Source organism: Toxorhynchites rutilus, chromosome 2, assembly GCF_029784135.1.
Source record: "Toxorhynchites rutilus septentrionalis strain SRP chromosome 2, ASM2978413v1, whole genome shotgun sequence".
NCBI classification, from domain to species: domain Eukaryota; kingdom Metazoa; phylum Arthropoda; class Insecta; order Diptera; family Culicidae; genus Toxorhynchites; species Toxorhynchites rutilus.
In genome coordinates, this window is record NC_073745.1 from 230,808,208 (window position 1) to 230,880,296 (window position 72,089).

General features: G+C 38.6%; 4 protein-coding genes across 9 annotated transcripts; 2 read left to right on the forward strand and 2 right to left on the reverse strand.

Annotated features, from left to right (window-relative positions):
* Positions 1–4,004: 4,004 nt before the first annotated feature.
* LOC129771909 (uncharacterized) lies at positions 4,005–4,706 on the forward strand. 2 transcript variants are annotated; one of them, XM_055776043.1, is made up of 2 exons: positions 4,005–4,049; positions 4,117–4,706. In XM_055776043.1, exons 1-2 carry the CDS (start codon positions 4,035–4,037, stop codon positions 4,597–4,599), a joined length of 498 nt encoding a protein of 165 aa, XP_055632018.1. In that variant the 5' UTR covers positions 4,005–4,034; the 3' UTR covers positions 4,600–4,706. The 2 variants fall into 2 exon arrangements, with proteins under 2 accessions (XP_055632018.1, XP_055632019.1); XM_055776044.1 differs by having other exon boundaries at positions 4,005–4,046.
* A 30,321-nt stretch (positions 4,707–35,027) lies between these two features.
* Positions 35,028–35,562, reverse strand: LOC129770885 (uncharacterized). The gene is made up of 2 exons (XM_055774055.1): positions 35,466–35,562; positions 35,028–35,390 (listed from the first exon to the last, which is right to left on the reverse strand). Exons 1-2 carry the CDS (start codon positions 35,478–35,480, stop codon positions 35,163–35,165), a joined length of 243 nt encoding a protein of 80 aa, XP_055630030.1. The 5' UTR covers positions 35,481–35,562; the 3' UTR covers positions 35,028–35,162.
* Positions 35,563–36,390: 828 nt separating this feature from the next.
* On the forward strand, positions 36,391–37,033 carry LOC129771200 (cuticle protein 19.8-like). Its single transcript, XM_055774612.1, has 2 exons — positions 36,391–36,479; positions 36,538–37,033. Exons 1-2 carry the CDS (start codon positions 36,462–36,464, stop codon positions 36,847–36,849), a joined length of 330 nt encoding a protein of 109 aa, XP_055630587.1. The 5' UTR covers positions 36,391–36,461; the 3' UTR covers positions 36,850–37,033.
* A 7,250-nt stretch (positions 37,034–44,283) lies between these two features.
* Positions 44,284–63,701, reverse strand: LOC129767559 (collagen alpha-1(IX) chain-like). Of its 5 annotated transcripts, none has more exons than XM_055768578.1 (14): positions 63,529–63,701; positions 48,469–48,515; positions 47,973–48,400; positions 47,540–47,914; positions 47,415–47,477; positions 47,171–47,359; positions 46,996–47,115; positions 46,849–46,935; positions 46,507–46,783; positions 46,249–46,446; positions 45,984–46,184; positions 45,801–45,923; positions 45,650–45,736; positions 44,284–45,585 (listed from the first exon to the last, which is right to left on the reverse strand). In XM_055768578.1, the coding sequence occupies exons 1-14, from the start codon at positions 63,612–63,614 to the stop codon at positions 45,461–45,463; spliced, it is 2,406 nt and encodes an 801-aa protein (XP_055624553.1). In that variant the 5' UTR covers positions 63,615–63,701; the 3' UTR covers positions 44,284–45,460. The 5 variants fall into 5 exon arrangements, with proteins under 5 accessions (XP_055624553.1, XP_055624554.1, XP_055624555.1 ...); XM_055768579.1 differs by lacking the exon at positions 63,529–63,701 and adding an exon at positions 50,617–50,748; XM_055768580.1 differs by lacking the exon at positions 63,529–63,701 and adding an exon at positions 50,617–50,638 and having other exon boundaries at positions 48,469–48,512.
* Between the last annotated feature and the right edge of the window lie 8,388 nt (positions 63,702–72,089).

Here is a 72,089-nt window from a genome sequence, read left to right on the forward strand (position 1 = left end):
TCCCTATCAGTTGATGCAAACATCTTTCCGATCCAGTAAGAAATGTATGAGTTATAAGCATTCGGAATCTTTCATTTTTTCCTGCATGTTCTGTGTTTAGGTTTTCATTTTATCCCCCATATACTCCGGTTAGACGTAGTCCCACGTCAATATACTTCGCGTCGGTTTTCATACCGTTATGGGGCAGAGTGTTTGTGAATGATTTTATCACACGCGTCTCTACGTGCGGTTTGCTTCTCAAGCGTCTTCAAAAGGATCACTCTAGCGAATTCAAGAGCCTTGGAGACAAAACTTGGATTTTATATTTAAAAAAAACGAAAACGTCTCATATAAAAAGAGAAGAAACATAAGAGACACCCTAATATGTACTAGAATCAAGAAGCTGTCATAAGCTATGTTTTTTTTCCTAGTTTTACTCTTTCAACATGATGGAAAGAAACATGCAGTCATCCGTCTCAATTGAGAGGGACCCTGGTCTGGAAGGTCGAAAAAATCGTTTTTTTCATTTTCGAAGTTTTGGGAAACTTATGCTCTCAGAAATGTTGTCCTTAAAGATTTTTTCGATATTTCATTTCGTTGGAAAGTTACAGCCAAAAGTATGACGTTACCTCAAGGGATATAGTATTGCTCTACGAAATTCTTAACCCGTTTTTCTCGAATTCATATTTTTTCAGCTTTTTTTTTGTTTATCAGCATGTAAAAATGAATTCTCTAAAGCATTACATACTGGGGGCCTCCGTAGCCACATTGGTTGCGCGTTCGCTTAGTAAGCGATCGATCGTGAGTTCGAAACTCAGGGCCCTCATTGACCATCTTTGTGTTGTTACAGAATAACTACGTCCACGCAACAATCATCAGCGATGGAGATCGATCCAAGGTCGAAATATGATCGATTCATCCATACAACTGCTCTGCTCTGCAAGACACATCGGGCTGCTGTTCTATAAATAACTCAACAGATAGAAAACTCTCACACCTAAATGGCTGCTACTGTGTAAATGTGTACTATATGGAATGGTATAGAAGGGAATACTCTAACGCCGAAAAATGGCAACTGTGCGACGAAACACGGTTCGTAAAAGAACCGTGTTTCTTTTAAAAGCTTATTGGTAAAGAACCGCGAATCGTACGCTCGTTCTGACGAACCGTGGCTTGCGGTAGTGCGGAAGAAATATATGTTTCCCATGCTGCTTTCTAAGCGGTTTCATTTAATACGTTCGTCGCCCAAAGCGGCTTTTCTAAGTTTCTTGAGGAGCCCAACTTGCGGATAAATTATCAAATGAAGATCAAACTTAGTTTGTAAACATCTTTTACATGATCTAGCAATATTTTATTTAATTTGAAGATGAATTGACAACAATAACACGTGCCAAAGTCATATTATATGGGTTTTGAAAAAATCTGCCATACAAACCATCCGCACTATAAATTAATAAAAAGTGCAGTATAAACATTATAATAATATGGTTATAATTTTATTATTTTTCTACATATCCAATAGTTACACTTAGGAGCCTATTCTATCAAATTCCTTTTTAAATAAAAATTTGAACGAGGAAAGTGTCACCAATATCTGGGTGACGGGGCGTTGAAAGTGTTAACTGTTTGTATGTATGTAAATTTTTATATTATATATTTTCTCGAAACCCCATAAATATGGGTATCTAATGAAAGGACTCGACTAGCAGGACACAATTATTTATGTAAAATGGAAATCCAAGATGGCGGACGTTACAAAATGGCAGACAACTAATTTCGGCAAAACCCCATCAATATGGGTATCAAATGAAAGGGCTCGACTACTAGATCATAGTTATTTATGAAACATGTAAATCCAAAATGGCCGTCTCCCCAAAATGGCTAAATATGTATTTTTTTTCAAAACCCCCTCAATATGGGTATCTAATGAAATTACTTGACTAGTAGGACACAGTTATTTATGTAAAATGGAAATCCAATATGGCGGCCGTTATAAAATGACAGACTACATATTTTGCCTAAACCTCATCAATATGGGTATCAAATGAAAGGACTTGACTAGTAGAACAGTTATCTTGAAAAATTTTAATCTAAAATGGCGACCGTTACGAAATGGCAAACTACATTTCTTCTGAAAATCTAATCATATGGGTATCAGATGAACGGGTTTGACTAGTAAATCACAGTTATTTATGTTAAATCCAACCCGCTTATGGGTATAGAATGAAATGATTTGACTAATCTAATATAGTTAATCATGAAAACATTCCATTCCGGAATATTTTAAAAACGTTTGGGATATAAAACGGGGAGAAAACTGTGTCGTTATCGAAAACTGCTATATTCTCCCGACTAATAATTCGACATGATCAACATTATATGAAATTAGTTCTAGTGATTATAAAAAAGCTCTGTATGAATTGATTTCGGAGCTGGTAAAGCGATCTACAAATCTTGAGTCAGACGAATTAGTAGCCTTACAAATACTGCTAGATCCTCGCTTCAATCAGCAAGGTTCTGGGGATAACAGAAAGTACAACTATGCACACCAGTCGTTGATAAGGATGCTAAAAATGAGATCCATAGAATACACACCTACGAAACTACCACAAATTGTTGGTGATGAAGCGCTGTCATGTATATGGGAGGAGTTTGATGCATTGGTTGGCAATCTTCGATCCTCACATGATCCAAAAGCTGCTGCAACACCTATTGTAGATAAACATTTAGCGGAACCACATTTGCTGAGACTAAGCGACCCTTCGTTTTGGTGAAATGAAAGGAAATCTATCCCTCCGCGGCTCTATCTTTTTTTTTGAAAATATTGTGAGTTTTTTTCCGAAAGCAAGACAAGTTTGCAGTGAAAGATGTCGTAGACTTTAATCAGATAACAAAAATAATAATAAAAATAATGTTTATAAATAAAAAAATAAAGATGATCATTGTGATGGAAATATATCAGAGAAAACCTTCAGTAAAGTAATATTTTTACTTTTCTCTGCACTGATTATTGTTTTAAACCTTATTTTTTACGTCTTCCATTCTTTACATATCCGAATAAACCTGTTCTTGAAAAGAGCCGTCGAGCCGCTCAAATGAGCCGGCTCTTTTCATTGAGCGCACTGCTCTGAGCCGCTCACTGAAATGAACCGTTTTGCCCATCTCTATTACATACCCGTTTTTTGATATCTTATTTTTTCGATTTTTTATGAGCTTTTAAACAGCGTTTTTTCATAAAAAAACTCATTTTTAACACAAATGGCCGTCATTTTGGCAAATTTTCGAATTTTCAATAACCTCTGTGTAACGCTTTAGATATTGTCCTAAAGATTGAAATATTCATTGGTTCTGCGACACCCAGTTGCTTCAGAACCGATACCACAAACAAGGTACCGATTTTCAGACAGCATCTACGCATCCAGCTGTCAACAGCGTAACAATCATTATTCGCGCACTCAAAAAATGGAAAATACATGTTTGAATATACCATAAACAATAACCAAAATACCCAAACACTTCAATTTGTTCCTAACATCCACAAAACAAATTATGAACATTCACTATTTTTCGACTTTCCATACAGGGGTTCCCTCTTAAGAATATTGGAGGATCAAAATAATAGATAGGTGTGTTACGCGGATTTCTATTTCACGTTCATCCCCGCACGCCCCCGCTACAATTGAACTGTCTACTCGTTCTAATAAATCTTTTCCTCCCTGCTGTCCTTGGGCCTGGAAAAATGTATCCCGTCAAATAAAAACTAAGCATGCAAACATGGTTCCATTCATTGCCAATTTACGGCGATTGTGTCACAATAAAAATGCCATTCGATAATTGAAACAAACGAAAAACCCAAAAGTCGTGAAGCACGCACTTCGATGACTCCGTAGTTATGCCGGACTCTTCCATAACTATTTTCGGACAATCGAGACAATGGAAGGGCACGTATTGAGCCGTTTATCAATCGTCGATATAAATACCGATAACGGTATTATTTATTTATTATTCACTAATTGTACGTTTATCGTAAGGGTAGCTCAAACGCATTTTTCATAATGTTTGCAAAGGTGGTAGGCGATTTGTTTTGATTACATTCCTTTGGCGAACATCTAATCGACCGTTTTTATTCCATTCTAGTTCCTTATCATCAGCTGTCTGTTGGCTGTGGTCTGTGCTAAGCCACATGTCCTCACACCTTACGTAGGCCCCGCATTCGTCACTGCGCATAGTTCTCAGGTCTTTGCGCGTACCTATAATGAACTAGTGCCATTCGCAGTTCCAACAGCAGCAGCAGCAGCAGAATATCCTGTCCATTTTCCCGCTCCGGTCCACATCGCATACCCTGCGCATCCCGTCCCTTCGATTCATTTCGCGCAACCTGCTCCAACAGTATTGGCTTATCCCATCTTCAAACACATTTCAGCAGTGCCAGTTGGGCATTCAGTGGTAGCGGTTCCTGCTGCCCCTGCAGTGATTCCAGCAGTTGCAGTGAAATCAGCAGTGGCAGTCACCCCAGTGGCCAAAGTGGTGCCGGCCGCTCCAGTTGCCAAATTGGTCGCACCAGTGCGGGCGCCGACACATTTCCTCACAAAAATCCGCTACCGATCGGTTGTGGTGTGAACTGGAACTTTTCAATAGAAAATAGTACCTGTTGATAGCTAACAGCAAATTGTTACTATAGTGCATATTGTACCGCATACGTAAATGAATTACAATTAATATTATCAGTTATGATTCTCAACCGTGATATTATTCGTTCCGAACAGCAGACTTTTCGTTTCACAAAGGAGGTTCCTCTGATTTATTTTCTTGCTCCGGTGGTTTTCAAAATGGTCTGTCCTCATTGATAATGGCAATTGTTTTCTGTAGTTAAAACGTTATGAATCTGTAATGCTGAGGGAAGTTTTGAAGACCATTTTCATGGTTAATGATATGATAGTCTCTGTTATTATGAGATTTTCGGGCTGATGGACTGTGAACCCGTATCAGATTTTAAGGCCTGGGTCTAGAAATTGGGGATATCGAAAATGTTTTATAGATACCAAATAACTTAAAAATGCATGAAACGTCAAGATCTGGTGCAATCTCGAAAAATAATTTCGACCTTCTGGGAATTATTAGCCTGAGTGGCAATGAAGGTATGGAATTTTTTTTTATCGAATTCAAAGAACCGACTATGTACATTTTGTTTGAAAATGTTTAAATTTTTTTTTTAATTCAATAGGACTTGATGTAGGGGTGCCCCAACGCACTCAAAGTTTTGATTTTCTGATCCTCAAAAAAAAAAGGCTTTGAGGCACCCCTAAATTATGTCCGATTGAGCTGAAACTTTGCACAGGTCATTTTTTGGGCCAATATACAAATTGTACATTTTCGGTTTTTGAAAATTCGATGATGTTTTTTTTTCATACGTCCATTGCCACCCTAGCTCATGCGCATACCTCCTCGTACTGTTTGAGGAACCGACAAACTATCGGCTGACAAGAATTTTGCAGCTATGCGCCGGGAATTGATCATTTTTGCTCAGACGAAATGTCGCTAATCTTGCAGACTGTCTTCTATACTGATGCAGAATTTGATATTTGTGTCGAATCGAAATTTCACACGATCGTTTGTGTATGTATTATTTTATAGCTCTACTACAGGGTATTAAATTAATGCGAATACACTTTAAAAATGTGTACACCCATACCTCGCTATACGGCCGCTCTTTATACGGCATTTCGCTATAACGGCCCTCTTCAATTCAGGCACGTTTTCGATTTACGGCTTAAAATGTTTCAGTACGCGCCTCTTTCTGACTGGCAGCACTATTCCATACAAACACATGTACGGAGAAACCATACCTCGACAGGAAAATTATACACTGGCCAAATATATTCCAAATTGGTCAGTTGTGGTCAATAGGTATAGATTATAGGAAGGATGAAGAGGGAAAAGGGGAAGATATCGAAGAAAGGAAAAGAGAAGGTTTTTGAGAAGAACAAAGGTCAGTGTTGAAATAAAAGTGGAATTGAAAGGAAGTCTAAAAGAATTGTTTAACGCTAAAGTTCATACTTATAACTATTGGAACATACAGTTAACTTTAATCTAATAGTTATTCAAAACGGTAAAAAATTACGCTTAAACTAATGAATTATTATTTAATTAAAATTTATCTAACTAAACTTACAGTCCGACGTCAATGCTAAGATCCTAGTCCTTCTTCTTGAATGGCGTTAACGTTCCCTTGTGGAACTTTTGCCGTCTCAACGTATGCATTAACTAGCGTCATTTATTAATACTTGGTCGGGATTTCTTAAGCCAAATAACACGCCTTGAATGTATTCCGAGGGGCAAGCTCTTGAATACGCATGACCACAGTGCAAGTCGAAGGAAATTTCTTTGACGAAAAATCCCCCGGCCAGAACGGGAATCGAACCCGAACACCCGGCATGATAATGTGAGACGCTAACCACTCGGCCACGGGTGCACTTTATCCTAGATCCTAGTCCTACTCAAATCTAATTGCGCTTAATAGTTAGATTAATCATAAGGGTAATAGTTTGCCTAAGTTTATTGAATCTATATCTAATTTAAAATTATTATAAACCTAGGGTACTATCTATTATAAATCTCAGGTACGATAACAAAAATTCAGAATAACAACGTTGTTGGCACCCGAGAAAATAGTAAACGGGAGCTATAAAATATTATATTCATAAAGAACATATATAGAACTATATTGTATTCAAGAGGAATTTTATAATTTTTCAATCTGTGTGAAATAAACAAGAAAAAAATATAAAAGCGTAAATTTCATTTACTTCGGTGCCCCAACAAACGGCAAAAAAAATTGAGAATTGGTTCAAAAATCACTTTTGTGCAGAAGTGAGAAAATATTTGCGAGACAATAACTTAAGCAACAAAAAAAAAAAAATAGGTATGTATACATACATATATTCCATGTAACATGAAGTTGTTTAATTTTTGTTTATAGATAAAATAAATTTTAATTTTTAATTTAAATTTCAATAAATTTTAATGAATTAAATTTTGTATTCAAATAAAATAAAAATAAAAAGATAAAACGCATTTTAAATGATAAACCATGTTACATATCTAGAAAATTTGGAACCTATCTGGTTGAATTTGTATGAATTTGTATTAGAATAGTTGATTCTTTATATGGCTTTTCGTTTTGCGGCCAAATTTTGTGGAACGTATCTAGGCCTTAAAGCGAGGTATGGGTGTAATATAAACGAAAATTCAAGATATTATTTTCTGCGTCAATTTTTATTGAGGCAATGTGCATTGAGAACTTTTACGACATATTAACTGAGAGCACACCCCCTTTGTGCTGTATGGCTAGTTCAAACGTTTCTCAAAAAATCAAACACGGCACGCTTCTGGTCCATCGGCATCTCGTCCCAGATCTTGGAAATGAGCTTCTTAAATTGGTCCATAGTGCTCACTATCTGTTCGCTCTGATTAGCCAGCATGTACGACCATACTTAAAAGTCCGGGGAGCTGGGAGGGCACAAAGTTTTATCGAAAAAATCAGTCAAATTCTCCCGAAACCACGCTTGAACGATATTCGCCTGTTGAAAGACGTAGGAGTAGTGACCGTGACCGGAAAAAATCGCCAAGTAAAAGAAAAAAGCAGAAACAACCGCAGAGAAAAAAGCTTTATATCATGCAAGCCTACTAGAAATAGACTGATGTGAAGAATCGTGGTCACCGAATGAAGCACACACTGAAAAAACATTATGGGTATAATTTCTGCACGGCAGAAAGTGCAATTTTTGTTATTAATTTATACCAAACGAAAAAAAAAATAATTGGTTTGTTCATGTAGCAGATTTTCTTTACGGAAAAATCGTTTAGCGTGAAAAAAATTAGAAGTGTGGAGTAATATCTATATTATTGTTATTAGTAAATTGTAATACTTCTTTTCGTAGTGAAATTTCTTCTGAGGCTCATGTAATGGGGATGAAGTCTTAAATGGGGACGAGGATTAGGAATCGAGGCGGCCCATGCCGCCAAGATGACGCGATCCGAGTCCACCGCCAACCCGTCGTCGGAAGCGGCGGTGTCTCGCACGCAAACCTGTGTTCCACTGATTGCCCGGTTAGTTCGAAACATAGGATACGATCCTTTAGCAATGTCCGACCGAGCTTTAGCGAGCGTCGGACGGCATACGTTCACCTAGTGCATGACGTTTGCCCGGTATCTTTTTTCTTTGAAATATTCATTGCAGGTCAAAAGACGGAACAAAACAGGATAACAGGGAAGTACTAAATGAGAACATGATCTTATGTCGGTTTGAGTTTGGGTTAAGATGATGGTTTCGGTACATTTCAGTACATTGGCTAATCGATCATGAGTTATGAGTTATTAAAGGAATATGAAGTGTCACGTAAAATAAAATTATAAAAATTATAGATATCATTCATATGGTTTTATTGGTGGTTTCACTCGATTATCCCTAAGGTTAGCCTTAAACCATGGTTCAAAGGTCTGGACATGAGTCGAGACTTTATTCGCACCTTCTCTCGGCTCATGTCCAATCACTGTTCGTTAGATGTGCTACTCTTTCGTATTAAAGGGTGTGTCACATCAAATTGCATCACGGAAAAAACGCTGTAGAAATTTAATTTTTAGGAATTATATCTTCAGCTTTCGCTTATAATCAGATAAGAGTGTATAGATAACGTTGCCCATGCTTCACTGTCAATTTTTCGTAAATTTGGAAAAATGTCGTCGAACGAAAAAGAGCGTCGTGAATTAATCCTGCGCACTCATTTCGAGAATCCAGAGTTGTCACATCGGGACATCGGTAAGATGCTGGGAATCGTCCAATCCACGGTCAGCAGAGTACTAAAACGATACTTCGAGAACCTAACCATCGACCGGAAGGTGAAGAACGGCAAAAATGGATGCTCCGTCAGTGAAAAAGATCACAAGCGCGTAGTTAAGCAGTTTAGACGTGATCCGAGAAGTTCGGTCCGAGATGTCGCCAATAAGCTGAATTTGTCAAGTTCATTCGTCCAGCGGACCAAGCAGCGGGAGGGCCTGCGTACATACAAGGTTCAGAAGGCTCCTAATCGCGACGAAAGGCAAAACATGGTGGGGAAGACGCGAGCCCGGAAGCTGTACATCGAAATGCTGACGAAGCCGCATTGCCTGGTAATGGACGACGAAACCTACGTCAAAGCGGACTTTCGTCAGCTGCCGGGCCTGTTGTTCTTCTCCGCAGAGGACAAATTCAGCGTTCCGGAGGAGATTCGCAAGCAGAAACTATCCAAGTTTGCCAAAAAGTACATGGTGTGGCAAGCGATCTGCTCTTGCGGAAAACGGAGCGCCCCCTTCGTGATGACCGGCACGGTAAACGGGCAGGTTTACCTTAAGGAGTGCCTACAGAAGCGCTTATTACCACTATTGAAGCAGCACGAGGGCCCGACCATCTTCTGGCCGGATCTCGCTTCGTGCCACTATTCAAAGGACGTGTTGGAGTGGTACGAAGCCAACGGGGTCACCTTCGTGCCAAAGGAAATGAACCCGCCCAACGCGCCGGAGCTTCGCCCAATAGAGAAATATTGGGCGCTTATGAAGCAGGCCCTCCGGAAGAACCCAAAAGTTGTCAAATCGGAGGCGGACGTCAAGAGAAAATGGATTTCTGTTCAAAAAAAACTACAACCTGACGTTGTACAGAACCTTATGGACGGGGTAAAGAGGAAGGTGCGAGCATACGGGCTTGGGCTCGAAGTATGAATAAAAAGAAAATGCCAAAAGTTGTTTAATAGTTTTTATTTTACTGTCTAAAATTTTCATAAGGATCGGTCTACTGGGCGAATTTCTACAGCGTTTTTTCCGTGATGCAATTTGATGTGACACACCCTTTAATCTTGCCGACAGCAATATCTGTGTTTGTGGCCAAGGTTACCACGACATCAAACACGTTGTTTGGTCGTGCGAGGGATATGTTGTTGCCAGATCGAATTTAGAAAACTCTCTTCGGGCCAGAGGAAGGCAGCCCAATGTGCCGGGGAGAGATGTGTTGGCTCGGCTAGATCTTGATTACATGGTCCAAATATATGTTTTCCTTAAAACTATCGATCTTCGAGTGTGATTGTTCTTACATCATTTTCCCCTCCTTTTCGTCCTTTGCGAGCTATCGGTTCTCTTCCATTAGAATAAGTTGAATTGTAATACATATTAGATGTAATGATAGTTTTTAAGAATTGAGTAAGAAGTGTGAATGTGAATGTGAGTGTGACTGTGAACACAAATCTCCTTACATCCCATCCTTTTCCTAATGAAAATGTGTCACCCTTCTAAACTCGAGTCGACCGCGAGTAAATAATCGGTTTCCTATTTTATTAACCATAGAATTAAGGAAACATGTTAATATATGCTAGTAGAAATATAGTTAAGAGTTTGGCTCCTTTAAACTTATGTAACTGAGCCTGTAAAAATAAACGATTTAATAAAAAAAATATGTTTTATTTTTTCGAAGAACAATGTAATATTTCCTCATATCGAAAATTCATTTAAAGTCCATTGTAATAGTTGATAAAGAGGAATATTAATTATTGTATATTAGCTATTGTCCTTAAATAAGATAACTTGTCCTTTGTTCCATGATATTTTTCTACTGAACTGGCTACAATCGCGTAAAGTTTCCTGTATTTCCTTTTCGTAGGCTCCAGTTGAGTTTCTGAGTTCACTAATGTAAGCTTGTGATAGGCTAAATCTCTTCTCAATCCATCGAAAAGAGTCCACACACTTGGGTGACTGCAATGAAATATAGAATTGAAGGCATTGTGAAATCCTTCGCAACAATTAGTAGTCCTTGGTGATTGATCGAGAGCTGCATCGTAGTGGTTCCATGTTCGAGGATGAAATTGTGGACCTCTTCCGGCGGCATCTTGTATATAAGTTGAAAAAAAAATAGGACAGAACTTCGTTAAATCTGTTTTCATCAGGAAAAGTACTAGCAAGGCTTTTGAAAATATCTTGTACGTCTTCTTTTGGAACGAACGACAATGCTGCCAATGACTTCAACTTCAATCTTGTATCAATATTTGATTCAAATTCCGATTTTAGGCCAACTGTATTAATTAAAAAACTGTAATTTGTAAACTCAGGAGCAATATCCGGAACTAACCTTTTTAAAATATTAAACATCTCCAAGTACGTAGGAGACCTCATTCAGTTGTACAAAACAACGATATTGTCAGTGTTAGCATATGGCAGTTTTTGCTTCCGATCAGCTGCCAGGATTCATATTCTCAAGCTGGAGAGGATACAATATCGTTGCTTGCGTATAGCCATGGGGTGTTTGCATTCGACACATACGATGAGTCTCGAAGTTTTGGCAGGAGTACCCCCGCTTACTCTTCGGTTCACAGAATTATCCTACAGATTTCTCATCCGTTGCAAGATCATGAATCCATTGGTGATTGATAACTTCGAAAATCTACTACAACTGATTCCTCAGTCAAGTTTTATGTCTTTATACCATGAGTACCTTACCCACGACGTGCACCCTTCACCAGGCATCTCCAACCAAGTTTGCCTCCCATACTTCTGCAATTCCTCTGTCATTTTTTATCTGTCCATGCGACAAAAAACCCATGGAATCCCAGATCACCTACGCTCCGATTCTATTCCGCCGATATTTTCGGCAGAATATGGGAAAGTTGGATCTGATAAAATGTTCTTTACTGACGGTTCATACATAAACGGGTCCACTGGCTTTGGCATCTTCAATGAAAATTCCAGTGCCTCTTTCAAACTCAAAGATCCTTGTTCCGTGTATGTCGCTGAACTGGGTGCGATATATTACGCATTAGGGATCATTGAAACATTGCCCATCGACCACTATTTTATTTTTTCAGACAGTCTCAGCTCAATAGAGGCAATCCGCTCAATGAAAGTTGATAAACGCTCATCTTATTTCCCAACAAGAATAAGACATCTATTGAGTGTTTTGGTCGAAAAATTATTCAAGATTACCTTAGCATGGGTTCCCTCTCATTGCTCGATTCCGGGGAATGAAAAAGCGGACTCGCTAGCTAAGGTGGGCGCTTCAGAAGGCACACTTTTTGAAAGACAAATTGCCTATAATGAATTTTTTCACATTCCTCGTCAGGACACACTCGTTAGTTGGCAGCGCATGTGGAGTGAAGATGAGTTCGGTCGTTGGTTACACACGATTATCCCTAAGGTTTCGACGAAAGCTTGGTTTAAGGGATTGAATGTAGGTCGTGATTTCATTCGCGTGATATCTCGGCTCATGTCCAATCACTACAACCTAAACGCGCATCTCTATCGCATTGGGCTCGCAGCAAACAATCTTTGTGATTGTGGCGATGGCTACCGCAAAATCGAGCATGTTGTCTGGTCGTGTATCCGGTTCCATGCTGCTCGCTCTCAGCTCTCTAGAGCACTGAGAGCACAAGACAGACAATCGGATATCCCCGTCCGGGATATCTTAGGTAGCCGGGATCCTGATCTTCTGCTTCATCTATACGTGTTCCTCAGAAACGCCGATGTCAACGTTTAATGATGTTTCCTTCGTTGTGTCCCTGTTTCATATCCCTCCTATCCGATCTATAAACTTTTACTTAGTCGCGGCAATACATACACACACTCTTTACAGATACACGGGCCAAAGGTTGTGCAGTCCACTGATGATTCAACAAGAGCCAAAGGTTGTACCACTCATGACAACTCTACACGAGCTGATGATTGAGCCGGCTAGAGACCATTCTATCCTGGATTCCTCGAGTCGAGACCACGCTAGATATGGGGTACATACTAGGGGGGCGTTGCTGATTAATGGTCAGCTGCATCCCAATAGGAAGTATTCCGTGTCGGGCACACGTACAGAGCATTGGAGACAGCAACATCCCAATTACGAGAACACTTGTAATACTAACCTCGAGCCGACCGCGAGTAATCGGTTACATATTACTAACATAGACAATAAGAAAAACTGTCAAAATATTGAACTCCGGCCCCGTCAGGCTAACGCCATATGAGCCTTGATAAAAATATATATTTTGGATAAAAAAAAGTACGTTTGTTCATTTTTCTTCGTCAGCAGTATATACACACATGGTGGATACGAATTTCCTACTTTGGCATGGACTGTATAGAGTTGGTAAAACATATTTGGTGCTTTGTCAAATGTTCCGTGCCGAATAGTGTGTCTTGACTTAATTTGCCCATTAAATCTCGATCTCCTAATATTAAAATTCGATTTGAACCGTCTAATACCGAGTCGTGTAATACAAGATCTCTGTATTTCTCAGGAATTGCAAAATCTGCCGTGGGTGGATTTGGCAAGTGCTTCATTACTCGGTGGTTTCGAAGAGTTCTAGCAAGGGAAGATTGCTTTGGCAGATAAGCAATTACATCCGTGCTTAGTTTTGACAATGTCTCTCCAATAACATTGCGGGCGGTGGCATTTATTTCAGCCATGGCTTCTACCATTCGTCTTTTAGCGATGTTTGCTTCAGCTTTTTGAGGGCAGGCATCATGACTGTGACTACTTGGCTCTTGTATAATGTCGTTGTTTCTTGTCTTCATACGGGAATGGCACCTCGATTGTCGAATTTCACGGCACTTCCATGTATCTATTCCATTTAATCTTTTAGCATACAGATATTCAAAACCGCTATAGATGAGAACTCGGTTGTCTTTATGACTAGTCGAAAGCTCCATTGCGTATAAATAAAAAAAAATTAAAAGTTAGATTCTTCGAACTTCTGATTATAAACAAAACCGTGACCGAAAGAACAAAACGTGTTTAACAATTTTCGATGCCTACTTGAGTATTGCTGCGAATGTGAGGGTAATTAAAAACATTATCTTTTTTCCGTGCAGCAGTAATACCCATGCTGTTTTTTGAACGTGTGCTTTATTCGATGACTACGATTTTTCACGTCAGTCTATTTCTAGTAGGATTGTGTGACATAATGCTTTTTTCTCTACGGTTATTACTGTTGCTTTCATTTACTGACCGATTTATTCCGGGAACCGGTGGCCACATTTACAGAATATTCTGTATTTTACAGATTTTTCGTCAAATTTAAGATACAGAATTTGTATATACAGAATTACAGATTTTTAAAAATTCAATTTTAAATATTAAATTTATTACATGCATTACAAGGTATCTAGACTTATAAAAATATTGAACGCAACGCAACGAGATGGTTTTCGTTGGGGGCAATTGTTAAGCGAAATCTTAAGCGGTTTGAAAAGCTAAAATAATTCTTTTCGTTCCATGTTAGGTATGACGATAATCAATCTGCCAATCCTACAATGATTAGCAGAAATTAGCACAAAAACTTTATTGGATACGCTAAAATTTGCGATTCTTGGCAAACATTTCCAAATCTGATATGTAATGTTCAATTGAACAACTTCGCAATGTTTGAAAGACTTTCGACAGTAAATGATGATGGAACAGACGACGAAGCATTACGGAAGACCATATAGAAGGAAATTGTACATCATTTACAACAAGTGAAACTTGATGTAAATGATTTCCTTGTATCAAAGAACAAATTTGGACATGGTTTGATATGCTTTCCGTCTCGCAGTGACGAAAGTTTCGGATCAATTTCAGAACAAACTCATCGATCTACAAATGATCGAGTTTTATCCTGATATGCGGAATAAGCGTTACGAGTGCTGTTGTCTTTTGCGTAGAATTTATGGGAATCTGGATTTCCTACAATGCTGCTGATGGGAACAAAACACCCTAACAGAGTGGGTATCGAAGACATGAGGTGTGCTATTCGACAACGTTCTCAAGAATTACGATTTTGGGGGAAATCGTTCAGGCGCAGGTGCCATACTGACTTGTCATGCTTTATTTACCTTTTTCGTAATCAGATAACATTATAAGTTCAACATCAAATGTGTTGCGAATATAACTTGAAAACTGTTTGTATTCTTTCATTACTTTACTGATATGCTTATACTTTCTTACAAAATACTGATAGGGGAGACGCATTGGGAATAATTTTCGTAAAGGGGGGAATTGAGCAAAAATGGTTGAAAACCACTGGGTTTAACGATCTAATGACTAAATAAAAAGAAAGTTCTCAATTTTGCGAAATTTATAATGAGACAAGAATGTTATTGTTTGATTTGATGCATCATTTTCCTTAATTCTTCGAAGCAGGTAATACACAAGGCTAATAACGAATGCGAGCTACTCAAGACGAATCTTATGGAGCAAAAATTGAGTGACTCAGATATGACATGGTCCCAGCTGTTGGATAACAAAAGGCGTGATGTGAAATTTTTGTATCCATTGATAACATTTTGACACTTTTTGATAACATTTATCAGCGTGTGTCGAGCGAATATTTTCGCTATACAATACCAACAAAACAAAGTCCGGAAATCGGTTGGAGCTCATTTATTTTCATTTTTTCGATACAGATTTTTTATACAGAATTTTTTGCTCGAAATACAGATATACACGTTTTTTTAGAAAATTTTACAGAATTAAATGTGGTAACCCTGAGTGAGGGCAATGTGGTCACGTGGGGTAATGTGGTCACCTGCTTGTTTGGTAGTATAACTCTTGACTATTGACACCGTATTGATAGTCATCTTGTGTTTGAAGAATTTCATGACTTTTGAGTCACCCTGTACTACAGTGGAGCTGCCGTATGTCAAGATATAAATAAAAACAAGAAACGCTCTCTCGGTAGCCAGTCGGCCGTAGTTTTGCACGTTCCGAATTTAAGGAATTTCTAGTGAAATTTTGTTTATTTGACCTGATATTTGCGACAAATCAGCAGTTTGGACGACTGTTCACATATTCTAGGAGAGGTGAATAGATATTTTGTTCAATTTTAGCGATTATTTCGCATATTTCGTGTTTCGTTGTTTGGGGGGCAAAGTGGTCAGTGGAGAATTACTAATGACAATGTACTGTTTTCAGAAGCTGATATATCTTATCACCTTCTGCTCTTAAAGGGGTCCCTTTCGTGGTTTTGACCCATGAAAAATATTCCACCCCAACCAAAACCAAGGCTCATTTTGAAAAACGTTATGTGTTTCCTGCTACGTTTTTGTACGCATGAGAAAATTTCAATTACGATTCTAGCTGAATAGGCCTAGCTCATTTCATACGTGTACCTTCTATTTCAATAATAATTTAAACAAACACACAAAACAAAAAAAAACACGCATAAATCTATCTCTTCCAGCGTGATATGTGAGAGTGACCACTTTACCTCCTCACTAAAAAAATGTTCGTTTTTTCAACTTCTTTTCTAATAATGAAAAATGTACTATTTTCAATTTTATAAAATAAAAACGCTTACTAGCTTGAACTACAATAAGTTGAGCTACAATATTCTTTGGAGAACGGGAATTTTAGTGGTCTGTGGACACAGGAAATGGGCATGTTCCTTAGGATGACCACATTCCCCCCAGTTCCCCTAATGATCCTTCCCGTAGAGTTCGCGAAGTGCCGGGACCACAACCTTTTCCAGAACCTCGGTCTTGTAGAACGCGCTATTGATATTCACGTTTTTCTCGATAAACACCAGTGGGAGCTTCCCACGCCTGGAAACAGTCCCCCAACCATCACCGCGGTGGAATGTTTATGTGGAACGGGGGGATGCTGGACAACGTGTGCGCCCACAGCCGAACATTTTGAACATTGTACGGCTGTTGAAAGACAAAGAGTTTCTCATCAGAGAACAGGAACTCGTGTACTGCGTGCCGCGAAAGTATCAGTTTGGCTCTCTCCAGTCTCTTCTTCATTGTAGCCTTCGTTATACCTTGCGTTTCTTGTACTGCTTGTATCCCAGGTCCTTCGTCATGATGGTTTGGGCATCCCGATCGACACATTCAGGTCAGTTGCGGTCTTCAAGATCGAGCGGTTCATTTCTCGACGGACCCGCTCCTCCATCAAGGTGATGACTCGCACGATCCTTGGCCGAGCCCATCTCCTTGTACCGACAGATGGTGTTATAGATGAAATTCCGCTTCACTCCGTGAGATTTCAATCGCCGGAATACAGTCAATCGCTAAATTAACTATACAGCCCGTGTTGGTTCGTTATTTTTGAGTTATCCGGGGTTAAAAAGTAAATAATTGAAAGCGACTCATATTCATCGTAAAGTTGATCCTTTTAACTCTCATGTAGTAATAAGAAAAAAAATATAAAATGGTCACATTTCTACTTCATGCTTAAAAACAAACAAAAAATCTTCGATTCAGACGTTGCAAAATTAAGTGTACAGTTCAAATTTTTCTTAAAAAGAAAATTGAAATCTGTTCAGAAATGTTAACGGATAACAGAAATCAATTCCCTAGTATCTGGTATGGTCCCCCTTTGGCGTCCAGCACTTTCTGCAAGCGCCGTGTCGAGATTTCTGAACACTGTCGACGAAAGTGTCTCCCAGATTTCCGTAATCGTCGTTTTGAGTTCCGCTTTGTCCCCTGGATTTTTATTCTTCAGATGGTTATTTATTTCCCACTATATAAGTTAAATAGTGAAAGAATTTCGGATAATGAAAACTAAAACTAGTGAGCTATGTTGCTCCTGTTAAGGTTACGACAAGACTGATCTTTATTTTCTATTTCATGTACAAAGCTAGCTTATAATCTACCCTATCTGCCTATCTCTATGTTTCCCTTCTTCCTTCTTCTCAGAAAGAATGTTTAACCGTTTTATGGTGTCGACTCGAGTCCTTATCTGTGGCTGCATAATTGTTCGTCGGTCACATTTACCACATGGCGTTATTTATGCTTAAGTGTTTACTTAAGCGCTAGAACATTGATGCGTGATGTTTGCTCTGTCTCCTGCTGATAAGTAATGTTGGCGTTGGTCGATACTGAAGATTGGTTGACTGTGTTGATAACTGCTCCCTCTTCAAGAGTGGACCGTCTCGGTACACTGGGCTCTGCACTCTCCTTGGTTGTGGATCTGAAGAGAGTTTTCAAACGATTCCTCAACAGATAGATTGCAAGAAATGATGAAATAATTATTGCTGGAACTCCTGTCCCGAGGGTGAGTGAGAGGTGTCTTCTGTTTAATAACACCAGATGTTCTCTGGTTTGTAGATGAATTTCGTCTAGTTTTTTCAATGTCAGAGTTGCTTCGGTGTTATTTGAGAATATTTGGATTCCGTAGAGTGGGATGAGTAGTGGTGGATCTTCATGATAATATTCTACATTACTAAACTGCGTGCCGTTAATTGTGACTGTACAGTTGCGAAAGTAGATGATCATTGTTCCAGAAATGTATCTGGAAGGTAGCCCACAGTTTGTTTGCATTAGTGTGGCGTTTCCTCTGATTAGCAGATGGTTACTGCTTATTTTCTTCGTTTCTTGGGTGTACCTGTCTTCTGTATAATCGCAGCTGCCCGAGACTCCTCTGAGAATTTTGGAGTAACAGTTGTCTTGGGAAACGTCTTCTAGTTGGTTTTTGTTACATAGGGTTTCCTCTCCAATTTCCTGGCAATCGTTTTTAATGAGGTATGTTTCTAATTCATTGAAGAGTGCTCTGTTCGTTGGCAGTTTCAGGATTTTTCCTTCCTTGGGTATCGGTTCCATGATGATATGTGTAAATGTGGATGGTTTGAGATTTGGGACTGAAATCACAAATATTATTTTCGTATCTTTGTGTATTACTGCTAGATCAAGGTACTCGTAGGTTTGGTCGAATGTGTTGATTGTAATGTTGCTGTTTCTTAAAATTGTGGTCGCTTCATTTAGTTCCTCTGGTGTCAGTACGTTCAAATGGATAACCTTTGCTTTTGCTAGTTGAATGCTTTCAAAAATATTTTGTATTTGTTCTCGTAATAAATCTAGTGCCATGTTCAGGTTCATGACTTCTTTAATGATTGTAGCCTGTTCTGCATAGCCTTTATTGTTTACATAAGCGTCTCTTGATTTTATTAGGTTTTTCACTAAAATATCTTGTTGCTCGTTAACCTTTTTGATTATTCTATTCATTTTGGTTTCAATTTGTTTATTGATTTTTATTTGTTCGTTGTTTTGTGTAACAATTGTTTCTTCGTTTTTGAATAATGTTTCCAACTGATTGTTGATTTCGATTAGATCATTGTTGTCTAGATTGCCTGTTATTAATTTTATGGTGCTTCCTAGGATGTTGATTAAACCTCTTTTGTTTCTTTGTTTTGGGATAAGGTTGTTATATGTGTTCTTGATTGAGTTATATTTTAGATTAACAAGGTCTGTAGTTTCTTTTAGATTAAATATGGTAAGGCCTTCAATAATTTTCTCTAGTTTGTGAAAGGTTGGCTCGAAACTTTTTAATTCGATTACATGGAATATTTTGTGTGATCCTGTCTTTATTCTTCCTTCGTTCAGGCTCAATGTCACGAGGCCGGGATTGTTGCTGAGGTCGTAGAGTTGTATGGATGTTTGTTGCGGAAATGCAATCGATTTTGGTAGATACATTGACAGGAATGCGATGGCAAAGGCCGAATACAGGAATGGTATCCACGCCATACTGAAATGATTAGGAAAATAATTTCATTTGATTATTAGTTTCGTCGGATGTTTTCTTTGTGAATCTCTCGGCCGGAGTGATCTAGGAAGGTTTTGTTTTTATCCCGGATAACTCTGACTGGAAGATATTTTTCTTTTGCTTTGTTTCGGATGCCTTGTATTTTGTTGTATACGATGCTTTCTTCCTGTAACGTTGGTGGGTCTTCTCTTTTCTTATTATGGTATTCCAAATTGTATTCTTTTGTTTTATTTGACTGAAGCATAACGTCTTCATAGAGCTTGTTTCTGTTCTCTAGAATTTTGTTCATATCGAGATGCCTTTCTTCTCCTTCTCTGAGTCCATAGAATATTTCGCGAGGTTTGAATTTAGTTGTTGAGTGTACTGTATTGTTATAGGTAGTGCATGCGATTCGATATATTTCTTTATCACTTAGGTCGATGTAACTTGGTTTCGTACAACGAAAAATTTCCCCTAGAGTTGAGTGAAATCTTTCTACCGTACCGTTACTTATGCTATGGTTGGGTGGAGTGAAATGAATCTCGATATTTAAATTTTCCAAGAGGGCTCTGATTTCGATGGACCTGAGTGCAGGTTCATTGTCTGAGATTATCAATTTTGGAGTACCATACAGTGAAAAGTATTTTGTTAACCCCTTTCTCACGTCGTGGATGTTTCTGGATTTAATTGGGATTATCGATGCGTATCGCGAAAATTTATCTAAAAAGGATAGAAATATATTAGGTTTATGGATAAATAAATCTAAGTGTACTATTTCTAGAGGCTTTGCAGGATTTGGCGTAGATCCCAGTTTAATTTTATACGGATGTCTCTCGTATTTGTTTTTGTTGCATGTGCGACAAAGCCTAATGAACTGTTGTATCTTACGTTTCATTTTCGGAAAGTAATATCGATTGGAAATCTGCCTGTTGTTTTCCCATATACCTCGATGTCCACTTTCGTGTGTTTGTTCTATTATTAGGTTTTGTTCTTCAGCGGTCTTCAAATCAGTTAAACATTTTTGAGTAATAAATATTTTAAATGGTTTCCCTCTACTAAAGTAATTTTTATAAAAAATTTGGATTGTTTGGATCAGATTTTCTGGGCATAATATACAGTTTGATCGTTTAGGATCTATGAACTCTTTGAAGAGTTTGGTGAGATAAGGGACGTTGAAATTTGATTTCATTATGGTTCGTCTGTACACACGCGGAAATATTTCTTCGAGTGTTTCCTCTTCTTCCGTTCCCAATTTCAGAATTATTTGGTTACTAAAACTATTTAACGGCGATTCGGTGCATGGGATAAATGCTGAATCGTCGGTGTCGGCGGAGTGCATTGTAGCATCGTCTGAAGAAGAGGTTTCATCGCTTACTAACTTCACTGAAGTTTCACAGGTACTAACTTCAGCGTCATTATGGTTTATTTCCTGACGCATCCTGGAGAGACTATCCGCTACTATATTCTGTTTTCCAGGTCTATATTTTATCTCAAAGTCAAATTCTTCTAAATAGAGGCGCCAATGTATAAGCCTGCTGTTGGAGTCTTTTAAGTTCAGACTATATGTCAGAGGTTTATGGTCTGTATAGAGTGTGAATTTTCGTCCGTAGAGGTACGGTCTGAAATATTTACAAGCCCACACAATAGCCAACAATTCTTTCTCAATGGCGGAGTAGTTTTCTTCCGTTTTATTAAGTGTTCTGGAGGCAAACGCGATTGGTTTGTCGCTACCAATTTGTCCTTGAGACAAAACAGCGCCTACGGCATAGTTAGAGGCATCTGTTGTCAAAACAAAAGGTTTTTCAAAGTCAGGGTATTGCAGGATATCGCTTGATGTGAGGATGTTTTTACATCGCTCAAAAGCATCTACGAAATCTTTATTGTGATCAATTTTTTCTCCTTTTCTCAACGACTGAGTAAGCGGTTTTGATATTTTTGCGAAGTCCCGAATAAACTTGCGATAATATCCTAATATTCCGAGAAAACCACGCAACTCTTTTTCGTTCTTTGGTAGTGGCCACTCTCTGATAACTCCGAGTTTTTCTGGATTAGGCTTAACTCCATCACGTGTTACGATGTGGCCAAGGAATGCAACTTCTTTATGAAGAAATTCACTTTTATCAAGTTGGATTTTCATATTGTATTTTTGTAGTGTTTCAAAAATTTTCCTCAGATTATCCAGATGCTCTTGTAGGCTTGTAGAGAACACGATTATGTCATCCATATATACTAAACATCTGGAACCAATATGCTCCCTTAAAATATTATCCATTACACGCTGGAACGTAGATGGGGCGTTTTTTAAACCGAAAGGCATCCTTAAGAACTCGTAATGCCCGTTTTCGACACTAAACGCGGTTTTTTCGATATCATTTTTGTCTAGTTCGATCTGATGGAATCCAGATGCGAGGTCCAAAGTAGTAAAGTACATACAGCGACCTAATTTATCTAGAATATCAGTGATGTTAGGGATGGGGTAACGATCATCAATCGTTTTATCATTCAATTTTCGATAATCTATTACAATCCGCCATTTCTTCTGTCCGGATGCATCCAATTTTTTTGGGACTATCCAAACGGGAGAAGTCCATGGGCTGATCGAAGGTCGAATTATTCCTTGTTCGAGCATTTTCGAAACCTGCCGTTGAACTTCTTCTTTATGGCAAAAAGGGTAACGGTATGATTTTGTGTGAATAGGAACATCGTCTGTTGTTGTGATCCTATGTTTGATAGCACTAGTGAAGGTTAACTTCTGTCCTTCCGTATAAAATATGTTTGTGTAATCCGCGACTAATTTAATTATTTTAATTTTCTCTTCTTGGTTTAAATGGTCTAGTCTGATTTGGTTGAAAATGTTTGATTTTGGAACATCCAACGTTTCTTCGGGCGTGGTTAGTGAAAAGTTATTCACTTCTACTATTAGAGGTTGCGCTGTGTTAATTTTTACTGGTTTATCTGATAGGTTAGTTACTGTTACGAAGACGCGATTTTCTGAGCATTTGTATATTCCAGAAGGTATCATTATGTCTGGTGAGATTAAAACATCATGCTCTAGATAGAATTCGCCGCTGGATTCATTGGTTGGGAGATGTACAATTTTTGTTTCATTCGAATTCATGTGTATTGTTACAGACTCAGGATATTTTCGGTACATTTTTATTATATTTGAAGGAAATTTGAGTTCATTCTCCGCCGTTAAAATGTCAGCTTTCAATGAGCGTAATGTTTCATATCCTATTAGACCATCAAAATAATTATGGAAATCGAAAATGTAGAATATTTGGTTGCTTGCATTTTTTACGCTTGGAAACGGGTTAAAGTTGACAAATCTATCCACGGAATGTGAGCCATAAATGTTCTTAATATTCACTGTTTGTGTGAAGTGACATTTGTCTAAGTTGACGTGTTTTGGGCTAATGTAGTTTTTATTAGCCCCTGTATCTATCAGAAACTTCAAGGATCCTTTATTCGTAGAGAGTTTTATATATGGAAGAAAATTGTTTAATCCTTTGTTTTCGATTCCTCTACTAGGTGAAAATTTAGTTCGTCATTTTCTTCATTGTCATTTTTCAATAGTGCTAGTGGTTCTCTAGATGTGTTAGGTGTAATTGATAACTGTGGTTCTCTAGACGTGCTAGGTGCCGATTCATAGTATTGGTGAAAATTAAATGAATCATTTACATAATGAGGGTCGTACAGTTCTGTTCCCTCATGGCAATTTATTGATCTGTGTGAATAATTGAACGGTTGTTTTGGCCTATTCATGTAATTAACGTGCCTTGATCTTATGGAAGGATCAACTTCCATGGGAATGGGTTTTGACACTTGTATCGGTCTAGGGGCAAAAACATTTTGCGGAGGGATGTTATTGCTATTGTGGTGGAAATATTTTGGGGAAATTTGTTGAAAATGTTGTTGGTGGTATTGTTGTTGTGGGAAACGTGGAATTGATCGTGATTGGTGGGAACGTGTAGTGAAAAATTGTGGATTCCTAATTTGATTATTTGTGTATCTTGTTTTCGGGGGAAGTTGCGGTGCCAGTGGAAATATTTTAGCGGGTCGATAATGTTCAGTTTTGTTTAATCCATGTCTGTTTTGGAAATTTCTTTCTTCCACGCAGGCGTCAAATGCTTCTTTCAATTTTGACAGTTGTCGGGCTCTAACATTGCCCCCTATTGGTTCTTTAAGCCCTGCTAGAAAAACTTGCAACGCATTTTCCTGATGTGTTTTTATACGGTCTTCTCGCAAGCTCGTGTCTGCTGTTGAGATGCTCGTGTTGTTAATTAAGAGCGATAAAATTTGTTGGACTGACCCATAGAATTCTTCTAGGGTGCCCGTTTGTTGGAGTTGGAATAGCTCCCTTGTGAGTGTGACAGCATCGCGCTTGTCACTGTAATAGGCAATCAAGTTTGCCTTAATTTCGCTCCATTTAAGCGGAGTGCCATATATTTCTAGAGCTTGGTCTGCGTCTCCTGTGATCTTTGCACGAATAGATTGCAGCCAGATCTCTTCGAAAGGTGTGTCTTTCATAATATTTAAGAAAGGTAGTAGATTTTCTACTGACCTTATAAATGAATGTAATTTGACGGGATTCCCGTCGAAGGATGGCAAATTATTTATGGCTTGAGGCGTTTGCATCGCCTTCAGCACTTTTTCTGCATTGCAGAACATTTCGTTCGTTTGAGCAATGCAGTCACTATCCTGAGTATTTACAGGAATTGTGAAACCTGCCAATTCAGGGTTCATTTTTCACTATTAAATCACTATCTAATCACTATCACCTTTTTTCAGGGTTAGAATTTTAATTGTAATTCGATAATTTAATTTATTTTTGTTTTATGTTAGCTTTGTGTGTTTCTTGTGATATACAGTGGTCCGGTTACCTCGGGTAGGGCCTCGCCACTCTGAATTAGTACTTGCTTTAATTTTTGTTTTCGGGGACGGGCTTTTATTTGTTTCAGTAAAGCGCCGATCCGATTTATGAGTTAGAAAAAAGAAAAATTTTGTTACTTACGATTTTTAGAGCTGGAACTAGTGTTGCGTCCGGTTTCGTCAGATTAATCACCACTACACGATATTCGTTCGCGCAGGCGCAATTGCTGAAATTAAACTAACGTTTCGCGAACACTTAAAACACTATCCTACCGACTGCGCCAGTTAAATAGTGAAAGAATTTCGGATAATGAAAACTAAAACTAGTGAGCTATGTTGCTCCTGTTAAGGTTACGACAAGACTGATCTTTATTTTCTATTTCATGTACAAAGCTAGCTTATAATCTACCCTATCTGCCTATCTCTATGTTTCCCTTCTTCCTTCTTCTCAGAAAGAATGTTTAACCGTTTTATGGTGTCGACTCGAGTCCTTATCTGTGGCTGCATAATTGTTCGTCGGTCACATTTACCACATGGCGTTATTTATGCTTAAGTGTTTACTTAAGCGCTAGAACATTGATGCGTGATGTTTGCTCTGTCTCCTGCTGATAAGTAATGTTGGCGTTGGTCGATACTGAAGATTGGTTGACTGTGTTGATAACTTATATACTCCAAAGTGTTGAAGTCCGATGATCGCGGAGCTGTTTTGAGTTGATTGGGACAATATAGAGCAGGTATTCCCGCACGATGAGTTCAGTTTACTTCGGGTCATTATTCTGTTGAAAGTAGTAATTACGAGGGAGCCCCAATTTCAGAACGGGAGACTGCAGGTTACGTTTCAGGAAGATCAATTAAGCCATTTTGTCTATCGCCGAATCGATAATCGTCATGGTTCCAGATCCAGAAGCCGCCAATGTACCATATATAAAGTGACCAGATGGTCAAAGGTCTAACGCGGGACACAAAAAAACAAAACGTTATGTATATACGTTATGTGAAAATAAACCATAGTTTAGCGAGTCTCGTTTATTCGTGAAACACTTAATATGTGTCCTTGCAATTAAACCTGATCTGTATTATTTCTTTCTAAGTATCATAATTCAGTTGTGATTTTTCGGTGGTTTAGATTTTGTTTACGCCTGAAAATCACTCGCTCAGTTAGAGCATTAAAGCCTGGCAAGCACGATTCAAATTCAACAATTTTCTTCAAATTACCGAATGGAATGCTCGAAAATTTCAATCCATTTTTCATCCAATTTAGTGTTATCGTATGTATTAAAAAAATTGATCATTTTCGGATGGCGATGAAAAAAAAACTACAAAAAATAATTTAATTGAACAAATTTTCCTTAAATATTACGTTTACTAAGCCTACAACGAAAATGCTGCTGTTGATAAGCAGCAGCAGCACTGTCAAGCAACTTCATGATGTCTTCATACTATCAGCTTCACCCCACAGCAAAGGAGTTTGACATCCTGAGAAACTTTGTGTCCACCAGACATAGCCGATCTAGTATTTACAACATCCTCTCCCTGTCGCTCCTTAAGCCGGGAGATCGAAACAACCGGGCAAACGGTGAAGGAGAATCTGGCAAAAATGGACATTTTTATGCGGAAGCGTCAGACGAGACCGGCAGTATCTGAGCAGCATGCAATCACCCAGAAGGAGTAGCTTCAGGTGCTGGTGAAAAACTTCTTTTCGTGCTCATAATGGAAGACGAGACGTGCTTGATACTGGAATTTAACGAATGGCCGGGAACCTGGTACTTTACGTTCCCCAGGTAAGCGATGACGTCGAATATATCATCCACATCAAGTTCTCGAAGAAGGTCCTTCTCTGACAGACGAGAAGAGAATGTCCAAGCCGCTCTTCTTTCGAGTCATATGGTGAACGGGGAACGAGTACGAAGTGCTTGCCGAAACTTGCGAAGGTGATGTGGTCTTTATGCCGAAACGAGGATCAGTCCATTATGCCAAAAGATCACTGGAGAATGGATAATGGATCGGCTGGAGATAAACATTGTCGCGTAGACCGCCAACCTTCCTAAAATACCCCAGCTGCGGTCATAGAAAACTTTTAAGCGAATGGCCAAAATGGAGAAATAGCTGACTACCAAAGCCACGGAATGGTAAAAGAACATGTCGACATACATCTTTTCATCAACCATGATTGAGGTTCCGGCCAACATTTGGTTCATTTGCGATACTTCATCAAACAACCCAGCCTCTTCCTGTCCAGCATACACTAGTTCTTCCGGCTTATTTAACACGATAAGCCCTGACCGACATACAAATGAAACACTAATTTCTGTATTTCTCGAGAATTAATCAAGTATATGAAACCAAATTAGGCATATGAAGGTTTTAGGATGCAATAAATGTTTCTATGGTGGTTCGACACTCCTCCCCCCTCTCTTAGGGTGGGTTGTCATACAAATGAAAAACAAATTTCTGCATAACTCGAAAACTAATCAAGCAAATGGAGCCAAATTTTTGATGTGAAGATTTTAGAGAACATGAAACGTTTCTATGGTGAATAAACAGTAGGAATCTGTCTTTATTCTATCATATTTTCTGTATCAAACATTTATTCCATGTAACGGAGAAACATGTTGTTTGCAAGTGGTTGAAAAATCTTGAACGAGAATTGTGTCTGAAAATAATCTGATATTATAATGATGAGTTTTGGTAGAAGTACTAGGAATTTTATAGTGAAAGGTAAATTCAACGGGGTCGAGTAGAAGATCAATCAATGAACAGTTCTGCGATTGGACCCTTGCTCATAGTAAGGAAACGTGAATGTTTGAAGGTATTGATAACAAAAAACAAATTTTGGGCGGGACGAAGTTTGCCGGGTCAGCTAGTACCAAATAAATGAAAAGTATCGTCAAGTAGCGTTTGTACACTCAATTTTGCGATTGACTTATGTACTGAAAATAATGGACTAATTTCGGATGGCGAAGAAAAAACCTAAAAAAGATGATAGGGGAAGGCGGGGGAAGACGGCCACACGGGGTAAGATGACAACTCTATAGATTATTGAAACAATCAACTATTGGACAATTATAATGTATTATTTTAGTGTATTGCATTACCCTCAATTATGTATCCCCATTCTGGCGTGTGTACGGGGGAAACATTATGATAAAACAACACCAATAAACTTTTCAGATGGCGACGAGCATCAATTTATAATTTTGCTCGATAGAAATTTAGTGTTTTAGTGGTGAATATGTCTCGTGAAACCAATGTTATAATAGTTAACACACAAGTCTGTTATGTGTGCTTATATAGAAAACGGTATGTTTTTTAAGGATTTCGTTGAATTATTGAGGCATTTTTACTCGACTCATAACGGGGTTAAGACGGCCACTATCGTGAGAGATGTGATTTGCCATGAAAGATATCATTTGAGTGCACGTCACACCACCTTATTTGTTGATTGCATAACTCGAGGCGCATTCATGATATATTTGATTTGATTTTGATAATTATGTTAAGGGTTGCGAATTAAGCCCGTTATAGGTAATTAAGGGAAAATAACACCTCCCACTCTTGTCACGATTGATCTAAAGTACAACGGAAGAAATTCTTCAGTTTTGTATACATTGTGTTTTATTGCACTCCATGCTTAGGGTGACCGTCGTACCCCGTCCTCCCCTACCATGAAAAAAAATTATAGGAGGTTGTGTCCAAGATACCACCGCATTGTTGACGTAGAACTACGCTGTTATTTTGTATAAGTCTCTTGTTTATACCTCCGGAGATTATTCTATAATGCTGTGAAATTTTAGAAACAACTGCTTAGTAGAATAATCTTTGAAATGGTTTTTTCATTGTAGAATCAGTTGACGATAATTGATTGATCCTTCATTCTTGCCCTCGCAAAACAAAACACTAGCTGATCGTATGTCGAAATTTATTTCATTTCCACCAAGGCATTCATTTCCAAAGGCACCAACGAAGCCCTTGTGATGACGGAAAACAAACAATGTTAACTGCTTGGAAAAAGACTGAATTATGCCAAACAGCTTGTACTCTGCTGTAACACCCATCAATGCGAATACGCTGATGAGTTTGGCAAGAGCGACCGCCTTCACCACCAGCTTGAGCTTGATTTTGGTTGCTGCCTGGGTAACGGCGTTTATATTATCGACCGACGCGCCGAAATCGCCTACTTCGCTGTTGTGCGATGCGGTGTCACACTCGCGAAGGCTCGGTTCAGTGCGAGCGCTTTTAACTGCACCAACATCGCGTGCATCATTAGATGACGCTTGCTTCGAAATTTTATTGCCCCTGGCAATGCGCTCGTTTTTTGCAGGGCTCGAGCCTGCCTTCCTCTTCTTCTTGCTCATCACACACTACGCGAATTTATAACGCGTAAAGAAAAACACACGATACGAATAACGCGAAAAACTGAAAAACCAAACGATGATATCCAAGTTGGATTACCACTGGTGGGGTCCAATCTTAGATCGAAAGCGCAGCGCAGCAAAGTGAACTGGATTGCTCAACAGTCCGATGCCGAATGAAAGTTTGCCTCAGCGAGATCCACTGTTTTTATACTCTAGGCTAGTATTCCTCTTCATTCTTCTACTTTTCCTTTGTTCACGGAGACTTTAAATCCTACGATTTCCCCTTCGTTGGTCGTCGATAAGTTGCTCGTTATTGACAGCTCTGTTCGGGAAAGCACACAAATGGACAGAACAAATGTATGGGAAAATGGAAACGCTTAAAGTTTTTATGGATTTTAACCATTTACAAACTAGGGTATTTTAATGTATAGCATATTGAACAAATCTTACGGAATTTCCGATTCGTTTAGTATGTAAATCGCCAAAATCCGTTCACGGCAAAAATAGTTATTAACGTTAACTTTATTTCATAAAAACGTGACCTGTTTTCTGATTTGGCACCCTTAATGAAAGACGTAGTTCTACGTCAAAAGGGTCCGGCTGGGTAAGGAAGTAAAAAGTGTCACCAAACCAAATCTATGGAAAATATTGTACAGGGAACAAAAAAGGAAAATTTTATCATTATTTGAATCCCATAGACCATAAATCAGTGGTGAAAAAAGTTGGGGAAGTGGGGCTGATTTGGATACCCTCTTTATCTCGAAAAGTGCGATTCAATGTGGATTTTTTATAATGGGCCTGATTCTCGAATACACTTCACGGTGGAAATGGAGTGAAAAGTATCCCCGATGACAACGGTACGGTGTCAACATCTGGATACTAGATTAGTTTCCCACTAAACTTATCATTATAATATCAAATTATCTTCAGATGAAATTTTTGTATGAGATTATTATATCACATGAAGAAAATAAAGTTTTCCACTCACATTGAATACTAGTTTGATACGAAAAAGTTATTTTCATTAATGATTTTCCATTTGAAAAGTGCTCATTCTGCCTGAAAATTCATTATTATCTTCGACACTTCACTAACTCGTAAAACGTAGTTCAATGACGTGCCGTTTATTTCGTTTTCACCGTGAAGTGTATTCGAGAATCAGGCCCGAAATGAAATGTATCCGTGATGACAACGGTACAGTGTCGACATCTGGATATGAAATTAGTTTCCCACTAAAACTTATCATTATAATATCAAATTATCTTTAGATAAAATTTTTGTATGAGATTATTATACCACATGACGAGAACAAAGTTTTCCATTCACATTGAACACCAGTTTGATACGAAGAAGTAAATTTTCACTAATGATTTTTATTTGAAAAGTGCTCATTCTGCCTGAAAACTCATTATTATCTTCGACACATCACTAACTCGTAAAACGTAGTTCAGTGGCGTGCCGTTTATTTCGTTTCCACCGTGAAGTGTATTGACGAATTTACGTTGGATTTACAACCAGATGGCGCAGCGAGTAAAATGAGGATGTTTTGTTTTTTTTTGGTATGAAATTCTTTCAAATTTTCTAGAGAAATCAGAATTTATCTTCAAATTTCCCGGTTTCATGTATTCTATCCACGCTGAAAAGGTTACATAATCCTTATTTTACAATTTGCTTTGTACATTACGAGGAATGGCTTGTTATAAGTATTGTAACTTTAATTTTTTTTCTAAATAAACTAAATAAACGATGAATAGAGTGTTTTGCGCTAAAAATACTGCAAATCCTGCTCGTATCGGCCCCTACATAATCAATGATATCAGCCAATTTGATATGATATCGATTTCATCGCAATTATCCATAGTATCAATAACCGGTATGCATTGTCAAACTTAAAATTTTCGAAGATTATCTATGACTTTGGTCAAATCGCGTGTTGAAACCATCGTAAATATACAAAACTCCAACTTTCATACCATATACTGACGACATTCAATGGCTGACATGAATCTAAATTGAAAAAAAAATTAATAATCACCACCGAGGGCCTGATTCTCGAATACACTTCACGGTAGAAACGAAATAAACGGCACGCCATTGAACTACGTTTTACGAGTTAGTAAAGTGTCGAAGATAATGATGAGTTTTCAGGCAGAATGAGCACTTTTCAAATAAAAAAATAATTAATGAAAATTAACCTCTTCGTATCAAACTGGTATTCAATGTGAGTGGAAAACTTTGTTTTCTTCGTGTGATATTATAAACTCATACAAAAATTTAATCTGAAGATAATTTGATTTTATAATGATAAATTTAGTGGGAAACTAATCTCGCATCCAGATGTCGACATCGTACTGTTGTAATCGCGAATGCGTTTCATAACGTTTCCACCGTGAAGTGTATTCGTAGTGTATTCGAGAATCAGGCCCCGAATCTAGCTTTTCAGTGCGTAAAATGAACAAACACCCTCACTTTTGTGGTTCTGAGCTCTAATGTAGATGTCGCATGAGCTGATTCAGCTTTGCGTAAATTCGTCAATTGGCGATCTAACGTACAAATCTACACCTAGGAGGCGCTGCGGTGAAAGTGATGATGGTTTTAAATTTTGCAATGTGAGTTTACGGAGGTTTTTAGTTCTTTCCATAAATTACAATGTTTTGATCATAAAAGATTATTTGACTGCGATGAGTTAGGAAGAAATTTAATTCTGCGCAATTCTATATATAACATGTTATTTTCTTACCTCTTTCAGTAGTGAAAACTGTATAAATATTGACAATGGTTGAATCAAAGAAGGAAATTCGAGAGCACAATAAAAAAAAAGTGGAAAAATGCATGGTTTCTGCATGTGAGAACTACCTTGGAAAGCCCGTAAGTTAAATATACGTGATTTGTTTTTGAGTTTCAGGTTACAATATCATCATTGTCTTAGTTCGAAAACAAAATCCAGATGTCTCACTGATCGTTTACGTTCTGCGTTAGATCGCCAACTCGAGATTCAGGCCCAAGTACTTACAAGAGAAAATACATCTGAAAGAAGTTCTGTCCAGAAATGCTCGAAATGGCCCGAAAGATGCTTCGGGAGGAAAATTTAAAGCGTTGGATTGTGGCAGACCTCGGTATTTCTGAAGCGGCTCCGAAGAAGAGGTCCATGTAAGTAAATCATTCTATGATTTAAATCTTTCTTCTATGGAAGATGCAATGGTGTGACAGCGAATACTTTGGGCGGTTCGGACCGGTAATTGAGAGTGAGCTGTCTGAGGAACAGGCCAACCATTGCAGACCATTGGATAAAGCGATTCTTGATGGTACCTGGTGTTTGTTTCTGCGGAAGCCAACAAAATCTAGCACGGATCCAACCAGGTTACATAACTGACAGGAAGTGATTGGACATCTAGCTAAGGATGAATCGTGTGTCTTTTAGAAACCAACACTAAATTAGCCTAGCCAGAATCATACGATTCAACAAGGAGCAAGTCATCAATATCCCACCTCCTCTTGCCTTCACACACTATTAACGATGCTTTTATCCGCTACTAATGATAAATCATTGATTTTTGTTATAAGTTATCTCAAGAGTTTAATTCAATAAGAGCGATCTTCTACCCTGTATGGTGCGAACTTTTGCCCCCATTATAGGACAAAGTGTTGCATTTGCCAATTTGTATTATAATAGACATTTGTCCTACTTCAAACAAAAGTATTTTTTAGTATTTTTAGAATACGTTTCGAAGGTAATATAGATAAAGTTACTATTTGGTAAGCAAACTGATCACTTGAAGCATAACAGTGACAGCGCTCAGTTCAATATGTTGTATAAGTTGATCATAATTGATTGATTGATTGATCAAGGTTTTCTATTTATATTGACGTAGGACTAGGACATAAAGGGTGTGTCACATCAAATTGCATCACGGAAAAAACGCTGTAGAAATTCGCCCAGTAGACCGATCCTTTTGAAAATTTTAGACAGTAAAATAAAAACTATTAAACAACTTTTGGCATTTACTTTTTTATTCATACTTCGAGCCCAAGCCCGTATGCTCACACCTTCCTCTTTACCCCGTCCATAAGGTTCTGTACAACGTCAGGTTGTAGTTTTTTTTTGAACAGAAATCCATTTTCTCTTGAAGTCCGTCTCCGATTTGACAACTTTTGGGTTCTTCCGGAGGGCCTGCTTCATAATCGCCCAATATTTCTCTATTGGGCGAAGCTCCGGCGCGTTGGGTGGGTTCATTTCCTTTGGCACGAAGGTGACCCCGTTGGCTTCGTACCACTCCAACACGTCCTTTGAATAGTGGCACGAAGCGAGATCCGGCCAGAAGATAGTCGGGCCCTCGTGCTGCTTCAATAGTGGTAGTAAGCGCTTCTGTAGGTACTCCATAAGGTAAACCTGCCCGTTTACCGTGCCGGTCATCACGAAGGGGGCGCTCCGCTTTCCGCAAGAGCAGATCGCTTGCCACACCATGTACTTTTTGGCAAACTTGGATAGTTTCTGCTTGCGAATCTCCTCCGGAACGCTGAATTTGTCCTCTGCGGAGAAGAACAACAGGCCCGGCAGCTGACGAAAGTCCGCTTTGACGTAGGTTTCGTCGTCCATTACCTGGCAATGCGGCTTCGTCACCATTTCGGTGTACAGCTTCCGGGCTCGCGTCTTCCCCACCATGTTTTGCCTTTCGTCGCGGTTAGGAGCCTTCTGAACCTTGTATGTACGCAGGCCCTCCCGCTGCTTGGTCCGCTGGACGAATGAACTTGACAAATTCAACTTATTGGCGACATCCCGGACCGAACTTCTCGGATCACGTCTAAACTGCTTAACTACGCGCTTGTGATCTTTTTCACTGACGGAGCATCCATTTTTGCCGTTCTTCACCTTCCGGTCGATGGTTAGGTTCTCGAAGTATCGTTTTAGTACTCTGCTGACCGTGGATTGGACGATTCCCAGCATCTTATCGATGTCCCGATGTGACAACTCCGGAATCTCGAAATGAGTGCACAGGATTAATTCACGACGCTCTTTTTCGTTCGACGACATTTTTCCAAATTTACGAAAAATTGACAGTGAAGCATGGCCAACGTGATCTATACACTCTTATCTGATTATAAGCGAAAGCTGAAGATATAATTCCTAAAAATTAAATTTCTACAGCGTTTTTTCCGTGATGCAATTTGATGTGACACACCCTTTAGGTTAGTTCAGACAAGATTTTGAGCGATTATACTTCTTTGCTGGCTGAATTAAATTATGATAGCCACTTCATTCGAAAGATAAAATGTCTGTGCGTTATATGCTGATTAATTATTGACCCGAATAGCGGATAGCGGAGAAAATTAAATGTTGGATATGATGTAGAGAATATTCCGCCATATCAAAGAAACCATATTGTTCGACGAAAGCAAGATTTTCAATCATCAGAGCTCATATCATTCTAATTGATTGGGAGGGGTATTATTTGTGCTGGATTTTTTCGGAAAAAAATCCATCTCTCTTTGAGCGTTAATAATTCTTTTCCAGCTAAACGAATTGGATTGTAATCATTCTATTCATTTTATTCTCAGAGTTGTATGCTTATTAATTAATGACCCGAAAATAGCTCAATAGCTTAAAATTTGCTTTGAAAAGAAGCTAATGAAATCACAAATCTGTATAAAAGCTTTTGCCCGCTCGGAAAGCCATCTCAGGAATGGCGTTTGATGTTTGCTGAAACGGACACGATTTGCTGAGGAGCATCGATCGACAATGGAATGTCTTTGTCAAGGCAGGTAAAAAATAAGCTCATAAGAGCCCTTTTCAGGATTAATGACGAATGCATTGCAAACGAAAGAAGAGAAATAAGAAGAAGAAGGAAAAGAAGAAGAAGAAGTCCGTTTAGTTGTGATTGCAAAGTGACATGAGAATGATCTCGCTGGCTCGCCAAGCACTATCCTCTTCTCTCCCAATCCCATTTATTTTCTTTTCCGCCGGAATGAACGGAGCCGCATTTTTTTGGTTTAAGCAGTTCTATTATGGAATACTCATGAATGCCGATATCGATCGACAATTCCAACTGTCGGGGGTTGGAAAGGGGCAAAATATGAAATTATTGAGAGCTTTATGCTTGTTACTTGTTGATTGTTTAGCTAACGGTTGTCCTACGTTCACCTTGCAGTTATACCACAGGTATAAACCACCGTGTAAAGTGTACAAACAACGTTATTGCGCCGAACATATTTCGCACCAAAGTTTTTCGGATTTTGATAGAGTGGTAAAGTACGAAACCTTTCTGACAGCTCATGTTATTTCTTCGAAATGAATTTTGATCACCGCAAGCTGACCGAATCTCTTTATTACAAATTCTAAAATGATTCAAATTTATTTTAGTTAAACAGTGCCTTTATTTAAATCTAAAAATTCCAAAGGGTACATCCAAAAACAATCATATCATCCGGTTTCCAGCTCCAGGGGAGGATCCACAAACTTACAGAACATACGAGCTGTACGCAGCGTAGGGCAGTCCGGTGTAGGCGGAAGAGTATGCGGTGTAAGGGGCAGCAGCGGTGTAGGCAGCGGCTACAGGAGCTGTATAGGCAGCGGTGTAAGGTGACGCAACGGCGAAACCTGGACTGGCCACATACGGGGAAGAATAAGCCAGAGGAACGTAGGGTTTGGCGCAAGCACAGGCGATGGCCAGAGCGCAGAAGAAGATCTGTATTGCGATGACACAATAAAATTGGTTAAGAAGTATTGGAATAAATATGTGTACTCTCGTTTCAGCACTTACGATTTTGGCGAACATTTTTGTAGATTGCTAGTACTACTGATTGCTTGTAGACGAACTGTGATTAAATTTCTCTAGAATTATTGGTATTTATATGCTTTTTGAAGCTCAGACCACCCCCCATTCTTGCCTAGAAAAAATAACGACAAAATTTAAAAATTCTGTCTGCGCAACAATCTCTTGTCAAGAATCAAACTCACATTCCGAACGCGGGTGGCAGTGATTCATATCTTTGACTATTCCGCTTAAGGCATACTGTAAACAACCCCAACGCAACGACCTTGTCAAGGACAATAAAGGTCTTCTGATTGGGGTGCTGGGATTGTATAATCGGTCTCACGAGCGCCTCGAAACCAAAAATTAGCATACAGCCAAGACACGATTACACGACCGGACTGCAACCGAAATCCGTCCGATGGGTATGAGTTTATTAAGTACTCAGGCAGTATTTTATTCAAAGGTTCAGCAATACCTATATGCGTGCACAGTTTGGAATCTGGGGTTGATCAAAATATCACTTCTATTTGTTGTAACCTACAATAATATTTCTTAACTATCTGTCAATTATTTCTATGTGGAATTCCTTGTAACAAATCGTCCACACTTTAATGCCAGTGTTCAAACTTTTCGATAGACAGTTGAACTGATTTGATGCCGGTGGAATATAACATTGAATTACCGAACATCCCCGACCCTACCACCTTGCGTACGGTTAGCCAGTGCGAGTCCTATTTAGTATGCAGAAGATGTAAGCTTTTCCAATCCAATATGTTCAGTTTATGTCGTAATGAGACAGACGAAAAGTGAAACGGTTAGCCTCGGTGCTACGTTCTCTTGCTGTGTGCTCTATCAATTATTTGTCACCAAAACCGATGCGCCCTCTATTAATTGTTTTGATGGTATAAATACGAATATATTTCGTCGTTGAAAGTATCAGTAGCTTCTCAGCCTTAGCTCACTCCATTGGAATTACGTTCCCCCAAACAACTCTTAAGCATCATGTCTGCCAAAATTGTGGTAAGTTCGTAAGCAATTGTAAAATCGATTCGATTTCATGCTTTTATCCGCTTCACAGATCTGTCTGGCCATCTGCGCCCTGAGCTCGGTTTCTGCCGGAGTTATTCCCGTCGCCGCACCGTTGGCCGCAGCCGGTGTTGTGGCACCGTACGCCACTTCCTACAATGCTCACACAGTCAATCACGCAGTGGCTGCTCCAATTGTGGCCGCCTCCCCATTGGTGGCCCCGGCGGCAAGACTTGTGGCCGCTCCCGCTGCTGCTCCCCTAGTATCATCGCCATTTGCCTACACTGCCGCTGGATTGCCCGCCTATAGCGCATACACCGCATACACCGCATTCAACGGACTGCCCGCTAGCTATGTGCTCTAAGATACCGCCAAGTGTACCGTGTAAACGAACTGAACTGAAACATGCCCATTCCTATGCTGGCGAGCACAAATAGAGAATCTTCTAGGCTGTCCCATCACCGCGCTGTCAGACGTGGCAGACAATCTGTTGTAAATATTTTTCACTGTTAGTTTTTACACAACCGCAATATACCTTGAAACAAGAATCAGCAATAGTTATCTTAATTATAGGACAAAATCCGAAAAAAGTTGGTATTTGGATGTATGTGTCCGATAAATGTTTCGAAACATTACATTACGAAACATTACATTAGTGCCAATAAAAATAATTATCTCGATTTCTCATTCGGAACTTGGTGCGAAATGTTGATTTGCACGATAATATACCCTCTGCAAAATATTGGCTCATACGGACTTGATTTACCATTGTCGCAGATCTCAAAATTTTAGTTTTCTGAAAATCGAAAAATCACCCAAGGGGGAAGTAAAGGAAATCGGGGTTTTCAAGAAAAAGTTTTTTGATGCCAAATGTCTTAGAATTGCATGAAACGTCGAGATCGACTTTTCAGACAAAAACGACCAAGTGCCGAAAAGTCAATGTCTTTTCGGCACTTGGTGCCGCTGTGCGACACTAGTAAATGAAGTCCGATTTTATTTTATATTTTGCATAGGGTAGTTTTTCGTGGGAATCAACATTTTTAATCAAGTTCGCTTTGAGAATTCGAGGGTCACTTTTTTCCCATACATCCAGAAGTGTAACTGACTAAATAAATTGATACTTTTTTGATAAGATATTGTGAATTTGTATGCGTGAGTGCACCCTTTCAACCTTTCAATCAACAACAGGTTTTTTTTATTGCGACATTACCAGAATACCCAATGCCAATCTTACATGATTAAGTCGTGCATTGAGCGCGATATTATCAGACGACAACCTTTGTAATATTTTTGACTTAGAGCTACGTCTTTCAGGAAGGATGCCAAATCAGAAAACGTCACGTTTTTATGAAATAAAGTGAACGTTAATAACTATATTCACTGTGAACAAATTGTCATAATTTGCATACTAATCGAATCGGAAATTCTCTAAGATTTGTTTGATATGCTATACATTACAGTTCGCTAATCTCTAAACGGTTTAAATTCATGAAACCTGGAAGAACTTCCTATTTTCCCATACATTTGTTCTGCCGATTTGTGTGCTAACCCCACCCGTATTTCGAATGCTTATAACTCGAACATTTCTTAACAGATCGAAAAGATGTTTGCATCAATTGATGGGGAATATTTATACGCGTCTATCACAATTAATAAAATTATATTTTTCATGAGCTGAACAATTGAATAACTTTAAAATGTCAAGCGTCATCTAAACGCCTTAACTGCCAACTGTTTTGATTGACCCGATTTACGGTTTCCCCAACGCAGACTTCAAAATCGATGTACCTGTGGAAATCCGCCTTGCAAATATACATGCAAGTCGGGGGTATTTTTGTTCTCACCGAGCTGTGTTTCCCTAACACGGACTTCAAAAATAATGTGCCTGGGGGAATCCGCTTTGCAAATACATGCAAATCGGGGGTATTTTTTGGTGTTCAGTACTTTTGTACTCGTTTGTCGTTGTGCAGACCGAAATATGTTTCCCTAAAACGTACTTTTAAGCTGAGAAGCCTGGGAAAATCGTCATTCCAGATACTAGAGGTGAATGAACTTTCGTGGTTCGAGAACTACGTAAACATGAGATGTGCAATAATTTCAGAGAGAAATGAGAAATACAATGATCGTTTGACAATTTTTCCGTTCACATATTTTGGTAGTCCTAGGCATCATTTCAAGCGTAAAAGGACGTTCATAAAATTTATTTGTAACGAAGAACATAATCTATTACAAAAATTTCGATGCATTCTAGAATAATATTCGAAGTGGTAAACAAGTGGATCTTTATAAATAGAAATGTAAGGCAAAATCTACCGGTAAGCGGAAAACTCGAAGAAGGGATGGTCCGATCTTAGGCTTCTTTATTTATCTCTGGAGGAAGGTCGCAAAATTCGGAAAATTGTGGGAATATTCGAAAATTACATCATAATAAGCGTTGTTAGTCCATTCGATGTTTGCGCTATCGAAATTGATCTTGGTTCGTAAGTGGAAATGGATTTTCAGGCGAAATAACGCATTTCCATATCTTATATCTATATAAATAAAAAATGTAAGGCAACATCTGTTGGTAAGCGCAAAACCCGAAGAAGGGATGGTCCGATTTTAGCCTCCTGTATTTTGTTGTATTCGTCTCTTCCCGTAGATCAATATAGAGGAAGGAAAAATCGGAAAATTTTCGGAAAATCCTGAATGAAGGTAAGCGTTGTTAGTCCATTCGATATTTCCGCTATCGCTATCATTCTTCAAATTAATTTCACTGAGCATTTAGTGAATTATCTTGTTTATTTCGAGTCAGATGTCGTGTAACTGCGACACGCAACCGAAATAGAGTTGTTACCAGTTGGGTGACGTCAATTAAATAGGATTCGTTTTATTGATTAAAAATATCCGTCAAATATTTTTGTTATAAAAAGTGCTCTGCCATAAAAAAAATCTAGAATATAAATTGAAGCATTGTTTGTTCACAATGACACAAAGCAGCAAGATTATCACCTGGTCTTATAGAAGTTGGACATGTGTTGTTTTATAGAGATCGATTTTCAGACCTCGTCGACCCACAAAATCAATTTTTGTTTATGTCGACCCCTGGGAAACCCGAAATCGACCCAGAGGGTATCGACCACTTTGAGAAATCCTGGTGTAGAACAATTGAAGATTGTGCAGTGTGCTAAATTACTTGAGCTTGGTAACACAGAATTTTTTTCTCTTTGATTTTTTGTCGAGAGAAGCATTTTTGACGGATTGCGCTCCTATTTTCTTCCAAATGAGAAATGCTACTATGGTTGCTTTTTATCCTTCAAACATTTATTGCCTTGTTGAAGAGACGATGCATTTGCCATTGAATTTTCTGTTATTTATGATGATTTCATTAGTTTTCCTAAAAGTCTAGTTCAGGTGTTTTTTTTTATGATAGAGCTATAAAAAGCAATAACATTTGACGGAGCACCTGCATTTTTTGATCAATAAAACAAATCCTATTTGCATTGACATTACCCAACTGGGAACAACTCTATTTCGATTGCTCGTCACAGTTACGCTACATCTGAGCCGGAGTAAACAAGATAAATCACTATATGCCCAGTGAAACTGGATTAAAGGATGTTTTTTTCAAGGTGATTTTTTTTTCATGGTGAGTGGAATCATTTGCTAAAACTTCGTGGAGCACCATTTGGAAACCCCTGATTGATACAAATAGGAGGCTAAATTTCCCAGTCTGTTAAAAATTTCTGCGATATTGTGTTGGACCATAAAGAATGTCGGATATACTGTAGGAGTAACACTACATGGGTTGTATAGGTTGTATTGAAGCCCATTCCTGATTGAACAGAGATAGAAAGAAAGAAAATAGCATTTGTAAGAAAAATACCAATTGATTTTTGTATGACAAGTGGACAATGATTTATAGATATAACTAATGAAATAAAAAGTTGGAACAAACAACCTGTGCTATTTGCAAATCGTTGAGTGTAAATATTTTCATAAATGGAAAACAAAATTTCAAAGCGTAAGGAAAGCTTCAGGAATTATTTTTGTTGGAATTATTACTAATTATTTTTGTGTCTGCCTGGTGTAGCCGGACCAGTTGAACTGATTTTTTCTTTTAGGAACCTAAAAGTCGCGACTTAATGTTAGATCCCTGAAAGCTAAGGTAATGGTGAAACAGAACTTCGATCTGGAATGTGACAATTTCTATGATTAAATTTCTGAAAATCCTGATCTGCTTTGCGAAGTCACTCCATCATCTAAATATGAACGAAAAAAATAGGTAAATCTAAGAATAATTGATTGTTTGGCTTTATTCCGGTTTTTATTCACTTCATAAAATTCTAAAAATAAATGCATTTTGTTCATTTATTTTTTTACCATTGTGACACTTTCTGTTTGGAAATTCGGTGGAAAGCGTAATTCCTGACATGCATTGAGGGGTCGGTTCAGCGCCACCCTCCTCTATAACGCGTATATTTTTATGGCGCATGTAACATTCACAAAACCCTTCGCTGCAAATCATATTACTTGATCAAATAAGTCGATATGCGCGCAAAGCACGATGCATACTGGTAGGCGAAATTCAACCAGAAAAACGACTGTCAATCCGATCACAATACGTATGGATTCCTCATGATGTGATTTTATGCCGTTGAAATATTTGTTGTGGGGCTTGGAAATAAAAATTTGAGAAAATACTCAAAGTACATATACTATGGTGTACCGTGACAAATCATAACAAAATTCTATCCCCTGCGTAAAAAAATCCAGGGTGTAGAGAATTTATTACTGTTTTTCTGTGTTTCTGTGTTTCTGTTTACTGTTTTTAATTATATATATAATTAACCTATACACTAGAACAGAGGTTCTCAAATGGTGTTCCGCGGGAAATTTGTGCTCCGCGAATTTATAGCAAATGCTCCGCTTGAAAACCCACCTTGAAAAAAAACATTCTTCAAATTAATTTCACTGAGCATTTAGTGAATTATCTTGTTTATTTCGAGTCAGATGTCGTGTAACTGCGACACGCAACCGAAATAGAGTTGTTACCAGTTGGGTGACGTCAATTAAATAGGATTCGTTTTATTGATTAAAAATATCCGTCAAATATTTTTGTTATAAAAAGTGCTCTGCCATAAAAAAAATCTAGAATATAAATTGAAGCATTGTTTGTTCACAATGACACAAAGCAGCAAGATTATCACCTGGTCTTATAGAAGTTGGACATGTGTTGTTTTATAGAGATCGATTTCCAGACCTCGTCGACCCACAAAATCAATTTTTGTTTATGTCGACCCCTGGGAAACCCGAAATCGACCCAGAGGGTATCGACCACTTTGAGAAATCCTGGTGTAGAACAATTGAAGATTGTGCAGTGTGCTAAATTACTTGAGCTTGGTAACACAGAATTTTTTTCTCTTTGATTTTTTGTCGAGAGAAGCATTTTTGACGGATTGCGCTTGGTTTGACGTTGGCTCGAATTGGTTACAATAAAAGCAACCTTAAATGATTATTTGTGCGACGCAATCAAGTGACACTGATGCATTTGTCTCGTGCCCGAACTTCAGCGAAATGGCATTTGACTCGTTTTTAGAACCTTTTTGTTTGTTGCTCGGCAAATAATAGTTTAACTCTGAGAGGACACCTTCTTTCGATTGCGTGATATTAAGCTTAACTAGTGAAAAGTTGCTCTCATGAAACTATCTTTACAATTCCCACAACTCTCTAACGTCGTCATTCCCAGACCAAGTTACCCAATGGGGTAATATTAGGGGTAGTGGGGGCAAAGTGGTCACGTGACGTAAAGTGGTCACCTGCTTGTACAGTACAGGTCGGACTCGATTATCCGGAGACTCGATTATGCAGTTATTTATAAAAAATGCAAATCCAAGATGGCGGCCACTACAAAATGGCGGATTACATATTTTCTCAGAACCCCATCAATATGGGTATCAAATGAAAGGGCTTGACTAGTAGAACACTGTTATTTATGAAAAATGCAAGTTCCAAATGGCCGCCACCGCAAGATGGCACCATATATATTTTTTTCATAACCCCATCAATATGGGTATCAAATGAAAGGGCTTGACTAGTAGAATACAGTTATTTATGAAAAATGCAAATCTAATATGGCGGCCACTACAAAATGGCGGTTTACATATTTTCCCAGAACCCCATCAATATGAGTATCTAGTGAAAGGGCTTGACTAATAGAATACAGTTATTTATGAAAAATCAAATCCAAAATGGCCACCACCACAAAATGGAGCCATATATATATTTTTTCACAACCCCATCAATATGGGTATCAAATGAAAAGGCTTGCCTAGTAGAACACAGTTATTTATGAAAAATGCCCAAAAATGTATCAAAAGAAAGTTCTCGACTAGTGGAACACAGCAGGTAATGAAAAATCCAATTTCAAGATGGCCGCAGTCCCCAAACAACTAATTACTTTTTGAATGGTTTCATTCAGCTTGACCTGTTTCTATGTATGTTTCAATGTTTGTTGGGTTGTCCCACAATAATAGAAAATTGACCCCATTCCTGTTGAATGATTGATCTGAAATTTGGAACATACATTTAATTCTAATTCAATTTGGCCGCCGCAAAAAAATGGCTGAATGGCTTGATTCGGAGAATACACTACAGTATGAACAACATAAATTCGGAAAGGTCGCCGCCACAAAATGATCGACTATGTATTTTTTGCAATCCACTCAATATTGGTATCAAATGAAATGATTTGACTAATAGAATATAGTACAGGTCGAACTCGATTATATACAGACTCGATTATATGTGATTCGATTATATACAATTTTGGACTCGATTATATTCAGTTTGGAATTATTTTTTTTTTATATTTCAAATATGGCTTATTTCATGAAGAAATGTAACCTTTCAGCGTTAAGGTGAAGTTTAAGTGGCTATTACGTGTACAGTGGGTTTTTTTTATCCAAAATATATATTTTATTAAGGCTCATATGGCGTCAGCCTAACGGGGCCGGGAGTTCAATATTTCGACAATGTTTGCTTACAACTATGTTAGTAATATGTAACCGATTACTCGCGGTTGGCTCGAGGTTAGTATTACAAGTGTTCTCATAATTGGTATGTTGCAGTCTTCGATGCTCTGTACGTGTGCCCGACACGGGATACTTCCTATTGGGATGCAGCTGACCTTAATAGTTAAAAATAGTGATTTTTGAAGATTTTGCTTGAATTTTCAACAGGAATTGTTTATATCGATATTGCAGCCAAATTAAGAAAGATAGAAGTTTTGCGTCAAAGAACGAATTGTGGAGCGGTTAAAGAACTTAATTTTAATTGATAGAAATAATTTAGTTTAATATAAATTTTATGGATAAATTTAATAATAACACATAAAAAATTATTAACTTTTGAGTGTTTCACTTCTTAAATGTTATTAAAATTCACTCATTTGGTTGTTCCACTACTATATCCTGTACTAAATTTTCTCATTTTTCAAATGAAAGCATCAAAATCGTCTTCCGTCCGAAACAAAAAAAAAAAGTTCTGTAACTCTGTCATTGTTGAAATTCGAACATATGTGTAGGAGGATTTTTTTCATCAAATATTATCGTCTATCACCTCCTGAGAGAATCTGGATAAGAAAAATTTTTCATGTGAGAAAGATTGTTTTCTGACTTTAAGGGGATGAATCAAAAATCAAATTCCTCTTTATTTGTCAAAAAACGAGACATACATGCAAAAAAAAACAAATAAAGAAAAAAAATTGTTTTGACTCGATTATCCGGAGGATTCGATTATCCGGAGTGAAAAAAAAATCAATACTCCGGATAATCGAGCCCGACCTGTATAACTATTGACTATTGATACCGTATTGATAGTCATCTTATGTTTGAAGAATTTTATGACTCTTGACTCTTCAGTGGAGCTATCGCATGTCGAAATATAAATAAAAATAAAAATCGCTCTCTCGGTAGCCATTCGGCCGTAGTTTTGTGCGTTTCGAATTTAAAGAATTTTTAGTGAATTTAGTTTATTTGACCTGTTATTTTCGACAAATCCACAGTTTGAACGACTGTTCACATATTGTAGGAAAGCTGAACAGATATTTTGTTTAATTTCAGCGATTATTTCACATATTTAGCATTTCGTTGTATGGGGGGCAAAGTAGTCAGTGGAGATTACTACTGACAAAGTTCTGTTATCAAAAGCTGATATATCTTATCACTTTCTGCTTCTGAAGAGGTCCCTTTTGTAGTTTTGACACAGGAGGAATATGCCACCCCAACCAAAACCAAGCCTCATTATGAAAAACGTTGTGTGTTTCCTACTACGTTTTTGTACGTCTGAGAAAATTGCAATTACGACTCTAGGTGAATAGGCCTAGCTCATTTCATACATGTACCTACTATTTCAATAAAGATTTAAACATATTTGGACAAGAAAACACGCATAAATCTAACCCTTCTAGCGTGACATGTGCGAGTGACCACTTTGCCTCCTCACCAAAAAAAAAAAAGTTCGATTTTTCAACTTTTGTTCTAATAATGAAAAATGTACTATTTTCAATTTTCATAATTTTCACTCGTGTCAACTTTATTCAAAATCTGCAATACAACAACCTAATTATCCTAACGCAATGTAACCTTCAGTTTCTGCACGCCCCAACTGATCGGTTGCCATTATTGACGTTTTTCCATTGCATGTTTTCATATAATTTCTTTATTAGTTAGAACAAACCTGTTTCACGGGCGGTTTTTGATTCGTGAGGATAAATTACGTCTCAACTGGAAGTACGGTAGCCGCGATCGTAACTGGAAGGTATTATGGCAGGTGGTAATTTGTGATGGTTTGCACATATTTAATCATCAGGGTATTTCTTGCGGTTACATCTTGTTGCAGTGGTTCCCGGCTACATGCCGGCTGCAGGTAGTTTTTAAGAGTTTATTATTTCTCTTTAGCTATTCCAAATGTGATTGTTTACATTCTATTATGACTTAGTAAGAAGGTCCCTTTGTTTGTTGGTTTGCACGAAGGCTTTGGGCAGCAGCCGCCGCTGCCAAATAGCAATCATTTGGACAAGCACCGGGGACACCTGGGGGACCTCGAGCGCCAGATACACCTAATTGGAAAAGTCATTTTTGACATTTAGAAATTGTTTCTTTTTTTGTAAAATGCGTATCTACCTGGTTTTCCTGATTCCCCCCTTTCACCCTGGCGACCCGGAGGTCCCTGAATCTCTCTTCCTGGGGAACCTTGTGGCCCTGGTAGACCTATAATAGTAAAATAAATTACATATAAGCTTTGAGTGACTAGAGCCCAGAAATCAATACGCACCTGGTGCGCCATCTCTTCCGGTACCATCGTGTCCAGGTCTACCCTCGACACCTGGTTCACCTCGCTCACCCGGAACACCCGGCAATCCAGGGTTCCCTGGTTCACCAGGATAACCTCTGTCCCCTGTGAACAAAATAAAGTTATAGTTTCGACTGTCAATCTAGCAAACTATTTCAAACTTACCAGGAGGACCGGAGTAGCCACGATCCCCTTTTGATCCTGGTTTACCAGGAACCCCTGGTCGTCCAGGCCTGGAAACACCTGGAGGACCTGGTGGTCCAATCAAGCCTTCCGTTAGTTCTGCCAACTGATCTCGCAACACTGCTGCGCATATATCCCGTACTTCAGATTCGGTGAAGCTTCTTCCCGGAGGACCTGGTAGTCCTGGATTTCAGCGTTGGAGATTGTTAATCATGGTATTGATTTCAGCGATTTGTGCGTGACTTACCAGGGGAACCCGGTTGTCCCGGAATACCAGGGGTTCCTTGCATCCCAGGGGCTCCATCTTGTCCTGGAGGACCAGGATATCCAACCGAACCTTCGGGTCCTCTTTCACCACCAGCACCACGTTCGCCAGGTAAACCTGTGTGTCCAACTGGTCCACGATGTCCATAACTCATGAAGTTTTCATAGAATCTACCACCGCCTTCAGGAAGAACAGAAATCGTCTGCATATTCAACATTTTGGTCATTACAGTTAACTAACCTGAAGAACCCACTTCAGCTGGTAAACCAGGGGGACCTGGTGGTCCTGGAGCTCCAGGGGTACCTGGAGCACCAGGTGCTCCTCGTGGACCGGGTATAGCCAGCCCAATGTTTCCTGTTGCGTATCCGCTGTCAGGTGCGGTAAACCCAGGTGGACCAGGAGGTCCCATGGCTCCCGGTAGTCCTGGTATACCTTGAATACCTGTAGGACCTCGCGATCCAGTATCTCCTTTTTCACCCTTTTCTCCTCGTGAGCTCGAGGCGTGCGCAACCTCGCCCTGGAGAATGTTAATTAAATGTTCATCAGTTTCCATTTCGTATCACTATTAGAAAATGAGCGTACCGGTTCTCCCTTCTCTCCCTTAATACCGGTTAGTCCAGTCAGAGCTAGACCATCTCGACCAGGTAATCCTGGTTCACCCCTTTCACCCTTAAAATAGTAAAGTTTACATAAGAACTGTTTTCAAGAACATGCTATTTTAGCTCATACCTTCTCTCCTCTAGCACCAAATCCCGGAGGTCCCACCGGTCCTGGAAGGCCCGGTCGACCAGGTGGACCTTGTACTGATTCACCTCTTAATCCAGGATAGCCATCAGTACCTCGATCACCCTGCACGAAACATTATTGAAATCTGTCACATGCACACAGAATTAATTATTCGTACCTTCTCGCCTTTGATTCCGAATCCAGGTGGTCCGGGAGGCCCGGGTAATCCAGGAGCACCCAGAACGGCAGCTCCAGCTAATGCACCAACACCAGGTTCTCCCTTCTGACCTACTGCACCAGTTTCTCCTTTCTGTCCTATCATCATTGAACCAGCTAAACCTGGTAAACCTTGAGGACCAGGTGGGCCCTAAAATAAATTGTTCTTAACAGAGCTAGTCTAGATCGTTGAGGAATATACTTACACGTCTTCCCGGTTCACCCCTGCTGCCCTTCTCGCCTGGTAAACCTGGTATTCCCGGTGCTCCCTGTAAGGAGACAATATTAATTATCAGCTATCTAGAGCCAATGTGAAGGTAGAACCACCCACATCAGTTCCATTGTATCCGGGTGGGCAGACAGCATTACAGTCCGCTTTTGGCTCCTGACCGTGGGGTAGATTGGTTGATATATGAGCAACATCATACAGGGGAAGTTCATCGCAATTGCCACGGGCTGGCCGAGCGGGATCACAGTTCATGACCATCCATTGGAGATCTATTATCGGGGACTCTGGCTCCATCACTGAGGTTTCTGCGTAGCGAGACATTGACACGTAACCGTTGTTGGTGTCGAACCGTCCGCGAGTATCCAGCGGAGCATTGAGATTGCCTTCCACGTCCTTGACAGGTTCACAATCCACCCATAAATTCAGATAGTCGTTCGTCACGCCCAACATGATCTTGTGCCATCGTTGGTCGAATAGCTATAATAATGTTTCCAAAATTGTATCAGTTGATCCTAGAATAGTGATACAAACTTACAGCTGCATGATGATACTCCACCACCTGCAGATCTCCCTCATCGCTCGGGAGACCAATTTCTAGCGTTTGTCTGCTCGGGTTCATGGTAACGGCTAGCTGACTCTCGTGATGTTCGTTCGTCACCTCGAACAAATGCCAAGGCGCGGCAGGTTCGCCTTCCGTCCGATAGGTACACTCAAGCGAAAATTGATGTGGCAGACCGCGCGGAAACGCATCGATAGATCTCATGGTAAGATTTGCTTCGCTCTCCAGCCGGTATGCGGTTTGGTACATATTGCTCCCCTCGATGCTGTACACATGTCGATTGTTCGTTTCATGTTGATCCAGATGGAACTCGCGAATCAGGTCGAATGAGCGCAGATCCACCTCACCTGGCATCCAGCGTCCACAGGGACCTTCTTCGTAGCTTCCGACATCGAATATGTCTTCTGTGGGATGAGTTAGAAGGTTCCGTTAGAACACACCTTAAAGGGGAGGGCATTATGAGTTTACTTACGTGCCAAAGCAATGGCTACTTGAAGCGTAAGAAGCCGAAATAACCTGCTGTTAGGAGAGATAAACATAAATGAATGGGGTTAGGGATTTAAACAATTTCTTTTTATTTTTGATGTAGGACTACGTCTAACCGGAAAATATAGGGTTTACACCCTGAATGAAAATCTGGGCACTGAATGTGTAGGAAAAAAATGTAAGACTTCGAATGCTCATAACTCGAGCATTTCTTCATAGATCGCAAAGTGTTTGTATCTATTGATATGACATTTTTCTACGCATCTATCACAATGAATATAATTTCATTTTTCTTGGGATAAACAATTGAATAATTATAAAAAGACTTTTCATCAGCAGAAAGTTTTGTACGCTTTGAGTTAGTGCAAACACCGACCAACAGAATGGCGGCATTGTGCACGTATGCATATCTCTTTTTTATCCTTTCAATTTCTCGAATAATTCCGTGTTATGGAAGTACATTCCGGTACATAAATAAAATAGTACCCGCAGCTTGCATATTACATCAATGGTTGATTGATTTTTCTTTCTTTCTGTTCTGAAGAGACTTTTAACTACAAATTTCATTCGCCTCTAGCCTTGACAAAGGCCAATTGGTAAGCGGATTCGCAGGATTTCCACACTTTGATTCCTTGGACTACTGTTTGTTATCCAATTTGAACAAATTATTGGTGGGAAAATACTATGTTGAAAATCGATCACATTGTGAAAAATGTCCAATTTTGAACGTTCATTACTCAGTCCACGCCAAATCAGCCAAAAAACAGCAAAATTGTACCCAACCTTCTTCGATTTTTTATAAAGAGAAAAATAGTTCTCTCAACAAATCCAGATTGAATAGTATCACAATGAAGACAACACAAACAAAACATTTGATGAAAAATAAGACATGAGAAGTATTGTTCGGGCGATTTTCCCCTACATTCTATGAACTGTTTGTTCCGTCGTGTTGCTGCCAAAGAGAAAGCGGTGAATAATTTTTTCACTTATTTTTAAAAACCTACTGCTGGACCTATTGTTGGAGAATAGCGAATAACCCATAATTAGACATTGTAAATGTATTGTAAACTTGAGTTTGAGATATCTCTAAAACGGATTCTTTTAGAAAAATGATCATTATGAGATTTGTGGTTTGAAATAACCACTAGAGCCATATGACACCATCGATTATCAATTATTTATTCTTGCAAATAGTAGAGATTTGAAAAATGCATTAAAAGTTTTCCTCTAAGATTTTTTTTATATTTCTCCATCCCCAAAATTTTCAAAATTTAATCAAACTGTTCTCTATGACTATTAGTTTTCACACACCAAGTATGAAGAAGGAACACAGAAACTGAGCTTTTTTGAGAGTGTTTTTTATTTGTCTTTGTTTTGGCATCAATTTAAAAAAAAATAGAGGAAAAATTGAAGCCTAAACAAAAAAGAATCAAAAATTACTTTTAAAATAACTCAGTTTCTATTTTCCTTCTTTATATTTGGTTCAGTTAATTTAATCAGTTCAGTTTGTTAATCAGTGTGTGAGAGTTATCCAGGAAGTAGCAGACAATTTCGACTAGCGTGGCGGTAGGTCCGTATCACTCTTACTTCCCTCACTATTACATTTAACATGTCGCTTCAATAGAAAATTCAGTTACTTGTGGAGTGCGTTCAGTAATTGGGCCATCGTCGTAAACATTGGTGCGGTCGTTTTCAAAATCAATACATCAATGCCTAATTCTGCTTTCATCCATTATACCATTATTTCGTACATTTCACAAAGTTCGCAATGGATTGGAATTTGTTTGGATTTTTTTTGCTAATGAAAATCTTATCATTCATATCGTGTTGTAAGTCTCGGATTCGTTTTTCGTTCAGGCTGGGGCATTTTGCTGTCACAGGATCAATGATCAAAGCGTATCATTTTACATTGGAATCTGGAGCATTAAAACACTTGGGTATTGAAAAACTAAGTTGAGAATGCAAAGTTCTCCTGAGACATCGGTATGACTAATGAATAAGATTTTCCATTTGTTTGCTCCACTCGCAATTTCATCATCTCAGTATCATTAAAATCACAGTTGATATTACGTATTTTTACTTCCTTCCTAGATGTCATAGAAACTAGAAACAATAGAAAGAAGAACATACACACCTCATTATCACTGGATTTTCACTTGCTTTCAGAAGCACTTTCAAAAACACATAATTGCGAGCAAACCGTCCAATGCAATTCGATGCAACTTTCTTTCTAACCGAAGCGATCCAACCGGCTCAAATCTCAACCACAGACTGGCATATATTCTTTCGAGACTCGAACATCTTCCGTTCTCTGCGGATCTACTATTTCGAAATTACTCTACCATATGTCGTTAATATGGAAACCAAATGATACAAACGGAAGCTGGAAAGAAAAATTCTGCAAAAGAAAGATAGTTTCCCGCGCTACTTTCAAACTAATCTACATGGCCCATATGATACATATGAAATATATATCCAACCGATTGCCGGCCGAATTCCTTGCTGACATAACAGATCGTAACAAAATATTGCAACTTTAGAAATTGGTATGATATAGAACATTCTAAATATAGTGAGCGCATCTTTCCGACAAGCAAATGGTTAGTATGGTTTCCAGATGCGATAGTTCGTATTTTGAAAGCGGACTTTTCGGTCATTCGATGTATTCATGTTTATCTGGCACTTATTAACACATGTTATGATCACTCCAATGTTTCTTACAGGCCCAACACTTGGCTCCACAGTCTAGCGGATCGATACAATCCGTCTGACTTCGAGGTGACAGTCGCGTCTCGAATCGAACCGCACTGATCCCATCATGGTATCGATTAATTGATTAATTCCAACTGCCCCGTTTTGGGTATTATTCTCCAATGCATATCGCACCCTGAAATCATAAACGTTGTGCTAAACTAGCGTGCCAAGTAAACATTATGTTTCATGGGAATAGATTCTATGTTTTGCAATCGGCAGTTGCTATCAGAGAGCCGACTGTAAATGGTTATATGTACAAAATGCTACCACTCGGGTGGTGATCAATCATGTTTATGAAAGTTTCACAACCCCGCGACAGCATACGACTGAAAGCGGTTCAATCGCTTTTTTCGATTCACGAGTACGATATTGAAGATCAAGGTGTTCCGATATATGATGAAAATACAATATTCTAGAAGGTATCGCGGGTATTTTTTCATTTTTACTCGTGTCTCAATTAAACGGTAGCATTTCGCCTTTCCCCTGAGGAAAGAAGCCGGCTTGTGCCGATAGTAATACCATGTGACGGCTATGGAACACGGTCAAACCACGGGTTTCATGTTTTTAGGGCATAGTTAACCGTTCGATGTACCGTCACCGGTCGGTCACTCGTTGCAACATTACACTGTATGCCATGTTGACGTAATGAATCGATACCGGATCAACGAGCGTTCGTTCTTTGGCCCATTCTTGCCCGAGGACTTTCGATTGGGTTGACGACGGTCGATGGAGAGGCTGACATACATCCGAGGGCAAGGCAACTAGTTTACCGTTTTGCGAAAGCCGAGGTCAATTGGCGGGCATTCGTAGTAATACCCATGAGCAGGTGGGGACCGATGTAACGTGAATCGGAATGGAAGAAAAACTACACTTTGTTAATGATTATGAGTTTGCTATGAATGTCCGATAGAATTTAATTTTCAATAACATTTGAATAATGGTGATTAACTATTAAGGCAGTATTCAACCTTAGTATTTTTTCGGCTTCTTACAATATGTACAAACCCTTTGGGTCCGTAACGTTGTTGAAATGATTCACTTCACAATTACAATCCTAATAATAAAAAAGATAATGTTATGAACATTTTTATAATAAGCAATAATTTTCAGCAACATATGTGTACGCGATATTGATTAGTATGAATACAATGAGGTACACATGAATTGAAGCTGAGAGAGTGATAAAGACATACAAGAGTATCACTTTTATTCATCTTCTCCGACATAATTCCACAAATATCCACTGCATACTGTCACATTATACTCATATTCAGCGGAAATTGAAAAAAAAAATCTATTTTCAATTGATAAGAAACATACTGAAAATAGCGTTTTTACATGATTGTGGAAGGCAATTGAATATAAACACAAATATTGATGTCACGAGGGGAAAAATGGCTATAGCAACTCATGCTATCACGCACGCTACGCTCGAAAACTCTACCATCTGCTCCACCTATCTTTGAACTAACCGTTCTCGAGATATAACCAATTTAATATAATTGAAATAATTGTCTTAATGAACTTACTTAAATCTAATACAAATATATACATTTCGATTGTTAACTTCTTCTAAAATATTCTTTAAATCTACTTCGAAGCACTGTGCTTGCGGGGTTAAAATCAAAGAGGTGAAAAATCTTATTAAAGGTAGCAGACATAAATTCCAACGGATCATGCAGACCATACACACTGTTCCGGAAATCGAGCCTTAGGAAATCACGGTGACGTAGGGTGCGCTCTGGAGCATACATATTGAGGTTAGCTAGCAAGGAAGGAGAATCAATCTCATGGATTGTGCTGCAGATCTCCTATTCTCCAGAGTATCAATTCCCAGCAAGTAACATCGCCAGCATCGTAAGGCGGCAATTCCCTTGGGTTCCGCCACGGAAGATTCCTCAAAGCACGACGCACGAACTTTCTTTGGACAGATTCAATGCGCGCTTTCCAAATGCCGGGGAAAGGGCACCGACAGAACAACAGAAATAAATTCCAGGATAGAGAGAACCAGCGCACAGTAGAGAGATTTCAAGCAAAGCGGATCCTTGAATCCATCGGTGACCTTCAAAACGAAACCGAGTTGTTTGTTTGCCCTGGAGATGATATCGTTGTAGTGGTAGATGAACGTGAACTCCTCGTCAAGCATTACACCCAAATCGCGAACTCGTTGAACCCGCTCGATGGCTTCGCCGGACAACATGTAGGGGAAAGTGATGGGATTTTGCTTCCTGGTAAATGAAATAATTTGGCATTTCTCAACGCTCAGCGTCATACAATTTCGTGCACACCACGTCTCAAAAATGTTCGGCAATCCTTGAAGATGATGACAATCATCTATGTTCTCAACGATAACGTAGACCTTAGAATCATCAGCATAGAAGAGTCTCGTTCTTCGGGGCAAGATCAAGGACACGTCATTTATGAACAATGAAAAAAGTAAGGGACCTAAATTGCTCCCCTGAGGCACTTCAGATATGTTTGTGAATGACTCGGACTCATATGACATATATTTTCACACACAAAGTTCGATTCGTCAGGTATGACCCGAACCACTCGACAAAAACGGGGGCTGCACCACATTTCGCTAATTTTTCGAGAAGGAATCGATGATCGACCCGGTCAAAAGCTGCCTTCAAGTCCAAGTAGACGGCAGCCACTTGCTTACCAGCATCCATGGCGCGGATACAACGCGATAAGATCTCAACCAGATTGGTGCTCACGGATCATTGTGGGTAGAAACGATGCTGATTCGTTGATATGTACTGCTCGCAACTGGCTAAAAGCGATTCATTTATGATGATTTCAAACAGTTTTGAGCAGGCGCAAAGAGAAGTAATGCCGCGATAGTTTTTAGCATCTCGTATATCTTCTTTCTTGTGAATGGGAAATAGATTCGATTTTTTCCAGCTCGAAGAAAACACACGCTGCTGCAGTGATCGATTAAAAAGTTTCGACAGCGGAGAAGCCAGTGGAGAACTGCATTTTTTCAACACTGCAGGTGAAATTCGATCCGGACCTGGAGCACGCGTGAATTTAAGCTTTTGAATTGCTTTAACTACCTCCTGCTAAGATATTTCAAACATTCCAAAGCTAAACACATCCCGAGGAGCATCCTGGACAGCTAATCTAACTTGTTCAAGCTGAGCTGTATAACTGTTGAAAGAGCGTTTAAACTGTCGAGCAAAAAGTTCGCATTTTCCACTGATCGAATCAGAAAGAACTCGTCGAGATGCACTGATGTTGGAAGACCGTTTTCATTTCGCTTCGAGTTGACAAACAATCAGAACTGTTTTGGATTCACACGTAGGCTTTCCTCAATACGAATTTTGTATTGGGCATACAAAAATGCATTGTATCTCCTGTACTCATTACTAGCCTGATTGAACTGCAGCTTCGAGTGTTGAGATCGATGACTGCAGAAGGAACGTAGAGCAGCAGATCGACGACGTTTCAGCAAGCGTAAACGGTTGTTTGACCATGGCGGTTTACACGGAGGAGGTCTCAAAGGAACATGTGCTGTAATCGCCTGAAGTACAGCGTTGGAGAAGAATCCAACGGCTTCATCGACATCATGAATCGTGTCCAGAGTATTCCAGTCGACCACAAGCAATGCTGCACACAAATGCTCAAAATTGGCCCGTTTGAAATCGTATCCATGATCATTAAGTTCAGTTCCGTATGTTACAGCTGTTGGACATTCGACGACTAGCTCGAATGAAGGATGGCGAGGATCAACTCGGTAGCACGATGTCGTTAACAAGGACAAGATCAAGAGTGCGGTTCTCTGTATTCTCCAAGCTGTTTATCTGTGACAAGCCGTGGAAGCAGAAACCATCCAGAAATAAGCTACTGGTAGTACACAGTCGAGAGCGATCCAGATCAACTGACGCGTAGCCGTCTTCGTTTACATTCCAGTATACATCACATAGTTAAAGTCACCAAACTGTAGTACAATGTCGTTAGGAGAGAGATTCGAGTGAATTGCGCCGATTGAATCGATGTGTTTGCGAATAGCTGGGATGTCATTCTTTCTACTTGGTGGTAAACAGAGTACTCCAATGCTAACGATTCTATCCATAGATTCCATCCTGGTAATGTCCGTGAAATATTAGGAAATACACACTGCTGCTGAACATTATGACTAAGGTTCCGACAACGTATGAAAATTTACACTTTAAAAAAATTATTATATCTCGAGATCGATTAGTTCTAGGGTAAAAGCTTATATGCAGTTTTCGTGTAGAATCGCATGTAGATTCCGTTTTTGATGTCATTTTTTAAAAATGGTTACGATTTCACAAAGTATTGAAATTTAATCAATGTTCAATAAAATCATATATCCATTTTGGTGACTACTCTTTGAAAAGGGCCAAAGTTTTTTTTTCTTAAGTTTTATCAAAATTTTATAACTTAGAAACAATAATACTTACAGAATGTTGGTGAGAGAATGAAATGTAGGAAACCATTTTCCATTAAAAAATAAAAATAAAATAAAAATATTATACTGGAAATATTCTAAAAATTGAAATTCTTTTTTTTCAAAAAAATATTTTTTAAATTCTCAAAAAAAATGTATGAATAGCCCTTACAATTTGCAACAAATCTTCCATACATCGGAAGATGGGCGTTTCTAAATTTTTGTTTTCCTAAAAACAACTTTTTCTTGATTTCTTTGGAAAAAAATCGAATTAATTCTAATTTTGTTCAAATTCGAGTCAGCGATATAGTATATCCGACAAAGGTTTAGATCTCGTTAAAATATAAACTTTTGTTGAAAACTGTATCTTTCTTTTTTTTATAGTTTCTGGAATTTATGGCATTTTCGGGTCTTAATCGGTTTCTCGCGGGGCTCAACTCGCGGATGAATTATTAAATGAAGATCAAACTTAGTTTGTAGATAACTTTTACAAGATATAGTAAAATTTTATTATATTTGAAGATGAATTGACAATAATAGCACATGCCAAAGTCATATTATACGGGTTTCGCAAAAAAAAACTGCAGTCCAAACCATACGTACTATAAATTGATAAAAAGTATAGTACAGGTCGGACTCGATTATCCGGAGACTCAATTGCCGGGACTCGATTAACCGGAATTTTAGACTCGATTATCCGGAGTATTTTATTTTTGATTTCCGGAAATTTTGGATAATTTGTATACTAACTCCATATTGAATAGCTAATATGGGTATCAAATGAAAGTACTTGACTAGTAGAATGCAGTTAATTATGAAAAATTCAAATCCAAAATGGCGGATTACATATTTTCTTAGAACCCCATCAATATGGGATCAAATGAAAGGGCTTGACTAGCAGAACACGGTTATTTATGAAAAATGCAAATCCAAAACGGCGGCCACTATAAAATGGCGGATTACATATTCTCTTAGAACCCCATCAATGTGGGTATCAAGTGAAAGGGCTTGACTGTTAGAACATGATCTACTTTGATGACCGCAGTTAGCAAATGAACAATTACTTTTTAAATGGTTCCATTCAGCTTGCCCTGTTTGTATGTATGTGTATGTGTTTGTAAGTGTTTGTAGGATTGTCTCACATTAATAGAAAATTGAGCCCGTTCCTGTTGGCTGATTGATCTGAAATTTGGAACATACTTTTAATTCTACTGTAATTATAAAACTGCGTATTTCATGATCTTGAAAAATTCAATTTGGCCGCCGCTCAAAAATGGCTGAATGGCTTGACTTGGAGAATACACTACACTATGAACAACATAGATTCGAAAAGCCCCATCAATATTGGTATCAAATTAAATGATTTGACTAATAGAATACAGTACATCATCAAAATATTCCGAAGAAAGTAAAAAATAAAAATTAAAAAAAAAAATAATTTTTTGAATGGTTTCAATATAGAGAAGTAAACTAATGATACAGATAATTTACTAAAACCTAGAAAATACAGGCAAACCTTTTTTTGTGCGGGGGATAGGCACCGCACAAAAAAATCGCATAAAAAAATCGTGCAATACTTCACCAGCAGCGTTAAAAAATCGTTTTCGGTACACATTTTGAAATCAACTTTTTTTGTGCAGTAGATAGGGACCGCATGAAAAAAGTTTCCACGAAGAAAATAACTCAAATCCACGCCATTCACCGTTCAATTTCCTTTCGTTTCCCTGCTTTGCGATGGGACACTGCCTTTACGGTTGCGCGTGGCTGTTTTGTGCTTTTAGTTGCATGTCGAAACGTGTTGCTGTTAGAAATCATGTCATGCAAGAACTTAGAAAAACTTAGAGCATTTGATGAGAGGAAGGGAATGATTTCAGAAGTGGATAATTGAGACGCAAATATGCTTTTTTCGCACTGAAATACATATAAACCATCGAAAAAAACTAAATAGACGAAAACTTCGTCAAATATGCTTCTTTTCATATACCGCACGAAAAAAAAATCGCACAAAAAAAAAACCGCACAAGAACAGAAAATTGCACAAAAAAAAGTCACAGGAGGGTTGTGTCTGAGACACGACCGCATAGTTGACGTAGGATTCCGTTAGGCTATCTGTTAATTTTGGATATGTTTGAAGAATTAAACTCTTTGATAATGATTTGGTGGCCGTTTGTTTGGTTGTTGGGTATTGTTTGTTCACTCTACCTGTGTTTACAACACTGATGATAGAAGAATGTTAATTAGTCGTTGTATGGTGTGTATCACATTAGAAGATACCGAAGTGAAATGAGATATGCTGAAAATCACCCTCTGTGACCCTAGACGAGATGCCTCAAACTTATCAATGTTATATATGATAATTATCAATACCGAACACAATCATCAATTTTTCTCATCAGTAAAAACATGTTACTTCAATATAGAGAAAACATATTTGAAATGGAAAAGGTAATTTTCTTTTATAATTTTTACTTTAGTGTTTATTTAACCCAATGCGAATTGTAATTGGACTAACTACACCTCATACTACATATAGAGTATATGAGAAATCACTTTTTCGAATATTTTCTCACTTTTCCAACTTTACTCGCAGTGTGAACTTTCCTTGGGTGAAAATGAACAGACAGCTTAAACCGAACGACCTGTTCTCGAGCGGGAACACATCTTGGTTTTTATTTATGAAAATTGAAATAAATCGTTTCATATATCAAGTCATTTTTAACACAACTGTTACCATATACAATTTTACACTTACACTTGTTGTGTTTTTCACAATACACGATCGGTCATTGATATGAAATTTCACGAAGCAACCAACAAGTTCAAAATTTAAATTTAATTTGCTAGAATTAATCGTTTCACTCCCCTCCCTTGCAATATAAAAATGTCCCCGACTTGCATATATTTACAATGCCGATTTCCTCCAAGCACCCTGGTTTTGATGTCTCTGTTAGGGAAAACATTTCGGTGGGAACAAAAGCTCCTCCTTCTTTCATGTATTTGCAATGCCGATTTCCCCCAGGCAGCATGGTTTTGATGTCTCTGTTAGGGAACCGCTGCATGTGTCGTTAATTTCGACCAATCAGAAGTGGATATTTCTGTTAGGATAGGGGTTCAGATTTTTCAATTGTTCGATGGTTAGTTTCATGACATATATTATTTTATTCAATATAAAAAATTGTTATGGAGAGCCGAAATCGATTGACGCAAAAATTTCATCAATCCATCATGAAATGACTGAGCAACAAGCGTTTGAAATTGGACAATTTTTACGATGTGCTCGATTTTCGATTTTCAATTTGTACCCCAGTATGTTCCCGAAAGACGTAATCCTACGTCAAAATACAGGTTTTACTGTGATAAGACGAATTGCAGTTAATAGTTATCACATCGTTCCTTCATTAATTTAGGGCAATGATGAGACTAGAATAAAATCGGGGGATACAGGTCGGACTCGATTATATGTGATTCGATTAAATACGACGACGACGATGTTGAATTAAAGAGGTTTTAAACTTTTCAATTCATTCGCCTCTAGAGATTCGCCAATTTTGGAATCGATTATATGTATTTTTTTTTGCTTATTTCACGAAAAAATATCACCTTTCAATATCAAGGAGAAATTTAAGTGGCTTTTATAAGTACATCGGAGTCAAAATCGTGATTTTTGAAGATTTTGCCTTAATTTTCACCAGGAATTTTTTCTATCGATATAACAGCGAAATTAAAATAGATAAAAGTTGGGTGTCAAAGAACAAAGACCGATTAGAAAGCTTAAATTTGATTGATAGAGACAATCATATTCAATATGAAAACACATTAAAACTTACTAACTATGAAGTTTTTCACTTCCAAAATGTTATTTAAATCCAGATGTTTCACAACTATATCCTGTACTAAATTTTCTCATCTCTCTAATGGTAACAACAGAATCGTCTTCTGAAGCGTACTTTTTAATGTAGCGCCAGTTTGAGACAACAGAGTTCGAAACAAACAAAAAGAGCTATAACTCTGTCATTGTTGAAATTTGAACATATAAAAGAAGGATTTTTCTATCAAATATGATCCTCTATCACCTTCTGAAAGAATTTGAATTTTATATACGAGAAAGGTATTTTATGACGCTAAGGGGATGAATCAAAAATTGAATTTTTTTTTATATTAAAAAAAACTAGAAATATATGCATAAAAAACGATTGAAGATTATTTTTTCTGACTCGATTATATACAGGATTCGATTATATACAGTGAGAATAAATCCAAAACTGAATATAATCGAGTCCGCGCTGTATATGAGGAAACAACTTACTGTGGATAGTGGAAATCCAACGTTTATTTCTTACCTAATTTTTTTTATATATTTTCATTATGTACTGTATCAAATCAATTCATTTGATACCGATATTGAGTGGATTGCAAAAAATACATAGTCGACCATTTAGTGGCGGTGACCTTTTGGAATTTGTGTTTTTTATTATGTTTCGTGTTCTCCATGTCAAGTTATTCAGCCATTTTTTGCGACGGCCAAATTGATTTTTTCAAGATCACGGGATACGTAGTTTTATAATGACAGTAGAATTAATGGTCTCTTTTCAGATTTCAGATCAATCAGTCAACAGGAACGGGATCAATATTCTATTAATGTGGGACAACCCTACAAACATTCAAACATACATACAAACAGGTCAAGCTGATTGAAAGCATTAAGAAGTAATTGTTTATTTGGGGACTGCGGCCATCTTGGATTGGAATTTTTCATGATTTATTTGATTATTTTCAGACACAATTCTCGTTCAAGATTTTTCAACCACTTGCAAATAACATGTTTCTTCGTTACATGGAATAAATATTTTATACAAAAAATATGAAAGAATAAAGACAGCCCTAAATCAGATAATGCCTCCCTCGAGTTCTGCTGTTATCAACACATTCGGCGATACTTTTTTATTGGTATAGATAGAAAAAGATATAGGAGTGCGTTACATCACATTAAAATCCATTTTCAGTTTCGAACAAAGATCAATTTCGCTAGCGCAAACATAAAATGGACTAACAGAACTTGTCACTATGTATTTGTATAACATATGGGAATATCATTTTCCGAATTTTCCCTTCTTCCTTCAGAGTTTTCCGAAAATTTTCAATTGTCTTGTTTGGTTGGAATATTTCTGGTTGAAATATGTGTAATATTTTTATGGGACCCCCTCTCCATTCCAGTGGAGGGAGGGGTGCCATACCATCATAGAAACATTCCCCCCCCCCCCTCAGAAAGGTGGGAGGAGTGTTGAACCACTTTAGAAATGTTTTTTGCCTTCTAAAACCTCCACATGCATTTGATTCAGTTTGCTTGATTAGTTCTTGAATTATGCAGAAATGTATGTTTCATTTGTACGGCAGAATGAATACCGCCCCCCCACCCTCAGAGAGTGTCTAATCACCATGGAAACGTTTCGTTTCCCCTAAAACATTCGCATGACAAATTTGGCTCCATTTTTTGTTTTCATTTGCTTGATTAATTCCCGAGTAATGCAGAAATTTGGGTTTCATTTGTATGGCAGCCCCCCCTTAGAGAGGGGGGTGGAGAGCCATACTATCATAGAAACATTTATTTCACCCTAAAATTTAAATGTGCCTTTGCGGTTTGTGGTTTCATTTGCTTGATTAATTCTCGAGTAATGCAGAAATTTGTGTTTCATTTGTATGGAAGCCCCCCCTGAGAGAGGGGGAGGAGTATCTAACCACCATAGAATCATATATTGCACCCTAAAACCTCCACATGCCAAATTTGGTTCCATTTGCTTGATTAATTCTTGAGTAATGCAGAAATTTGAGTTTCATTTGTATGTCGACCCCCTCTTAGAGAGGGGAGTGGAGAGTCTAACTACCATAGAAACATTTATTTTACCCTTAAACCTAAATATGCCTAAATTGGTTTCATTTGCTTAATTAATTCTCGAGTGATGCAGAAATTTTTGTTTCATTTGTATAGCAGCCCCCCCTTAGAGAGGGGGGTGGAGAGTCAAACCACCATTCATTGCACCCTAAAACCTCCTCATACCAAATTTCGTTTCATTTGCTTGATTAATTCCCGAGTAATGAAGAAATTTGTGTTTCATTTGTATGGCAGCCCCCCCTTAGAGAGGGGGAGGGGTCTGAAACTAGCACGAAAACCTTCACCGGCCCCAAAAACTGTTACATACTAACTTTCATGTTGATCGGTTCAGTATTTCATATTTAGTATCAGAGCCAATAAGAATCAGACAGACAGACACAAATCCATTTATATATACATATATATATATATATATATATATATATATATATATATATATATATATATATATATATATATATATATATATATATATATATATATATATATATATTTATGGGGTTCTGAGAAAATGTGTAATCCGCCATTTTGAAGCGGCCGCCATCTTGGATTTACATTTTTCATATATAACTGTGTTGTACTAGCCAAGTCCTTTCATTTGACACCCATACTGATGGGGTTTTGAAAACATATGTAATCCGCCATTTTGTAGCGGCCGCCATCTTGGATTTTCAAGATCATGGAATACGCAGTTTTATAATGACATCAGAGATAAAGATGTGTTCCAAATTTCAGATCAATCGGTCAACAGGAAGGGGGTTAAATTCCTATTAATGTGGTACGGCGCTTCCTACCAAGTTACAAAGTTACAAAGTTACATAGTCACAGACATATAAAAGGGCCAACCTAGAGAAAACCGTTCAATAAATAGGTGCAAATCATAATTCTAATACGTTTACATAGAGGAAGTTGGTTTTTTTATGACTCGATTATCCGGAGGATTCGATTATCCGGAGTGAAAAAAAAATCAATACTCCGGATAATCGAGTCCGACCTGTATAAACATTATATTAATATGGTTCGGATTTTATTATTTTTCTACACATCCTGTAGTTACATTTAGGTGCCTATTCTGTCAAATTAATTTTGAAAATCCTATTCAATTTGCACGAGGAAAGTATCACCCTCGCGACGAAAGTGTTCATAAAACAGTGGTCATCGCACCAAACTAGTCATGACTGTCATTGCCCAGATAATTACAAGGCAAGTACCCACAACCGCAAGCAATGCTCAGCAAATGACCCTCGCAATCGATTGCCCAGAGGTGGTAACGATAATTATTTCCATCACCAACGCTTACCCGACTCAATTCAAATCCAAACACTTCACTGTCTCCGTGTCAGAAAAGAAATAAATAGTCACTAGTTAGCGAGCGACTTAATGAGCAAAACAGAAATGTTTCCAGACGCTTAGATACGATCGATCGCTACAAGAATATATATTTCATTTTCGCGCGTAATCCCATAACTTCAAAACTGATAGTATGATAAATCTAATTGGTTTGCTAATGAAGAGATTTTTAGTATTCATGGTAGGCCTATTTTGCGAAACCTTTGAGTTACGGACATTCGCGATGTACAGTTGGTGGCATTTTTGCGGCACAAGTTGCTAGACATACCAATAAATCCATCACTCAGTTATTTGAACGCCGGTGTCGATAGCGCCATGTGTTCACTTTTAGGAAATCATTTACTGACACTTACGTTCACTTTTGTTCCACTATTTTAAACACATTTCTCCCCGGTGACACCATCTCAGACTCTTGTGTGCGATCGATCGAAAGAAGGTGGCTGGCTACCGATGGACGCGATGTTCAAACTGGTTAGTTTTTTCCGTGAAATGTTGGATCTTTCGATCCATGGTTTTGTTGGAAAACGTTCCGTATTTAACGGACACCGTTCCACTAGCGGTGGATTTCCAAACACTGTCTGTCTTCAGGTCGACGCCGTTATCGTCGCAATAAATTCAGTCCACCTTGCACTTACTCATTCTCGCCACGATCTACTTGGCGTCCAAAAGAACCCCTTTGGTATGGTACCAGACGATACGTGGGGAGGTCCAGCGGTTTCATTTTTCGGTGTTACCCATATTTCTTTCGTTATAGGAAAAACAGGCCAACAGTGACGGAGACAACTGGACATAATAATGAAATGTTGCATTTCTATTCCAACCAGCCGCATGAGCTATGTAACAGGGCGAACTGTGCAAGATTGCATAAGCGCTGCTGCAGCGCTCAGGTGTGCATTTAATTGAATTACGTTCACACATTTGTACGGTACGAGATTATGCGTTACGAGAATAAAGCCAGATTGGTTCTAGCAGCAGGGGGGCTGTCCAACTGATAGAAATTTTTAAAGGTTCACTTAGTCCAGCCCCATCGAGACTGTCAACAACGGGCCGGAGTTGAATGGGCCATTGGAATTAGCCCAGTTCAATCAGCATCATTAGACACCGAGAGATAATTACTCACATTTCAAATGCCATGCCTTCGAGATCGGTCCGTAATGACATGCATCAAGAACATAGAATCAAATTCCTCGGTACGAGCAAGCGTTGATCCGTATCGTCGACCTCTGGTTTGGGTGGATACTTACGGTAGCGAAGAATCGCACCGGTCGTGGGATCGTACCTCGAACGATTTGATGTCGGATTTTGTTACAATGTTTGCGTGGTTCATTCGATGCCTATGTTAGATATTGCGCAAAATAAACGGTGTATTTTTATTTTGTTAGTTTGTTTCTTGTCTGTTTCTGGGAAAGGTGCAATCGAACCAACGATGGAATAACGATTCACAGCATCTCATGTTAATTATCGATTGTTGGGTTTCAACCGATCATGTTAAAATTTCAATGATTTGTACTTTGTACGTACTTTGTTTTTGTTGCAGATGCTGCCGAGTGTTATTTTTCATATGCTAGCATTTATCGTGATGTTCATAAGGAATTCACTATAGTTGACGAATCCTAATTTTTTCAGCGTATTCCGTTTTTGAGTTCGAACTTTTTCATTGATGACTAACATTTTGCGAGTGTGTAAACAATGACAGTTGTCTCTTTCAGGAGATCTTCCATCTGTTTCCATACAGAGTTTTCGTTCCATCGGCCAGGGTGTTGTTTTTTGTGTTTTGTCTCGATATTCAAAATTGGTTTTTTAAATGTCTAAACGGAAGTGTAATTTTATCGACAAATTGTACCAGAAGTACATTTATTTCACCGAAGGACGTAATTATCATGAGCCTAAATTATGCATATGTGATTCATACGTGTCGGTGGCTAATAGTTGTATGTACATTTTGTCATTTTGTTGGAAAAAAACATTTTTTATGGCAAATGTCTTAAGGGGGGACCCCTGTCTGGAAGGTCGGAAAATAATTAATTTTCGTGGATTTTTTTCGGATGTTACGAATGAAGTAAAGTGTTCGTGTATTTTGGTTATTGTTAAAGGTATATTTGAAGATGTATTCTCCATGTTGTGAGTGTACGAATAATAATTATGACGCTGTTGACAGCTGGATGCGTAGATGCTGTCTGAAAATCGGTACCTTGCTGGTGGTATCGGTTCTGAAGCAACAGGGTGTCGTAGAACAAATTCCAATGAATATTTTGAAACTTTAGGACGATAACTAAAGCGTTACAAGGAGGTTTTTGAAAATTCGGAAAATTGCCAAAATGGCGGCCATTTTCGTTAAAATTAGATATTTTTCATAAAAAATCTCTAAATAGTGATTTTTTAAAAATCGAAAAAAAAAAAGATATCAAAAAAGGGATGTTCGTCATGTTTTCAACCGCGTTTGTGTTATATACGGAATAAGTGTAATCGTTACGGAAGGTTCGACGAATTTTAACAATTTTCAGTGGACGAGCGTATCTGATTTTCAGCAGTGATGTTATCACCGAAAAATGATGCCCTTGGGCATATCAGAGAAAACGAAGCTAAGTTTTTTTCTCACTCATTCATTTTTCTCTCTGTTATTTTTCTCATTTACATAATCAATATTGTATACTAACTTCTACTCGAGTTTCCGATATCGATCCGAAGCATTTAGAGGTGCATTGTGATTTATGATGTAGTGGGACGTAGCGGGAATCGGCGAGTCTAACAGCTCGATGGTGAGACCAGAAGCGCAGACCAGAAGACCAGGAGCAGCATTAAGAAATATCGATTTCACTATTTTACAGACGGGTCTGTTTTTTGTGGTCCCCTCTGTGCGATTGGGTTCGTGATTCAAGTTAGTGATAATAGAGTCAAACAGGGGGAGATAACGCTTTTCTCGTATTTCGCCGATGCATGATTCAAATAAGAAAATAACTTCTAGGGTTTATGATTTGCGGATGGGTTTTGTTTATCTGGCTTATGTTTTACTAACACTATTGTTTTATTGAGTGAAGAGAGGCCCGCGCGTGTAGTCGTTGAGAGTAGACGTACCTTTCGTTCGCTTCTTGTTTGGTTTCGTGTTTGTATTTGTGTCGAATATATTTGATCAGTACAAGTTAATAAAATTTTATCTGTCAAAGGGAGTCTACAAGCGAGTGTTTCTTTTCTCTTCAGTAGTTTTTTTTTCAATGTGCAATTCTTCAATTATCAATTATTCGCGAATGGATGATCCGCGGATTATTCGCGACGCGCGAATACCATACTAAATTTATAAATCCTACCGGGGTTGGTCAGTGAGTGGTAGGCTCGTGCTCTTTTTTTCTCGTTTTCACTTCATTTTAGTGCTACATTGCGTTTTTTTGCGATTTTTGTTATCGGCGGTGTTATTGCCAGACTATTCTGCGGACAATTGGGGTTCTACTGTACTTGATAATGATGACATCTATTTTTTTTCGTTTTGTTATCGGTATAGAACCTTTTAGCCGTATAAAAGCTAATTGCTTGTGATGTGTTTATGTGTGCGTAGCTTTAAAAGATGTGTAATATTTATGAAAGGGTGGTCCAGCACCGATCTGATAAAAAAATTTTGGTTAGCAAAATTTCTACAATTTGGAGGATTGGCGTGGATTCCAGATTCTGGAAAAATTTTGAAATGATGTGATGAAGTGTTTTTACGTAGTTATATATATCAATCTATCTATGTTCGTGATTTATTGTAGATGTTTCTTTCTAATACGAATTGTCAAATTTTATCGCAAGTTTATTTTATATACTTTCTATAACTAGTGTTGATAGTGGTATATCTTTGTTTCAGTTATCTGTTGTATTTTTGAGAATAAGTGTGATATTTTTGTGTATTCTTTTAGAGGGCTCATGGAAGCCATCGCGATTAAAGAATAAAATAGAGTACTTGGCGTGAAAAGTCATAGAATATATCGCCGATTGGATCCATTGTAAAGAAGTTCTTTCGGTTACCTTCTAAGGTAGCTTAATAATAATCTCCGGTGTAGCAATTTCAGAATACAAGAGAGTACTATGCGCGAAAAATCATATAATAAGCCGTCGATACGCGATTCGAGTCATTGTAGAGCAGTTCCTTCGGTTACCATCTCAGGTAGCCCATTCAGAACCTTCAGGGATTACAACAGAGCACTAGGCGCGAATGATCTCATAATATATAGTCGATTCGTGCCATCATAGAGGAGTTCTTTAGTTAACCTAATATTAGTAATCTCCGGTGACAGGGCCCGTATTAAAATAATCACATCACTTACCGCGGTGAATCCTGATTCTTAATCCTCCCCACTAACAACTATCCCTTCCATGATAAACGCTAGGGAACCACGCTATAGAGGCGACCCTTCTGGCCTTCGGGCGGCGAATATCATACTAACAGTCCTTCCCTTCCTCTGGTGACTGTAAGGACGTGGCCGGCGTCGTTATTGACCATTTAAAGGTTGAATCGCCGAAAATTGCACAACGAGAATGATTTGCTAGTCCCAAGCGTCATTCTGTGTGTTCTTTGTGCAATTTGGTTGGTTCAGGTCAATCACGGAAAGCAACTACGAATTGTACAGTCTACCCAAGCTCAAGCTCAAGTTCAAAAAAAAGATATCAAAAAAGGGTTCTCTAACGCCTTAGATAATTCATTTTTACATGCTTTGAAAAAACTCAGACAAATCGGTCTAATAGATCTTGAGATATCGATACCACCAGTTGAAATAACATGGTTTCGAGAAAAACGCGTTTTAAAATTCGTACAGCAATACTATATCTTTTGAGGTGACTTCATACTTTTGGCTGTAACTTTCCAACGAAATCAATTATCGAAAAATCCTTTTAGGACAACATTTCTGAGGGCATAAGCTTGTCAAAAATGCAAAAAAACAAAATTTTTTTTTTCGATTTTCCACACCGGGGTCCCCCTTAAAATGTAGAGATTTACAGTTACCTAAACAAAACAGCAAGCCCCTTTCCTTGGGAGATCTTCAAGGGAGAAAGAATCAAAACTTTGAGTGCTTTGAGACACCCCTATATCATGTCCGATTGAGCTGAAACTTTGCTCAAGTCATTTGTTTGGGCCAATAACCACAATATACACGGTCGGTTCTTTAAATTCGATGATAATTTCTTTTCCATACATCCATTGCCATCCTAACCTTCATCTCGCTTCCGATAAACAGGCAGAAGTTGCTTGCAGAGACACACCAAACAATGGCTGTGAACTGACAGGCAGTCTGCGGAAAGCAACGCGGTGCTGATGTGCAACTTTTGACGTAGGATTACGTCTTTCGGGAACATATTAGGGTACAAATTGAAAATCGAAAATCGAGCACATCGTGAAAACTGTCCAATTTCAAACGCTTATTGCTCAGTCATTTCATAATGGATTGATGAAATTTTTGCGTCAATCGATTTCGGAACTCCATAACAATTTTTTATATTGAAGAAAATAATATATGTCATGAAACTAACTATTGAACAATTGAAAAATCTGAACCCCTATCCTAACGGAAATATCCACTTCTGATTGGTCGAAATCGACGACACATGTCCCTAACAGAGACATCAAAACCAAGCTGCCTGGGGGAAATCGGCATTACAAATACATAAAAGTAGGAGGAGCTTTTGTTCCTACGGAAATGTGTTCCCTAACAGAGAAATCAGAACCAAGCTGCTTGGGGGAAATCATCATTGTAAATACATAAAAGTAGGGTAACTTTTGTTCCTACCGAAATGTATTCCCTAACAGAAACATCAAAACCAAGCTGCCTGGGGGAAATCGGCATTGCAAATATATGCAAGTCGGGGGCATTTTTGTATTGCAAGTAAGGTACGTGATACGATTAATTCTAGCAAATAAAATTTAAATTTGGAACTTTAATTTTGGTTGCTTTGTGAAATTTCATATCAATGACCGATCGTGTATTGTGAAAAAATTAGCACAAGTGTAAGTGTGAAATTGTATATGGTAGCAGTTGTGTTAAAAATGACTTGATATATGAAGCGATTTTTTTCAATTTTCATAAATAAGAACCAAAATGTGTTCCCGCTCGAGAATGGGTCGTTTGGTTTAGGCTGTCTGTTTTGTTGTATTCATTTTCACCCAAGGAAAGTTTATACGGCGAGAATAAATGGAAAAGTGAAGAAATAGTGATTTTCCATTTGCTCTACATATAGTATTAGTTGTTGTTAGTCCAATTAAAATTCGCATTGGGTTGAATAAACACTCAGAAAGTAAAAAATATAAAAGGAAATTACCTTTTCCATTTCAAATATGTTTTCTCTATATTAAAGTAATATATTTTTACTGATGAGAAAAATTGGTGATTGCGTTTGGTATTGGTATTTATCTTATATTACATTGGTGAGTATTTTTTTCTTCATTTCATCCATACATATCACAGGAGGCATCTCGTCTAGGATCACAGAGGGCGGTTTTCATCATATTTCGTACCACTCAGGTGTCTTTCATCTGATACGCACCATTCAACGACTGTTTACCATCCTTATGTCATCATCACTCGGTAAAAACTGGTAGAGTGAACAAACAACACCCAACAACCAAACAAAACGGCCCTTTTCAGGGCCACCAAATCATTATCAAAGAGTTTAACGATGTAATTCTTCAAACATATCCAAAATCAACAGATAGCCTAACGGAATCCTACGCCAAATATGCGATCGTGCCTCGGACATAACCCTTTTGTGACTTTTTGTTTTGCACCCAGTTGAACTCTCACTCCTTGCGCACACCTGCACCCGGACGAATCAACGCGCACCGAAACAAAGTTGAAATGTTTTTTTTCAACACCGTTCGCTTTAAACTTCGAACATTCTTTCTGCACCGTATCCTTACACCGGTGTATAAAGGGTGTGTCACATCAAATTGCATCACGGAAAAAACGCTGTAGAAATTTAATTTTTAGGAATTATATCTTCAGCTTTCGCTTATAATCAGATAAGAGGGTATAGATCACGTTGGTCATGCTTCACTGTCAATTTTTCGTACATTTGGAAAAATGTCGTCGAACGAAAAAGAGCGTCGTGAATTAATCCTGTGCACTCGTCCAATCCACGGTCAGCAGAGTACTAAAACGATACTTCGAGAACCTAACCATCGACCGGAAGGTGAAGAACGGCAAAAATGGATGCTCCGTCAGTGAAAAAGATCACAAGCGGGATGTCGCCAATAAGCTGAATTTGTCAAGTTCATTCGTCCAGCGGACCAAGCAGTGGGAGGGCCTGCGTACATACAAGGTTCAGAAGGCTCCTAACCGCGACGAAAGGCAAAACATGGTGGGGAAGACGCGAGCCCGGAAGCTGTACACCGAAATGCTGACGAAGCCGCATTGCCTGGTAATGGACGACGAAACCTACGTCAAAGCGGACTTTCGTAAGCTGCCGGGCCTGTTGTTCTTCTCCGCAGAGGACAAATTCAGCGTTCCGGAGGAGATTCGCAAGCAGAAACTATCCAAGTTTGCCAAAAAGTACATGGTGTGGCAAGCGATCTGCTCTTGCGGAAAGCGGAGCGCCCCCTTCGTGATGACCGGCACGGTAAACGGGCAGGTTTATCTTAAGGAGTGCCTACAGAAGCGCTTACTACCACTATTGAAGCAGCACGAGAGCCCGACCATGTTCTGGCCGGATCTCGCTTCGTGCCACTATTCAAAGGACGTGTTGGAGTGGTACGAAGCCAACGGGGTCACCTTCGTGCCAAAGGAAATGAACCCGCCCAACGCGCCGGAGCTTCGCCCAATAGAGAAATATTGGGCGATTATGAAGCAGGCCCTCCGGAAGAACCCAAAAGTTGTCAAATCGGAGGCGGACTTCAAGAGAAAATGGATTTCTGTTAAAAAAAACTACAACCTGACGTTGTACAGAACCTTATGGACGGGGTAAAGAGGAAGGTGCGAGCATACGGGCTTGGGCTCGAAGTATGAATAAAAAGAAAATTCCAAAAGTTGTTTAATAGTTTTTATTTTACTGTCTAAAATTTTCAAAAGGATCGGTCTACTGGGCGAATTTCCTCAGCGTTTTTTCCGTGATGCAATTTGATGTGACACACCCTTTATGCCCAATTTTAAACCGCGCTCGATTTTGTTTGTCTGCTTTGCATTCTCTGTTGAGGCGGTGTGTATGGGGACGCGCTGTTGTTTTTATGCTTAGCTTAGAACGAGCGAAGACAAAACGGGCGCTAGAATTTTATATATGCGTATGTATAGAATGAGGCTTGCATCGCACAAGTGAGAAGGGATGTTTGGTATCTGCATTCTGCGCCGTGCTGATTTTGTGTTCACTTGTTTCTGAGTTCGGTGCGCTTCGTATCAAGAGAGTATACGAGTTTTCTTTGAGCACGCGCTGATGAAAATTGAACTCGAGCGCAACGCAGCGCATGTTTTCTGAAGACTGCTGACAGGTATTACTGTTACCCATGGACAGGTAGAATCTGCTATTGCCAAGATGAAATACTCTACTTCAGCTAGCCCGGATGGAATTCCCTCCTTTTGAAACGTTGTTCAAGCGCATTGGTGCATCCATTAACACTGCTTTTTAACATGTCGCTTTAAGAAGGCAGATTTCCATTTAGTTGGAAGCTGTCTGTAATGTTCCCCGTCCACAAAAATGATCATAGGCAGAATGTTGAAAATTATCGAGGCATCACCTCTTTTTGCGCTTGCTGGAAAGTATTTGAGATAACTGTTAATGATGTACTGTTACGGAGCTGTAAAAATTATATATCAGCTGATCAACATGGATTCTACCCTAAAAGATCTGTTTCCAAAAATCTGGTGCAGTTTACTCCATTTTGCTTGCGTAGTCTAGATGCCGGTTCACAATTTGACGTGATATATACCGATCTCAAAGCAGCGTTCGACCGAGTCGATCATATACTACTTTTGAAACTGGATAATCTAGGAATCTCTAGTGATCTGATCAGATGGTTTGAATCATACCTTACACATCGCAGACTATGTGTTAAAATTGGATCGGAATCGTCAGAATATTTTTCCAACAAATCCGGCGTTCCACAGGGAAGCAATTTAGGCCCACTCCTTTTCTCAATTTTTATGAATGAATTATCCGAATCATTACCGCCAGGATGCCGCATTTTCTACGCAGATGTCAAGATATACATAATACTAAACAGAATTGAAGATTGCCTTCTCAT

Bases quoted from the DNA above. Each gene is read 5' to 3' on its own strand.
- LOC129767559 (XM_055768578.1), bottom strand. From the start codon at position 63,614: ATGAAACCGCTGGACCTCCCCACGTATCGTCTGGTACCATACCAAAGG. The intron at 47,915-47,972 runs GTAAGTTTGTAT...ACATTATTATAG, and splicing joins TGGAGTATCATCATGCAGCT to CTATTCGACCAACGATGGCA. The intron at 45,924-45,983 runs GTAAGTTTGAAA...TTTTGTTCACAG, and splicing joins TGGCTACTCCGGTCCTCCTG to GGGACAGAGGTTATCCTGGT.